Raw genomic sequence first — 72,089 nt, forward strand, 5'->3', positions numbered from 1 at the left:
AAATTGTGCCATTTTCACTCACCAATGTGGTATACATAATATTTGGTAAACCATCCAAGACTATTTTTATCATGGTATATATACTACACTGTCCAAAAAGTATTCCTTTATTTCACTGGGGTTTCTTGTCTTTTTTTTTTAAGTAGTGAAACTGTACATTGTTCCAGCTTTGCCTTATCTCCTGTATATATTCTTAGAATCTATGAAGATAATAAATAATACGCATGTTGGGCATAGGGAATGCTTGTAAAAGAATTGTAAATTAGCAATAAAACTCTACATGAACTACCAACTGTATTCCAAATAAATATCTTGCCTAATTATGTATACCTTTTCTACTTCCCTCCCTCGCTCCCTCTGTTTCCCAGCCTTTCATTTTCCCCCCAGGTTGTATGAGTTGAAAAGATATCTGATATAGATTACACTGCTGCTGGATATGTAGAATAACAGTAGTAACCAAAATTAAATTAGATTCCAGTTCTTGCAAATTAATCAGTAACCTTGAGATGTTGGAGTGTATCCTGCATGTCAATAATACAGAAGACAGATACTATTTGTACTTGGTGGATTGTGTCCACAGTTTGCAATAGATGGATAGATATCTCACCCCATATTTTATTTATTCAGCTGAAATCCTTAAACAACTGTGATTTAAGTTATTCCATTTTTCATGTTCTTCTTCAATGACCAGATCCTGCCTGCTAGGAGGTTTTGTGCAACATGATCTTGGACACATTTACTCAGAAATAAACCCTACTGAGTTGAATGGTATTTCCAACTAAGCAAGCATAGGACTACCTTGTCTTTCTGTGCAATCCTGTGCACGTTTATTCAGGGGTAAGTCCCAGTGTTTTCATGTATCCCTAGGCTTGTGCATCCTTAATACAATAATAGAGTTTCTAGAAGGCACAAATCTAATTTTAGAAGAGGCAGGGCACAGTGCAATGAACTATACAATGAGTTCCATGTCCCCAACTGAGCTTTTGAATGTTTATGTTTTCTTTAAAACCAGACCCACAGCAGCCCCCTATCTGTTTTGCAAACACTTCTTAAAAACTCATGTAGCTTCAAAGCAGTTTGTGATAGAGCATGGGAAGAGGTTAGTGTTCAAGGGGGGCGGAGGCAAATATTGTGCTGTGTGCACATACAAATCCTTGGGAGAACCAAAAAGAGGTACGTGCATTGATTCTATAGTCTTTCAGGTTTGAATTGATCTATGCCAATAAACTAATCATACAGTATAACGTTTTGACCAAATAGGAGGGTAAGGTTAGGATATTTCTGATATTCTAGCCAGCCCAATATTTTCTAAAACACATGAGCACTGCTACAGAACACTAATACCAGGGATGTAGTGCTACTTTCTGAAGTATTCATAATGACAGCCCCCATAGCCATGCTCATGAAGGATATGCACGCACATGTGCTGATCTACATCAATTCATTAAACATATATGTAAATAATTTTATTTGTTTTCCTTTGAACCAGGACAAGTTCTTTTGCAAATCCAACTGTCCTTAAATATCCTTTCACAACCAAACCATCAACAGTGCTTTGCATTACCTCAGGGATAACTCACAACATTACATTGTTGTTCATGAAATCCTCCTGCATCCAGCTGATATAAGAATCACAGATTAGCTCAGAGGGAATGGGGAAACCAGATGGGTGCAACAGAAGATCTCTTTATCCTGGTTCTAGTGAAGCCAGAGACCCTGGCTTCACTATATCACTGCTGCTCAAAATGGTAGGCAATGACCACACTGCCAGTATCACACCATTACTTACACTGGTCTGGCTGGCAGTGTACACTTTGTGAAAATGAAGTAACAATGGCTAGTATTATTGCACTAGCAACAGCTACCATTATTTGCTACACTAAAGCAATGTTGTGTGCTTGCCTGTTACACATTTACTAATTTCACTGTAAAGGCTGAACTCAGATTTAGAAGCATGCAATGGGGCTGGTGGGGAAAAAAATCCCCACTTTCCCTTCCCCATGTCTAGCCCCCTCATATTATAGACAGAGGTAGGGGGGCCTGCTGAAGATAGTGATCAGTGAGGGCATTCCTCCTACCCAAAGTACACAACTTTTAGAAACAGAGCCCTTTAGTAAACAAACAAACAAACAAACAGCAGCAGAAGCAGGAGCAAGCTATTTTGGAAGATATTTTGTTTTACAGGAATTCAGGCCAACAATAAAAGTGAGAGAACTATCATCATGGCAGTGCTTCTTGATCTAAAATGGTATCTTCCAAATGTGTTGGACTGCAGCTCCAGATACATCCCGTACTTCTAGACTGTATCATTTTAGGAAAGTCTAGTATATGGTATAAAGAAGAGAAACAGTGTATGAATGGAAAGAATTTTTTTTTTTGGGGGGGGGGGGAATTCAATGGTCAAAAAACATGTTTTTTTTTAATGTCAAGAAAGCGTAACAAGAAAACTCCAGGACTGACAAGAATCTTTGCACTTCCTGATGTATTCTGAGCAGAACATCAGATAAAACTGTTTAGCATAGAAAATAGCATTTTCTGAGCATTAGACTGTATTACCTACACAGAAATTAATATTTTTGTGTAGAATTTCTTGTGCAGAAAATGCAGTTTGTGCAAATCAGCCAAGTGTGAATTGTGTGCAGAACAAATGTGAATAGACTTCAAAACACTATATACTTTTAAAGACTTTCTTGAAGTGGGAAAAAATTGCTAAAAGTACTTATTTGCTTCCTTCAAGGAAAATAATAGTAAAGAACTACATAACTAAAAGACAGATACGATTTTTACAACTTAATACTGTTTTTAAAACACAGTTCATTAAATTTGAGGGAAGTTGATATACATCCTAAGTGCAACTTGTAACATCTTAGCCCTATTCAGGTGTTATCAAAACTGCTCTTTCCTGAAATTTTGATATTAATGATATTCCATATGACCCCTAGATGAACTCTGATTGGATGTCTGCCATTCTTAATTAAGTGGGAAGACATGTACCCAAGTGAGATCATCCTCTGTAAATATTGTCCCCCAGATAGTCTAGGAAGTCACTGATGAGAATTCCATTCTGTCCAAACAATCAGGAGGTGCAATATTTGCCCACCTTGATCAGCCTACTCCCTCCTCAATCTGTTGTCAGATTGGATTAGGTCCTCCTAGACAATCAGACCCTGCCATCCAGGTGTTATCCAAGCAATTACACACCTTTGCTACGGCTTAATGTTTGCCCTTTTAAAACCTTTGGATTTCATCCCTCCATGTGCTATTTCAGTGGTCATACTTACTCCATGTAAGTTTGACCTTTGATATAGTTCTGACATCTCCACTCAAACCCACGCTGCTAAACGGACTTGTCCCACTACCACTTGTCCCACTACCACTGGAATCCCAGAGGTGAGCCTTGTTTTTGGTAAGGCTCACCGTAGTGCTGCCTATACTCTATCCCATGCTAACCCCCTGATTTCCCATGCCTTGTATGAATGTGTGTGTGAGAGGGTTGCTGCGTGATTTTCCCCCTTTAATAAAAATTAGACTTTAATTCGAAAAGCCTGTCTCTGATCCATTTCTTAGATACTCCTGGTCTTCTCAGTATACAAATTGGGAGGCGACCTTGCACAGTTGTTGTACCCAGCCCATCTCACTATTTTGAGCTAATAATAAATTCCCCCTAACCAGAATCTTGGCTACACAGGCATGATTGGATGCATTACACAAAAAAGGGATTTCCTAATCCTGCCATGTGCTACCTTTGCTTTCTTCACATAGTGATGGATTTGAAAAGGAAAAGGTTCCTGTTGTCATGGAGGTTGTCAGCATAAGCAAGAACCTTGATTTATCATACAAACAGTGGCCTTTCCTCTCCCAATTTCTTGCTTTCCATGTGAAGAATGTGACCATGGAAGATATAGCGCTAGGTGCTTCCCTGCCTTTCCCTGTTGAATCTAATTCTGTAAGCAATGGTGAAACAGGGTTTGTATTGTATTGTTTTGGACTACTATTACTATTACACTGTGCCTGCACCATACACGGGAGCACTACATGTGGCTTCCAGCTTATGCAGAAGCCGTGCAATGATAAAAGCAATGGCACACACACATGCTCCCTTGTTTCCAGTGGGGCACGAACATATGCAGATTTCCCATCATGCTAGGCATCTGGAATGGATCCTCTGTGTAAGGAGAGGCCCCACTGTACAACATTTATTTATTTATTTTTATCCTGCCTTCCTCCCATAATTTAGATTCAAGGCAGCTTACAAATTAAAAGAGCAAAACAATTAAAAACATACAAAAAGTGAACATTAAAATAGAATTAAGCTAATAATGATATTAAAATCGTATTCAAATTTCTAGTAAAAAGAATAAAATGCAATTAAAATGATTTAAACGCTATTAAAAACAGTACAGTTTAAAACAATGCAGCACCTAGGTAGAGTTCAGCCTTGATTTGTTCTAGGACCTACTTATTTGGGTAACCATAGAACTCTACAGTATCCATAGAACTCTTCACTAGTAGTACGTTTCAAATAGGTTAATTTTCTTCCTGTCTTTTTTTTTTTGTTGTTGTTCACTCTCCAGCTTTCACAGCATACATATGAATGGAAAATACAATGGCACAGACAATCTTAACTTTAGTATTCATTTATATATCTTTACACTTCAGGATCTTGTCTAGTTTTGTCATAGCAGTCCTTCCAAGTCCTAGTCATCTTCTGATGCACTCTCCATTCTGATTGATGGTGATGATGATGATTTTATTCCTTTATATCCCACCTTTTTCCTACTACAGGGACTTAAGGCAGCAAATGGAAAATTTAGAACAATACAATTTAAAAACAATATAAAAACATTAAAATGTATAAATAACATTTAAAAAACAATTAATGATTGAACTAAGGTATGGAAAATCTTGAACTATTTCAACAGCTTAATGGTCTACTTTAAAGTCATGCAAATCATCTGTGGTCATTATTTTTGTTTATTTAATGTTCAACTGTAAATCTGCATTTGTACTTTCTTCCTTTCCTTTCCTCAGTAAGCATGCCAAGTCTTTGCTATTTTCTGCTAGTAGTATGGTATCATCAGCATGTCTTAAATTGATGTTGTTCCTTCCTCCAATGTTCATACCTTCTTCCTACAGGTGTAATTCTGTTTTATATATGATATGTTCAGCATATGTTAAATAGATAGGGTGATAAAATCCAGGCTTGCTTGACCCTTGTGCCAATTGGAAACTATTTTGTTTTACCATATTATGTCCTGGATTACACATCAGGGCAAACAATGTTGTGGCATACCCATTTGTTTAAGATCAATTCATAGTTTTTCTTGATCTACACAGTCAAAGGCTTTGCTATAATCTATAAAACACAGGCCATGTATTATTGCCCGAGCAAATTAAAAAGAATAATAATTTGCTAAATTTCCAAATATTTCAGAAGGCAACTTTTGCAAAAAGGAATTATTTGTCTGAACCATGAACCGTCTGAAGCAATAGAGGAAATGATCAGAAGTGAATCCATTTGGCCATGCTTAGATGTCATTAAATTTTAATTCCATTCATAGTTGGGGTAGTAGCCAGGAAACCAGCGGTAATTCCAACAGATTATGGCATGGATTGTTAAACAAGATAATGTGGGACCAATATATGGCTTTATTAAACTGACTTTGTTTGGTTTCCTCAACTGCTACTGTAAATAAAAGTTTGGAAATAAAGGCTGGTAGTTGTTTGGGAGAGATCTGTTCTGAGTTTGGAGATACATTCTCAGGGATTGGACAGCATTTTTGCTACCAAAGCTCAGAAACTCCCCTGTGTGTTGACCTGTGCCAATAGTTTAGGGAATCCATCATTCCCTTTTGACTTAAACTTCAACCTTCTGTGGCTTTTGTATAGCTCTAAATATTAACCAGGATATGGGGAGTGGTGAAAGCAGAGAAACACTGTTGATTTTCATGCAATTTGCTTTGCTCAAAGATTCTTTCCCACCAAACATGCAAATTTTGACATGCAAATTGAAACTCACAAAACTCATGGCTCTAGACTCACTTTGAGATGCAAGCTGCAATGCATTTACACAGAAATATATTCTGGTAACCTAAATCCCTGTCCAACATCATCTTTGTTTCTGAAGTCTGATTACTTAACATATTCTATCACCTTGGGAAGAAAGCTGAGGTAAGCGGCTTAATTTATAGATGGATGAAGCAAACTTATTTAAAAATTCTCACTACATTATCATGAATCATGTAGGCCTATTAAACTAATTGCTAAGTAAATTTAAGCAGTATTACAGTAGAATTCAGGGAATTTATCATCTATCTAAAGAGCTCTTTGGTGGTCTCATGCTGCCCCCCACAGATATGTCTCAGAACATTCATTATGCCATAATTACAAAGTCTCTTTGAAGAGGCTAAAAATCCCAAGACTCTTCTCATCAATTATTTTCACCTGTTAATTCATTTTGTGTGAGGTAATAACCTCCGCATAATAACAAATGTGCAAGTACTCCGATTTTGCAATTAAAAGCAGCAGGGCTCCTATTTTGATCATACAGACTGTGACATCCATCATAGAAAACAATTTGGGCCTAGCAGGATGACAGATGCCACACTGATGGCTCTACTAACTAACTGCCTGTCCTGGTGTAAGAAAAAAATGGCCCAGCTTCAGCCGGCAGCTGCAAGCTATCTGATAGCTTCTGACCAGCCAGCAGGGGAAAAGCCTGCAGTGAGTAAATTACTGAAAAGTAATTTTACTTCACAAAATGAGGATTTGGGAGCTGTAGATGTATGCATTCCAGTGGCTGGCCCAATTTGGAAACAAATCACCCTTCTCATTTGAAAATGACTGGAATCACCACCGCTGTTCAAAGAGGATTGCTTCTCTTTGCCTTACTCATGCAAAGGAAAACAAAATTAAAGCCCGGAACAAGACAATAACAATAGCAACAGAAATACTGCACTAAAGCCATTATTTCTCTTCTCCTTCACATCTTATTACCTGCAGAAAGCAGGGTGGTTATCTCTGCCTTCGTTGGGTAAATCGGCACAAGTGGGATTTCTTCCAACCTATGGGCAGGTGCCTGAATAATAGAAGAGTGCTCATTTTAGCCTTTTGCTTTGTATCAGGGCTGAGTGAGCTCTGTTTTGGGAATGATCCCACCAAGCCTTAAAGCGATCTCTGTGCCGCATCTTCATCTCCACAGACAACGCTCAAGCAAAGTACAACTGCTGGCAGCTCATTAGCACCAGAACAGATTTCCTGAGAAAATGATTTGATTTCTGAAAGATAATGTTAGAATAGGTTCTGTTGTTCTGAATGGGCCAGTGGGGAGGGTTTGGAAGAAATCTGACAGTAATGAATGGATATTCCTTTTCTCCAAATAAATCAACAGCAAAAACCCAACCAAATAATTGACTTTTGCTGTTGTCCACACAGACTGGCTTTTAGCTTGAAGAAAAAGTGGTTAGCATTCAGATATCAGTGAATTTTTTAACTAGATATGGATCAGAACTTTTTTCCTTTTTTTCTTTTTTGGTCTGTGCATTTTGACATAAACTTTGCAAGATTCACAGATTTCTTCATAGTAGAAAAAATCATATTGAGTTTCAAACAGTTTGAATAGGCAAGAAGTACAGGCAGCATAGGTAGTTGAGAAATTGTTTTCATTTATTTGTTGCACAGATCACCAACATTAACACACTTTGAATGAGGAAGAAAGTGACATGGATACATCCAATCGTCTCTCTTTTCAAGCATTTGATATTCAAATACTTGAATTCTGAAAATATAGTGTTAGAGTACACTGGAAATCCTAGACATTTTGATTTTATATCTTCATTTCTTTTTTTACCAGCTTTTTAACATCTTCCCAGACTATTAGAGCAGTGTTTTATAATGGTTAGAGTGATTCTCTAGCATTAGGGTGGCTCAGGTTCAAATATTCACTCAGCCATCAACCTCATTGTTATGAGGATAAAATTGAAGAGGTCCCATGCTTATAATATCAAAGACTTATTCAGTTGCAGATATTTCAGTACTGAACTTGCACACATTCATATGGTGCTACAATTGATTATGTATGTGCATTCACAGTATATTTTTGTATCCCACAATGAAACATTTCAAAAAGACCTACTGATTTTTAAACATAAAGCCGATTTATATTTAATGCTCTGGATGTAAAATTGAGATGCTAAGATTGCAAATCATGAGCCATCCACAGGGTAGATAAACTGTAAGATGCTACAAAAATATTTTGTTAGACTGAAATGAAAGATAACAGGATGAAAATTATAATATATTATAAATATGTACCCTTTGGGCTTTATCTCAGTAGTATAATGCCAAGCAACAAATAAAGATCAGCAGAGGGCAGAAGGTTAATAAAGCAGAGATTTTTTTCTGGTTGTCCGCTAAGAGGGTGAGATAGTCCAATGTATGTCATCTTTAGCTAACAATGCTTATCACTTTATATTTGTCACCTTGACATGCAAACATCTGTACTCCTTTTCCTTGGAAAGAAAGCATATATATTAAAAAGGACTACTGATTCAGTGTACTGAAGTTGTAAAGATAAATAGGAAATGAATGGGGCAGATTGTGTGTATGTGTCCTGAGAAGAGTGCCAGGTGTGATGACGAAACTAGTAAAATGGATAACTCTTCAAATTTTTCAAGAATGTTTTCATTCCTTGCTTTGATTCCTTATTAATGAAGTCAAATATATTGATCTTTCTCTTAATCTTTTCTAGGGATAGGAAGAGTCTTTGAGTTCACATAAGTCATTGCAAAAGCCAGTTGTGTGTTCTTCTGTCCAGCAGTAACATATCAAATGTCAGGAATCAGTCAGTGTTCACAAAAGTCGGAACTGTGGTTGAAAAGGAGCTGTTTATAGGGTTAGTTGGTGCTTAAAAATAAAGAAAAGTGGGTGAATGAAAACAACTACATTAAAATGATGCTTTAAAGCTCATTTTTAATACAAGATTGGTAGCACTTGCTCTTTATACCCATGGCCATGCAATAACTAATGTTCAGCAGCCATCAACAAATTACAAATCATGACACTTAAGCTGCTGCAATATTATGCCCAAAGTCCTAGCAAGAAAATATATGCTTTTTTATTACCAAATTGTTCTTGTTTACAATTCTAATATCCTCTTCATTATCTACTTTTTCCAGACATTTTAGGCAGTTCTGATGACCTGGGGCAGCACTAGTCCTGTCATAAAGAGAAATTAATGTTGTTAAAGATGGCCTAGCTGCCCTCTGGGACAGCTGAAGATGTGAAAAATAGAAGGTTCTATTTTAAAGATGAAAATGATTAAAGGCGCAAGCACCTTGCTCTTAGTGCAGCCACTAAAACTTTTAATAAAATACTTCAGCACAGGAGGGGGAGGGAAAAACTCCCCGCTTTACTTGTTCCCACTGTAAGTCCAAAGGGGTAAAAAAGGCAACTTTGTTCTATAAGAAGAGGCTTGCTTTAAGGACTAATAAGCGTAAAAAGGACTTCATCATTATAAAGAACCCTATTCGTCTCAGCAACAGCTCACTTAATAAAGACGGGATGATAGAAAAACCACTGATGCTGTCTCCAAATAGCCAGTAAGCTAATTAGGTGCATTGTAACAGGTAGCTTTTACCAAAGAGAGAGAAAAAGAAAGAGTGAGAAAGAAAAGGAAAAGAGAGGCTTAAACCAGCTTGCAGCAAATGCTTAAGAACATTGTAGCAGATGTACAGTAGTTATTGTATTCTCTTCAAGGCTGTTCCAGCTGCCACAGTTTTTTACAGGCTTACGTACCTCAAACCCCTTACAGAATCTAAGATTAAGGCTTTCAAGGAAGGAAGAAAAACACAAGGCAGACAAGACATATTGTGAACTTTAGGGGTCCCAGACCAAAGACAGTGTTCGGGGAGGGGGGTTGTGGTGCAGCTATCTGAAAGCAACTGGTAGCAAACACAAAAAGAGAAGAGCCTAACCTTTGTCCTGACATGGAGATGGAACAATGAGCATCACCACTTGGCCTTCATAATCTTGCCCACCTCAGTCATTTTTAATGGTTCTGTGAAGGTTAGAGAAGTTGCCCTGAAGGCAGAAAGTCTAAACCACACACCTTTTGTGCTTTAATTATGTACCATTCATTATATCCAGAAGGAGTGTGAGAAGGATCCATTTGCTAACTATGGAAGAATTTGGAGGGACAGGACAACTGAACACAAGGTCAGGTAAGCCAGGGAACCCTTCAGAGAGCCAAGTATGTGGCAAAAGAGAACTTGCCAATACGGGAAAATGCCAAGGGTTTTTCAGAGTCGATGTGGCTCAGATCTCTGTCTACTGCAACACAAATGGCATGGAGTTTCACACCAGAAAAATCACAAAGGTTGTTGGTTAGCCCAACTGACCTTTTCCCCATTTGCTTTCATTATCACATCTACCTTTCTTATCTGTGGTTGACCCAGTCCCAAACTACACTATGGCAATATATTTTAGGAGATACCTAAATATGCAGGGATTGGTGTTGGTTTAATAGTAAGAAATGTAACCCAACTGGAAGCATATATTCTTGATTATTTTTAATTTTTTAAAAAGTCCCAGTCATTATTCCATGCAGATCGAGGGACTGTTATCATTGGCATGGCAGTCCAGCATTAACAACCTTTTTTGATGCACTAGCATCAACTCTATTGAGAAGCTAACATTCCTTAATACAGGTATTGTATATGCAGATTCAGTTTTACTGTTGTCTTTATTTATCTAGTTTGTTCCTCATTATTTATCTACTGTTTGATGATAGCTACATGCATCAGTAATCTAACATGCTTGCAGATGATCCAACTTTCCAACAGATATCTGACACCAGCCATCTTGCATCTATATGCCTACCATTCCAAGTCTTTTTTTTTTTTTTTAATGAGAAAGACAGTTTGTCAGTCTAACAAATCTTGGCCCTACCAGTTTCATGAGCATGTTGGGTGGTAATATGGGAGAAGTCCTCCACAACAACTGCTCCTAGGGTCTGGATTTCTCATCCTACAAAGGCTAGAATGGCTTTCTCCTTGCTGTCTTTCTCTCAGAAAATGAACACTTTTCTGATAGGCATTTAGGAACTGACTGCAAGAGCTTTTAATGGTGTGCTATTTTCTTAACTTTTGGCTTTTGTCCTTTAGCAGATTTATTTTAAGTAGTTTTAAATCTATAGATATTGCATGTTAATAATAATTTACCTTTATGCTTTTATTGATGTCTGTGTGTTTATCAGTAGTGTTTTTAATTTTTGTAAACTCCCTTGAGTCCTATAATAATAATAATAATAATAATAATAATAATAATTATAATTATTATTATTATTATTATTTATAAAGAGCTGTAAGTTTACACAGTGCTGTACATAAAATAGAATTGGGAAAAAGTTGAGACATAACTGAATGAACAAACAATAATTAAAACCAGTTTATTCTGCAGCACTAGGTTTGAGGGGTCTCAAGAAAGCAACCTCTTTCCACCTTCAAAATCCTACCCTTGAAATCTCCTCTACTGAAAGGGTTGTGACAGTGGGGAGTTTCAAGGGGGAAAATGACAGAAAGAGAGCCTTGTTTTAGTTGCAACTTCTGTCAGTATCAGGACCTTTAAAGAAAAAAAGGTTTGTGACAGAACAGCCAAAGTGATTTCCCACATGCTAACAAAGTCTGAAGGAGAAGTTTGGGAGATGCTTTAGAACAATGGTGGGTGACAGAAGTGATCTAGGTGGGAGGCAGCATTTTCCAAAATTGGAATCCACAGGAAAAAAAGGGAGACATATCTCTATGTGCTCAATGTTTTTATTTTAGAAAATGCCCAATGAAGTTTAGCTTATATATATTTTAATGTCCTTCTTCAGGGGCTACATAAAAATAAATACAAATGCAAGTTTAAAATGAAAAGGACAAGACATAATTATATAGCAATGCATATATAATACATAATATCATTTCATCATTCTAACACCTGTACAAAGGTTAGGGTTTTTTTTAAAAATAGAAACAGCCATCCACTGAGCACTTGGAGATATGTTTCCCTTTTACCTGTGGATTCTATTGGGTGATCCCCAGTTTTTGTCTCTTCTTCTTTTAAACATTGGGAAAGACAATAATGTGGCAGTCATTAGAAAAAGAGGAAAACTGTACAAAAGATCTATAAATGAGGGGCCCTTTCACACTGCACAATGATTGCACTTTCATTCCATTTTAACTGCCATGGCAACAACCTATAGAATCCTGGGATCTACCATTTAGGAAAGGGTATTTACAGTTCTCAGCCAGAAAGCTATAGTGCTCACTGAATTCCAAATCCTGGGATTCCATAGCCTGTTGCCAGAGCACTTAGTGAGATACAATGCTACACAGCTCTGAATTAGCAAAACCAGAGAAGTAAATAATAAAATAATAATAAATTCATTTAAAGTTCACTGGTTCATAGTGTCACCACAACTTACAATCAGCTCAACAGAAAATACATAATTCTCTCTCTCTCTCTCTCTCTCGCTCTCTCTCTCTCAATCTTTCTCTCTGGGAATTGTAGTTTGTTGTGGCACTGGAGGTCTCTGACAGAGAAGGCTAAGGCGGGATACAAACCAACGCTTTGCGGCGCTTCCCCGCCGCCGCCGTTTGCTCCGCGCGGGAGCTGCAGCAGCCAAACCGCGCGGCTCCCGCGCGGAGCAAAAAAGAAGCTCCATTTCGGAGCTTCTTCTTGCGGCGCCTCTATGATGTTGCGAGGCGCCGCTGGCGCATTCATGACGTCATAGGCGCCGCAACACGTCTGGACGCTATGCGTCCAGTACGTAAAGATGGCGGCGCCCATGTGGAAGGGGCGCCGCCATCTTGTACGTATAGGATATGTACTAGGGTTAGGGGGGTGCGGAAGCACCGCCCCTTCCTAACCCTAGTACGTATCCTATACGTACTATATGGTGGTTTGTATCCCGCCTTAGTGTCTTACAAAACTGCAGTTCTTAATCCTTAACTTTGGATGACTGTGTTCATTCCAAAAAATACTACTGCAATTTTATTTAAATCTATTATTATCATTATTATTATTATTATTATTATGTCCTTAAACTGTACCGTAATTGATAAATGTAACAAAAGCTTACTAACAGATATCAGTCTTGGGGAAAAAAGTGGGTCTTTGTTTTTAACATGAAGGGACCCAGGTTCTTTGACAGAGGAACTAGAGGGATGTATGGTAGAAAAGGTTGAAAACCACTTCATTAGGGAGCTAGAGGTTTTCTCCAAAATGTTCAGGCCATGGTGCATAAAAGATACTGTTGTAGGTTGGGTGGATATAGATGACCTTCAGCTGTAAGCCATTGTTTCTCACATTGTTAGGACAGACCTCTGGAAATGACAAGATACAAGCAACATAATTATCTGCAACTGGTTACCTTTTGGGATAACAAGTGTAACGAAGCTGCATTTCAAAAGTCAAGTAATAAGTAAGAGGAACGTTGATTTATTGGTATAGTGAGAAATGGTTTCTAATTATTTTCAAAGGTTAATTTTAGACAATGTTTTTACAGGCATTTTGACAGGCATTTTCCACATTTTATGTTGTTTTGTGATGAAACTTAAGCGCACACACACCTCCCCCTAAAAAAGTAACAGAATTTCATGGAAAATCTACCTTTTCATCATTGTAAGTTACATCAGTTATCTCTTCATCATTATAACAAGTAAAAACAATGCCCTACTTTTCAGGTTGCCAGGTTTTCTGCAGAGCAATATGGGGCAGTTTGCCCCTGGTTGCCAGGCCAGCTCAAGATTAGAAATAATGTATGAAACAGATCTATATAAATCTTCCTTACATATAGTGAGAGTAGAGCCTCTTTTGAGATCTTATGGCCTATGTGAGATTTCAAGCCTTATGGGAACTCCAGAGCCCATAATTACAGGTGAAAGAGCAGTGCTGCTCCAACCATGATCCCACAGCGGGATTCCTAGTATTTGGCAAGTCCTGATTGCTCAGAAGTTGATCTGAAGGAGCCTTGGTGGCACAGTGGTTAAGTGCCTGTACTGCAGCCACTCACTCACTCACAAACTGCAAGGTTGCGAGTTCAATACCAGCTAAGGGCTCAAGCTTGACTTCCAACATTGCCAAAATGAGTACCCAGATTGTTGGGGACAATTAGCTTATGCATTGTAAACTGCTTAGGGAGTGCTTAAGTGCACTGATAAGCAGTATAGAAATATACTTGCTATTGCTATGACTAAAGATTGCTCTCAAGAGTTCAAAGATGTTGAATTTGAGGATCCTGTAGAGCTTCAATATGGGATCAGACTCCAAGCTCCCAAATATGGGATGTCTGGAAACCCTTCCTAAATACTGAAAAAATAAGGATGAGGATGAAACTAGTAATTTTCCAAGGTGTGCCCTAGGAAAATGTTTCTTCAGAGAGGAGAGGAAAGATCCCATTTCATGGATATAACCTTGATTCCATTGAAATAAAGGAAGTTTGGGTCTAAACTAATGGGTTCCTTTTACACACAGAGAGAGGGGGGAGAGAGAGAGAATCAACTAGGGACATACTGGGGCTTTTCAGACCATTATTTTGCCGGCTGCGCCAGCGATGCAGAAGAGAAAGGGGCTGAGTGGCCCCTTTCTCCCCTTCCCCGCAGCTGTCAGGGTGTCCTTGGGGCATGAAGCCCCAAGGACACCCCTTTCCCGGCCATGGGGAAGCGGCGTTTTGCCGCTTCCCTAAGGCCTGGAGAAGCGGCGAATTGGGGCCTCTGAGACTGCCGCTGTGGATGCCCAAGCCCCAATCCGGAAGGGAAAGGGGCAGGTGCAGGCTGCCTCAAAGGGGCGGTCTGTATCCCGCCATAGATTCCAGTGCAATCAATGAAATATTATTCTGCCTGACAAAATCTGAACCTCTTCTTCCTCCCACCTCAGCTCCAATTGCGTTTTCCTTTGATGGCAGGGAAACAAAACACTTTACCATGTCTAACCATAAGCAAAATAATAAGCTGCCTATGTTACTATGATGAATTCCATATTAATTGAATCAAAATTAATTCACTATCTATTTAAGTCTAAGGCTGCGTCCACACTGCAGAAATAATCCAGGTTGACACTGCTTTAACTGCCAGGGCTCAATGCTATGGGATTCTAAGAATTGTTGTTTTGTGAGACATTTAGCCTTCTCTGCCAGAGAGCTCTGGTGACCCAATAAACTACAGTTCCCAGAATTCCATAGCATTGAGCCATAGTAGTTAAAGTGGTGTCAATCTGGATTACTTCTACAGTGTGGACACAGCCTTAGACGTAAAACAGGTACTCTAGATATCTATCACTACTAGCCCACAGAGATAATTGTGTTGCATGCTAGACCTTGCAGTCCACTCACATCTAGAGGAGTGAACTTTGCCTATCTGTGGCCTAAATATGATTTTAAAAGAACATACAAGGTTTCTGTATGCTTAACTCGGGATTTCAGCAAAAAGCCAATACCATGAGAAAGATGGAGATAGACAGAGGGAGTAATCAATTAAGTAAACTTGAACCTGGGCAATGATAATCAGTTTAAACATTGAGCAAACTGAATCTCCTGTTAGTTCATGAAACTACAGCTCCCTAGCCTCAGAAACCACAATTTGAGATTTTTAAATCTCCTGCTTGTCTTATTAAAAAAATATACCATTCAAAGATAACAGGGCACATTTTATCAGCTAACTAATAGAGCCAATATGTTTGCAGGAGTCAAAATATATATAGACAATTGTACTCATAATCCAAACACTATATGTTTTTGATTGATGCATCACTCCCTTTGTGTTTGCAATATTATATTCCAAAACATTGATTTAAATGAATAAAAATATTGCTATTCATTTTTAAAATATATTTAAAACACTGGATAATGCTCAAAAATATTCATTGCCATAGAGACACATGGAAATGGCATTCCCAATGTCTTCTAATACAATCGATTATGAATAGAAGCATGCTTTTTTAAAAAAAAAAAACACCTCTCTTCTCCTAAATATCTTATGCAATTGAAGCATGTTCAGAAGAATTTGTGAGTATACCGACCAGTGATAGGAAACTGTGGAATGGGTAGGACCCATTCTCCCCTGCAATCCCTTTCCCTATTGTCCTTCACTTTCAGAATAACTAAAAGTGATGTCCTGTCACCTTCCATTCCAGTAAGCAGGCAAAATAAGGCTGATTCTGAAGGGGGGGGGGGGGTAACTGCCCTGGCTCAAAACTAGGGAATTCCAGGAACTGCACTTTTGTGAGTCATTTAGCCTTCTCTATCATAGAGCTCTGGTGCCACAATAAACTATATTTCCCAGGATTTCCTAGCACTGAGACAGGGCAGTTTAAGCAGTCTCACTGGATTATTTCTGCCGTGTGTTTTGGACCTCTCTGTGTCTTCTATCCTTGCCAGTGTCACCACATCATGAGAATATGTTTGGGGTAAAGCAGAATCAAAATGAATACACCTAACAATATTAGGTCAGCTCTGTGTCTCATTTTTCCAGTTGTAAATCAAATTTTGGACTGCTGCCACACAATTTTTAAAGTACACGTAAACATTCATATACATTTTCACAAATTCAGTGGGTGCTCCCCTTATATGGGGATCCAATCCAGATCCCTTTGCATAATGCTGGAGCCCCATTAGAAGTAATGGGTCTCGGGCCCGTGGCACACAGCAGCACACACGCGCCATGGGCACACGCCCCATTAGTTCTTCTGGGGCACATGAGGGGCTTTTCCGGCACGGCTTTCAGCATATGCTGAAAGCTGCATATGGCATGCCCGTGTAAAATGCGGGTGCACTGTATTTTCCAATGTACACATTAATGTAAGCATTAGTGCAAGCATTTTTCCTAGGGTGTGCTTATTTTACAAGCAATTCCCCTTACACAATGTTTTTTTTTTACTGTATTTTTTTAGTAGCCTACCCATTTTTACAGATTTTTCTATAGAAATACTTTTAAATAATCCAGGAAAGCATGAAATCCAGTATGTAAGTAGTTTTGTTTGTTTGTTTTCTTGTTGTTTTGCAATAGATGTGGTCATATAACAAATGAGACTGAATAAACCTATGTGATAGCAGGAAATAGCGTTTCTGCCTTGAAATGTTGTTTTACATAAAGAAAAAGCTCTTTTTTGTGCAAAACAACTATCTGATATCATCTGGCCTGGGAGGGAGTGATAAGCCAGGCCCAACTCCATCAGTCCTAGCCTGAGAAAGTAGAGCCCTTCCTCCATGCCATCTGTCATCATCCGACCTCAGAGGAAGTGAAAAGGCAGGCCCAGCTCCATCAGGGTTAGCCAGAGCAAGAAGAAGGGCCCTCCCTCCAGTCCATCAGGCATGGTCCAGGCCTCAGAGGGAGAGAAGAAACACTGGACTTGATCCCCCTCACCACCACCATTCCCTTCTCCTTTTGTGTCATGTCTTTTTAGATTGTAAGCCTGAATAACTATCTGCAAGTGTTCTGAGAGCCTTTAGGGCTGAAAAGCGGGGTATAAATACCGTAAATAAATAAATGTCTAATAATTTCTGTTAAGCTATCAATTCCCAATCCTGGTTGAAATAGAGGCTGGAAAGTGATCAGATAGGGTACATCCTGCACAGAGCAGAGAGTTAGGCTAGAAAATTTCCAGGTTCCCTTTCAATGCTTTGATTTCATGAGCCATCACCTGAAATATATCACCCACCCTCACTTAAAATAAAAGAAAGAGAAAGAGATGAAGGCCAAGGAGTAGTGTCATGCAACACCTTCACTGATTTCTGTGATAATTATGCAGAATGCCCAAGGTTTCTCAGAGATTTAGAATGAGATGCACTTAGCTACATAAATTTTTCTCTGATACTACTAGTTCAAGAGATAAAATAAGTGCATAGTGCAGGCAGCAAGTGAAAAGCAGTGTGTGTCATTAAAAAAAAAAAAAAAGAATGCCACCTGTAAGAATAGGCCCTGACAGGCCTTTATGTATACAAATGGTGTGATTGCTGCACTTGCTGGCAGTTGCATCTCTGGAAAGCCAGTTGCAAATTCATCTGTCCATCAGTTTGTCTGTCTATTTGCCTTCATGTTTTTAATAATAGTGCCCTTTTGCACATTAATCATAAAAACCATGTACTCTATACCATTTTATTCCCTCTTGCTTTTGTAGCTACAATTTGCTTTCTGTTTTTTACAACTGAGATGTAATAAATTACATTAAAACTTTTTTATGCTGATCACTTTAACATGTTGTCTTTTCAGTTGCTTCACAGCACAGTGCTACACTTTCAATCAAAGAGTTCGGATTTCCAAAATTAGCTGTGGTCTCTGTGGAATGGCTCACAGCTCCTTTCTTCCATATTTGGTTTTAATGGCCATCTACAACAGTCAGGCTATAGACTTTGCTTCAGACTGTTATTAAAGGGATCATTAGAAGTGCTATGGGTACGAGTTTAATTTCATTCAGCAGTTTGTTTGTTTTTAAAAAACAGAATTCAAACCTGTTTGCTTGCTTTTGCAAGCCATCTGACTCTAATGTCAGCAGGGACATAGCCAAGGGGGGGTCCTTGGGGTCCGGACCCCCCCCTTCCATTAGATAAAATGAATGGTGTGTGCCGCTGTGCTGCCACACCCAAGCCCCATTATAATGGTGGCACTTAGTCTGGACTCCCCCCCTTCCCAAAATCCTGGCTATGTCCCTGATGTCAGATGACAAAAAGAAAAACAAACAAACACCTTTCTTCAAGATTATAAGAGGCTGCACAGTCATTTAAAGTTCCACTGTATCTGAGGACTTAGGTCTGAGTCAAGATGAGAAGAAAAGCAGAGGATTAGAAGCTTAAAGAGCAGATAAAAATAAGTTTGAAACAAGCTTACTGACAGAAAGGGAAACAAGTTTGTCATGACCTTGCCATAGGGAACAGAAGCAGTTTACCAAAGATTTCTAGCAAAGCAAAGACAAAGGACATTTTGAGACTGTGATTCATTTGCCATTTTTTCCTGCCACAGTTTCAGATGTGTCAGCCATCGCTAAGGTATTTTGAAAGGATGAACTTTGATTTTTCACTTAAAAGTGTCATCTGTCCTTAAAACAAATACTGCTCTGATTTAATTTTTTTTGTTGGTGTTATTTTTGTAGAACAGCATACTTAGCTTTATAGCAGCTGCAATTGCATAGTCCTGTTATGTATAACCACAATAAAAGGCAGGAAGTATCAATATTCTGCATTGCTGCAATACCAGATTTAAGAAAATAGCCAAGGCAAAAGAGAGAAGGAAGAAAACATCTCATTTATATTGTTATGTTATTGGCTCAGGTTTCTGTTGACTTAGATTAATCAGCTACAGTTGTTATGAAAAAGGCAAAATGGGAGTAATCTTTCTAGCTAGAATTCCTTTGCCTTATTCAGTTTGTGATAGCCATGGTAGCTGCTGCCTCACTAGAAACAAAATATATGATCTTAGGGGTTCTTTTTCCTCCCATTTCTCCTTGTATTGAGATAAAAAACATGCACATGTACACATAAACATTTTAATGTTGCTTAAATCTTTTTTTTAAAAAAAGTATTAAAGTTACCATTAGCTTTGCTACTTTTGATCCATCTTCTTATCCTTCTACCTTTAAACCATACAGTCCAATTGCCCTCTAATAAAGTGTGACATTTTAATTACTTGGCTAAAACTAGACCTTATGCATGATGCAAGGAAGCTACTGAAAATTATATCTCTCTGTGTTACACATTCAAATGCCACACATCATGACAGAATCATTCTGTGCATCTCTGGTTTCGCACCAATGGCAATCATGATATAGGCCTCAGTCCTATTGTTAGTCCCAATTAGATCAGATCTGTTGAATCAAAGGGAATTACTGATGTATTGATTCATCATTCAGTTCTTGATGGTCTACTCTAGGTGTGACTAAGCAATAGGATTCAGGTCATAGAGTGAAAATAGGGGGAAAGCAAAATATAAAATCATGAAATGCAATTCAGCATGTCACCAGTAAAGGGGCACAAACTGACTTGAAATGCCATGTTCATGGCAGCCCCATGAAATAATAATCAGCATATCAGTTTTAAGGGTGCTAGGTCTGTATGCCCTCTGTCCCTCAGTCTTCTGAACAGGGAGAAGTCCAGAACATCTACTATGAGTATTACCCAGGTGTCTGTTTTCAATGAATAAAATTACTGAACACTTGCTGGCGTTTTGCACTACTACAGTCCATTTAAAAACATACAATATGACCACAGGTAAGGAACCACAGCTAATTATGCCAACAGATATTCCAAATTTGTCTGCTTTTCCTTTAGATGTCTTAGAAGAAGCAGATGGACCCATCAGTTTTATTAGTGTCCAGACTCAGAGTCAAAACAATCTTTTATCTTTTTCTCTCTTTGTTAATGCCGAACACAGGCCAAATTGTTCCTTGGTGATGGAGTACTAACTAAGGGGCAGTACAGACCGCCCCAAAAGGGCGACCTGCAGCCACTCCTTTTCACACTGGATTAGGGCCAGCAGCCCTGTGGCCCCAATCCAGAGTTTTTTGGGGCCATGAAGAAGCACCAAAATGCCACTTCTCCATGGCCCGGAAAAGGGGTGTCCTTGGGGATTCATGCCCCCAGACACCCTGGTGCTAAAGAGGAGAAAGGGGCAGCCCCTTTCTCCTCAGGATCATTCCTGCGGCCATGTGGTTGCCATGGGAACAATCTGCTCCCCAAAAGGAGCTCCATTTCGGAGCTCCTTGCACCGACACTGCCAGGCTGCCGTAAGCTACCTGGGACAGCACGGAGATGTCATGATAAAGATGGTGCCATCCATATGTATTAGGGTTGCAGAGTGTGCAGTTGCCACGCACTCTGCAACCCTAATTTTGGTGCCAACACAGCGCTTTCAGGCCACGTTTACTGGGTCTAAGCTCCATTCCACTTCTCTCAGAAGAGCTTATTCTTTGACAGACTTTTCCAGAAGGGAGGGAGGAAGGAAGGAAGGAAGGAAGGAAGGAAGGAAGGAAGGAAGGAAGGAAGGTAGGTGGGTTCCTTGGCTGGTCACTCTGACAGAGGCACCAGGATTATCTCCTGTAAATCTCACTGATTCCATTAAGCCTCACTTTAAAATAAACCAATCTCATTGAATCAAACCGCAGCCATACAACCAAGAATCTCAGGCTATAAGTCAGAGATGTACAAAGAGTGGGCCCCCAGATGTCACTGGACTAACTCAAGTTCCCATCAGCCCTAGTAACCATAGTTGATGTTGAGTAAATATGGGGGTCTTTGTTGCTTGGTCCAACAACAGCTGGACGGTCACATTTTGCTCACTCCAGTTATAAGGAAACTTCAAAAGTTTCTTTATAGCAATCCAAATCTCATCTTATTATACAATTAACCCCATATTGAGAAAAGTCTTTGCTAAGACCACCTCTGCCCCCTCAAGCCCAGAGTAATGTAACATTTCCCCACCACCTCACAATTCCTTCCTTCTTGGGGACTCAACACCCCTGTGGGTTTTTAAAGATCAGTAGCGTGGATGCATGTTAAATCACAGGCCGAGTGGATAGTTAAACAATAATAAAAGTTTATTTTAACACAGAATAGGCAAAAGTAAGTTGACATGAAGTTGTTACTATGTCTTCTTTTGTTGCATATATACAAGTTTGGTTTTAACTTTCTAATAATAACTCAGCTGCACAGGCTATACTATCACTCCAGAATTTATGTAACCCAAACCCCTCTTCCTGAGTCTGGCTACACTGAGTCTCTCCTCTCTAGACTGTCCAGAACTAATATTGTCCCTCTCTGGACCTAACAGACCCCTCCTTGGTCTATTATCAAATTACTGTTCCCTCAGTCTCTAATCCTAACTGTCTCCCCCACTGAACTCCAGCTTCATCCCTCAGGATTCCAAACCCTAACTGACTCAACCCAACTGCCAAGCAGAATGTTCAAACTCCTCAGCCAGCACCTGATTGGCTAGTGGATCTCTGGCTTCTGACTGGCTGGTTTGTAAGTCAGTTCGTCACAAGTACAAAGACGCAGGGCCAGAGACTGGAGGACTCCTGGGAACAATGAGGTGATTGAGGGCTAAGGTCAACTCTGCCCTCCACAAGCCCAGAGGACAAAGAGGCAGCACAAGATACTAGAGGGCTCCTGGGAACAACAAGGGGACAGAGGGGATGAAGCACCAGATCCAGGCCACAAGGGCCAAAGGAACTTGACAAGAGACCAGGAGAAAGTGGAAGAACTAAAGGAGGGAGGACATGAGAGGGGAAGAGTAACAGATGGGGGAGGAAAGGAGTAGAGAAACAATCAGACAACAAAGGGGAGGGATTGCACAGAGAGGCAAACAGCTACTGAGTGGTGGCAGCAGTGGTGGGTGGCACTAATGTTGAGAGAACAACAGTTGACATAATGGATAACATTTGTTTAGCACTGTGTGCAGGGATGTAATGGTGACCCTCATTGCATAGCTCCTCACCTAGAAAATCCCATGATGAAACATTCCAAGTGAGACACAGGAAGAAAAAGGAAGAAACACAAAGCTAGAAAAACAGTGGAAATCACACTTGTTAAAGGAGCCAAAGGCAAACCCCAAAGACGATGAGGCAAGCAGGAGTTCCGCTAAAAAATCCAAAACCTATCCAGAGCAGCCCAATACATATAATAGGAACATAGAATGTGAGAAGCATGAGCCAAAGGAAGCTGGACATAGTAAAAATGGAAATGGGTTGCTATGTTAATACATAACAGTACAGGGAGTAAGCAAGCTAAAATGGACAGGAATGGGCCACTTTGTGTTCTACTCAGGGAATGAGAATACACGAAGGAATGGGGTAGCACTCATACTAAAGAGAGATGTGGCAAAAGCAGTAAAGGGATATAATGCCAAATCAGACCGAATCATCTCAATAAGGCTCTATGGAAAACTTATGAATATTACCATAATTCAAATATATGCACCAACCACAGATGCAAAAGAGGAAGAAATAGTGAGGTTTTACGAAGGAGTCCAGGAAGAAATTGACAACACACCAACACAGGACATTAAGCTAATCATAGGTGACTGGAACACCAATGTTGGAAGCAAAAACAATATGCAGATTCAGATTAGGCAAAAGAAATGAAGCAGGTGGGCATCTGATAGATTTCTGTGAAGCCAACAATCTATTCATTGCAAACATCTTTTTCATACAACCAAAGCGAAGGCTATACCAGATCAACAACACAAAAACCAAGTAGATTAAATAATCGGAAGCAAAAGATGGAGAAGCACCATTTTGGTAGCCAAGACTAGACCGGGAGCTGACTATGGCACACACCACAAATTTCTTGTTTCAAAAATAAGAGTAAAACTTAAGAAAAGAACAAAACCAGTCCTCATACCAACATTTGATCTAAACAATATTTCAACAGAATTTATAAGGAACAGATTTGAACTAATAAGCATAATAGACCAGGAACCAGAAGAACTATGGTCAGAAGCCAGGAACATAATAAAAGAAGGACATTTACAGTCACACGAATTGCAAAATAATAATAATAATAATAATAATAATAATAATAATAATAATATCAGCATGTGCTTTATATACTAAACAGGGCCTTTGACTGCATAGATCATGAAAGACTATGAAACACCCTTAAAGATATGGGAGTGCCAACAATTCTGATAGTCCTAATGAGGAATCTTTATTCAGGACATTAGGCCTCTGTCAGGACAGAACATGGAGAAACAGAATGGTTTGGCAAAGGGGGCTGCATCCTCTCACCCTATCTATTCAACTTGTATGCAAAACGTATTATACGAAAAGCAGGATTGGACACAGAAGAAGGAGGAGTGAAAATAGGAGGAAGGAATATCAACAATCTAAGATATGCAGATGACACCATACTACTAGCGGAAAACATCACAGACTTGGAATAACTACTATGGAAGATCAAGGAGGAAAGTGCAAAGGCAAGCTTTTTGTTGAACATAAAGAAAACAAAAATAATGACCACAGAAAATTTACACAGATTCAACCTAGACAATGAAAAAATAGAAATAGTAAAATAATTCTCATACCTGAGATCAAATATCAATTAAAGTGGGGACTGCAGTCAAGAAATCATAAGAAGACAAAGAATGGGGAGGGCACCTATGAGAAAACTAGAAAATATCCTAAAATGTAAAGACATACAACTGAGCACAAAAGCTAGAATCATCCAAGCTATTACAATGTATGGAGGTTAGAGCTGGACAGTTAAAAAAGTGGATAGGAAGAGAATTAATTCCTTTGTGATGTGGTGCTGGAGAAGAGTGCTGAGGTTACCATGGACATCCAAGAAGTCAAACAAATGGGTCCTAGTGCAGATCAAACCAGAAATCTCTCTGGAAGCCAAGATGACTAGACTGAGGCTGTCATACTTTGGCCACATAACGAGGAGGCACAACTCACTGGAAAAAAAAATAATGCTAGGAAAAGTAGAGGGAAGCAGAAAGAGACGAAGGCCACATGCTAGAAGGATGGACTTTATCAAGAATGTCATGGGTATGAATTTGCAGGACTTGAGCAGAGCAGTGGAGTATAGGGAGTTTTGAAAGTGTCTCATCTACAAGGTCGCCATGGGTCAAGATTGACTCCAGGGTGGATAACAACAACAACAAGGCATTTAAATCACATATTTAAAAGAAATGAGATTATAGTGGTGATTAAAAAAAAAGATCATGTAGCACCTTCTCTTATTTAACTAAGGTGCGTTACAGACCACCGAAAAGCGGCGGCCTGCAACCGCCCCTTTCCCCGCCGGATTGGGGCCTCAGCAGCCACAGCGGCAGCCGCTGAGGCCCCAATCCGCCACTTTCCAGGCCACGAGGAAGTGGCAAAAGGCCACTTCTCCAAGGCTTGGAAAGGGGTGTCCTTGGGGCTTCAAGCCCCAAGGACACCCCGTGGTGGCAGGGAGGAGGAGAAAGGGGCCACTTGGCTCCTTTCTCCTCTACGTCACTGGGTGCAGCCATCTAAAGGCTGCGCCAGCGACGCAAAACCAGGAAGGAGCTCCGTTTTGGAGCTCCTTCCTGCGCTGACGAAAGGGCACACTAAGCGCCCTCACACGGCGCGACGGCGTCATGTCCGCACTGCCTCGTTTGGAGGCAGCGCGTTTGTGACACCATCATGGCAGCCCCCATGTAGATGGGGCACCGCCATCTTGTACGTCCTCAGGACATATTAGGCTTGGGGGCGTCAAGAAATGACGCCCCTTTTTAAACCTAGGACGTCCTGAGGACGTCCCTTATGGTGGTCTGTAACGCACCCTAGAATATGATAGTGGCACAATATAGTCAACACCTCCAGGCACATTGTACAATGCTACGATTTAACTTATAATATCAATAGTAGGATCTGATTAAAATGATCATAATGAAAGATCTATCCATGACAATATATCTTCACAACAATTCCACAGCCATGAACTTTTAAAAAATACATACCAAGCTAACACTTTGACTCATGGTGGATGGGCATTTCATGCATGTTTATATCAGTTAAATTAACATTATGCACCAGGCCTTTGTAAATTATCTGTTCATACAGGGGTGAAGGTGAATTAATACATTATTTAATGATAACACATGACTGCTGGATCACATCTTTTATATTTTATGTTTAGCCCTCCCAGCACCAAAAGCTGATATTTCCGTTCCAGGTTTTTGCTTTCTGACTGACACCATTTTAGCTTTCTTTGGTCTCAGAACCAGGAAGAAAGCACAAGAAATGGGACTTGGTGGTAATTTATTATAATTAGATTTATAAATTCATAAATAGATGCATATGTAACTGAAGTCAGAAAGCTTACAAGAGCTAAGTATGCAAATGCCTATGTCATACAAGATCTATGACTATTTGACTGTAAACCGCAAATAATATCAAGAACAATCCAAATCCAATGACCATGTGTCAGTGAAATACTATGATACTAAATGTGAATATTGATTTGTTTTTGTTTTTTAAAGATATGTGCAGAACACAGCATGCTCATGTATATTATGTCAGTATCAACTTAGCTAATAAGAACATCACAAGTAATCAGATGCTGGCTGAAGCTTCAGCTCTCTCCATGCATCCATAGGGTCAGACTCTTTTTCCAAACTATTCCATTTAATTATTGAAATAACTTGGCAAAAATGTTGTTATATAAAAAGAATATTTTGGGAACTGTACTGTACACTTATTTCTCAAAATTCTGAGTTTTTTAAATAGCAAACATATAAATAGGAAGCAGTATCTACATATTAAATATAGTATATATTAAATATATTGGGTTCATAAATTCTTGATGTTAAAATAAAATCTTATCCATACAGGCACATTTGTATTGACAACAACAAAAAGATTTTAAAAAGCAAAAGTTTAAAAGAAAAATTAAGTTACATATTATGGAAGAAAATAAGCACAACTGAATTTTCTGATCTCCAGCAAATAACTGATGCAATATATCACTTCGCAAGTAATGGATGATTACACTTCTTTGGCATCTGCAGTCTTCTTCAGTTTAGCCGTGCTCACAGGCTTACAAGAATATGTTATATACAGGAAATAAGAAGGGGTTTTAACAGTATGCATAATTAACCTGTGGAACTCATCGTGTCAAGGTATTATTAAGACCAAGAGCTTAGCAGGTTTTGTAAAATGGATAAGACGTTTATATGGGAACATTTGAAGTTACATTAAATAGGATAAAAACATTAACAAGGATAAAAACGTAAGCCAATAGCTAACTGACTGCAGTGACAATGAAACATCTCCCATATGCCATGTCTGTCTATTTCAGAATTTTTGAAACAGCTCCTCACAACAGTTGAGTGTTCTCCAGAAAAATATACTGGTTGCGTCATCTTACAGGATGCCTTCTCTGTCCAAGCAGACATTGGTCACTTGGATGCCAAATGATTTTTTTTCACAAGATGACCTACAGCCTTTGTAAGCCAAATGTCTGGTATCATTTTGAACTCATAAGATTCAGCTTCAAACTTGTGTTAGCAAAATTATGACTGTTATAGACAACCATGGATGTTAAAATGTGTTTGATGACTGCCAGACTGCAATCAGAAATATGGTTTCCAAAGAACAAAGCTTTCTCTTGAATCCCCCATGAGTTTGGCATGAAAGAAGGACCTTCCCCAAAGGTCTCAAACCCTGTTATGTTTTGTATGGGGAAATGTGGTCCTTCAGATAGTCTGGACCCAAGCCATGTAAAGGCATTATAAGTCATAACGGGCATTTTGAATTGTGCCTGGAAATAGGCTGGTAGCCACTGGATCTATCATACCAAGGAAATTGTATGTTTTCTGCAAACAGCTCTGGTTAACCATCTGGCTGCAGCTTTTTAAGCCATGTGAATATTTTGAACTCTTTTCAAACATAGCCCTATGAGCAGTATTATATAGTAAACCAAATGAGATCTGAGACATGTATTACCTCAGACAGATGACGCATCTTGAGGAACAAGTGCAGCCAGCACACTAGCTTTAACTGTCTGAATTAATTTGGTGTGAAACAAATCTGAAAAACTAAAGGAGCTACCACTCAAATTGTCCCATTAGTAAAAACATCAATTACAGCCTTGACATAGAATCATAGAATCGTAGAGTTGGAAGAGACCACAAGGGCCATCCAGTCCAACCCCCTGCCATGCAGGAAATCACAATCAAAGCATCCCCGACAGATGGCCATCCAGCCTCTGTTTGAAGACCTCTAAGGAAGGAGACTCCACTACACGTAACTTTGGGTAAATTTCCTACTTTCATCACAGATTTGATGGAGAAAAATTAGAGTTGTTTTGTTTTTAATTGTGTATGTAAGGAAGTGAAACTGACAGATTCATCTATCCTTTACTTCAAAATAGCATGTGTGTTATAACTGAACTATGTCTCTTCCCCTTTTGTGCACAAAATAAGGATGTAACTCTTTGCACATCTTCAGACATGAGAATGAATAATTTCTGAAATTTTCTCTGCAATGCAGGAAAAACAAGTATTTCTGTACAGTCTTTTGGAGTTTATCACATCGCTTAAAAACCCGATTTACCCCTTCCATGTTGATGTCTCTTGCATGATAAGGTCAGGTATTATCACATGAAAAATGCCACCAATGCTGCTGCCCTGCTGAAGCCTGGCTAACCTCTGACTAGAAGCTGTGCTCAGCTGGACAATTTGCAAAGCCAGGAGCTTCCTGGTTTTGAAAAGAGGCTGGCTGAGCAGGGCTTCTAGCCAGAAGTTAGTTCAGATTGAGCCTGGAAGCAGCAACGGCAGCATTTTGTGTATGATAATATCCAACATTATCCCAAAAGTGACTTCAGTGTGGCTGGGGTAAGTCAGGTTTTTTTAAGCCATGCGATAAACTCCTTTGCCTCGTATTCACACACCTTTAAGTGATTCTGGAAATTATTGGCATAAACCCCCCAATTTTGCACAAAAAATGTGTTTTTAGAAACAGTGGATGTTTTTAAATGCAAAAATATATTTTCCAAACTAAAAAATAATATTTATGCATATGGGTACTTTCCAGAAATGTAGTTTTTCAAAAAACATTGGTGTGTTTTGCTCAAAAGCCACCAAGTTTGCATTTGGTGAATCACCACCAAAAGGAGCTACTCCAAAGGGGGAATAGCCACATTGGGGCAGTCAGTCACTTCAGGGGAACAAAAGTGCAAAGGCTAGCCATGCTGCTTACAAGGCAAGGTTGCATTCTGTTAATTTACAGTGCACTTTACCATTACATTATCATCTGTACATATACAGGCAGTTTACAATAGGAAGAAAAGAGAAAAAGAGATACCAGTTGTGAGAGTCAGCCGTTACAGTTCTATAGACCAGAGGAAAGTGGAGACGGTTACACTTTAATTGATGGGACAGGAATAGGGTGCTAGTTGTATTTAAAATGTCCCCCCATTCAAATGACCTGGATGGTCTTGGCAACACAACTCCAGGGTTGAAAATGCTGCAGGTGAATGCCAATTGGTACATGGGATTTGATCATAGATGACCATTCAAACCTGACATAAATCATAACTCAGAAAATCATAGAGTTTAAGAGACCACAAGGACCATCCAGACCAACTCCCTGCCAGGCAGGAATGCACAATCAAAGCACTCCGGACAGATGGCCTTGCAGCCTCTGGAAGAGACTCCACCACTTTCCAAGGCAACATGTTCCACTGCTGACCAGCTCTTATAATCTAGCAGGTCTTCCTAATGTGTAGGTGAAATCTCTTTTCTGTACTTTGAATCCATTGTTCTGTGGATCCATTGTCCTTGTTCCTAGTCTCTGAAACAGCAGAAAACAAGCTTGCTCCATCTCAATAAGGCATCCCTTAAAATATTTAAACATGGATATCATGCCACTTCTTAACCTTCTGGGCATGATCCAGTTTGTTCACATTATTCTTGTGATGGACAAAGCATTCCAGATAAGGTCTGACCAAAACAAAATAGAGTGGTACTATTAATTCCCTTCATCTAGACACTATACTCCTGTGATGCATTCCAATATTGCACTGGCTTTCTTAGCTGCCTCATCACATTGCTGACATCACATTGCCTGTGGCTCACTAAGACTCTAGAACCCTTTTGCATGTACTGCCAAGTGTCACCCATTCTATAATTATGCATTTAATTTTTACTACCTAACTTTAATATTTCTCCCCATTAAAATTTATTTTATTAGTTTTGGCCTAGCTGTCTAATCTGTTATGGTAATTTTGAATTCTGATCCTGCCCTCTAGGCTATTCTCCACTTCTCCTAATTTAGTGTCATCTGCATTTATTACAGAGATCTGTTTGCATGACTCTGGAGGAGTTAATCTATCTCAGTTTTGTACACCAGTATTCTCTGTTCAGCAGGGGGCAAGACATGGTGTTGGAGTTGCAGCAGTCTATAAAAAATCCTCAAACACATCCCAGACCAGGTACCCTGTCACTCAGTTTTCTGGGATTGAGCGTATTTGCCTGAAGCTTGGTGGCTGGGACAGATTAGGCATTCTGTTGGTGAGATCTGCTGAAATTTGCTGGGAGGCTCTTTTCTCTGTCCCACCATCTGGTACATTTGGTTGGAACACAAGAGAGGGCTTTCTCAGTGGCTGCTCCCAGAATAATTGCTGTCCATGGGTGTAGGTGAATGTTTGTGTTACTGATGTATGTTTTAATCAAGATTTAATTTTTTATTGTTTAATCTTGTTTGAACTTTTTTATCTTGTGGATTTTTTTTTACAATATTTTCTTTAAATTGTTGTAATCCATTTTGAGTCCTGATCAGGGGAAATTGCAGGATATAAATAAATAAATAAATAAATAAATAAATAAATAAATAAATAAATAAATTTTAAAAATATGTTTCCTGGGATTTTTGCCACCACCACCACTACTTTCACACAAAAATCATGTGTTTTTCTTTGCAGAATAATTTCTTGAAACATTTCATTTTGTGCAAATTTGGCATTATTGTGTGCTTTCAAGTAATTTCAAATATTCTTAGCAGAATTTCTTTAGTGAGGCTTTGCCCTTGCCTTCCTCTGAAGCTGAGAGACCATGGCTTGACCCAGGTTACCCAGAGAGTTTCTATGGTACTAGTCCAAAGCACTAAACAAAATTGCGTCTTTTGTAATACAGAGTAAAAATTGCACAAAATTCTTGTTTATGTGCTCTTGGTCCCAACCAGGTTTCCCAAGTGTTGGGAAACCAAGGCCCGGTACATACCTGTGAAAAAAGGTGGGCTGGCAGTGGCCTGATTCCATCCAAAGGGACACCTCAGCACCCAAACTGCGTGGCGTCCCTCTGGAATAAAAAGAACCCGGTTCTTCTGGGTTCTTTTTGTGTTGTGTTGTGTATGTCACGAGTGCGCCATTGGTTTGCCCACTAGTAAAGATAAGGAAAAGAAACACATCTATGCCACAGACTGAAAAGAATAATCGCCATTACTCATTTTGAAAACTTGGGCCTGGTAACACCAGCCTAAAGTGGCGTGCCTCTGGTGGAGTACCGGTGGAGGCATGCCACTTTAGGCTGGTGTGTACCAGGCCCAAGTTTTCAAAATGAGTAATTGGCGCACTCGTGAGATACGCAATGAACAGCGACGTGCAGATGCTGCGCGTCATCATCATCATCTTGGTGGTGCCCATGTGAAGGGGACACCGCCATGATGATGACACCTGTACGTATTAGGGTTAGGGAACTTGCGGTTGCCACATGCTCCCTAACCCTAGTACCAGTGGAGACACGCCACTTTAGGCTGGTATGTACCAGGCCCACATTTTCAAAATGAGTAATGGTGAATATTCTTTTCAGTCTATGGCATAGATGTGTTTCTTTTCCTTATCTTTACTAGTGGGCAAACCATGGCATGAATCATTTTGGTCATGGTTGGGAATTTTTCAGCATTCCATATGTTCTTTAAGTGAAATAGCAACCCTAACCAAAATAGCCAGTGCTGAGGATTTCTGAGCGTTGCTGCAGTTCAACCACCTCTGGAAGACTGTATGAGTTCCACCACTATTATTGATAGTGGTAACTATGGGGCTCCCCAGACCACCCCAAAGTTTCTCTTCGGAGGGACGCCACAGCAGCCAAACCGCGCAGCATCCCTCCAGACCAAAAAGGTGTGTGGGACGATGTCATCAGTTGATGCACTGTGATGCATCCATGATGCAAGCGTGGCACCCAGAAATGCGGATGTGGTGCCACAATTGTGTCATGCACACACATGCCGTATGGATGGCGCCTCATAAACATGGTGCTGTCCATACGTGTTAGGGTTTTTGGAGCATGCAGATGCTGCGTGCTCTGGAACCCTAAAATTGGCCTCAGGGTGCCACAAACTGGCGGTCTGTACTGGGCCTACTGTAGACCCATCCAGTCAATGGTTGAAAGGCAAGTCAAGTGATATGTAAATCCCACTGATTCAAGGGGTTTGCTTTGATTGTTTCTAATTAGGATGTTTTAATTTTATGCTGGGTGATTTTAATGTGTTCTATATTCATGTGTTTAAATAGTTTTATTTATTTTATCTATGTTGTATCTTGAGCCTTGGGATCAGGCATGTAATAAATAAAAATAAAAAATAATAATTCAGGCCTGCCATAATCAGTGCAAAACACTATCTCTCATTCTACCATATTGCACATGCATTCTGATACACCTCTCATGTTTGAACATTGTTAAGGAGAACACAGCTTCTGCCTCTATGATATGCTACCTCACAAAAGAGAAATGTGTCTTTATATCATGTCATTCATTTCCTAAAATATTCCCTAAAGAATCCTGACTAGCCCTTTGCTTCATGTTCAAATACAATATGGCTGATCCTCTCCAGTTTCATTATGCGAATTATTCAAAAGTTGGCTTTCTTTTGCCCTAACTAGATGCCATCTAGACACATGCATCTTTCTATATATTTGTATATGTTTAAAATGCAGAACACAGTATTTATGACTATTGCCTCCATCTGAAAGCCAGGTTTGGCAGCAGGTTCAGTGTGTGTTTCAGAACTACTGAGACAGAAGGACCTTGGGGAAATAATGTCTTGCATTGTCAACCTGTCTGCTTAGATCACCCTAGAATTTCACAGATTCCCTCCTCCCCCCCCCCCCCCAGCCACTTCCCATAGTGTAATTTCTGAGTGCAATTGCTACTTTAAAATTTATATGCTAGAAAAGACTCTGGTCAAATCCAAAGCCATTATCAGTGTGAGACAGGTATTGTGCAATTACTAAGAAGTGGAGCTGCACTCTTGAGAATTGAGAGCTTGGAAAAGTTACTTTTTTGATAGCAGCTCTCAAAATCTCCCAACCAAAATGGCCTTCTCACAATATTAGTATGAAATTCCATTAGGTAAACATTGCACAATCATCAACTTGTCCAGAGCTTGGAAAGACTACCTTTGTGACTATAACCCTCAGAATCTCCTGGACAGTCTGGATGGGGAATCCTAGGACCTAAAGTCCTGAAAGTACCTTTTCCACTCTGGGTGTCTTCCAAACCGCCTGATTCAGACACTCAGATGTTATAATGTTCATCTGCAATGAAAAGCAAACCAACAAGCAGCTGCTCTTGCATAACCATCCATGTGATGGGACAGTGGCAATGTTGGGCATCCTGGAGGAGCAGAAGGTTCGTGCACACTAATTAATGGATTTCTGGAGACAAGACCAAGAATATAGCTGAAGAATAGTCTTCTGGTGCACCCTTCATGAAAGGACCTTGATATGCAGGTAAGGTTGTGTGCATGGTGTTGTAAACATAAGAATATGAAAGGTGCATTGCTGGAGAAATTGGGAAATTTATTTTAAATCTAGTCATGGCTATTTTTAACTCTCACTAGCTGCTATTGGTGATCACATGGCCTTCCCTTTTAGTGGTCTCAATGGAAATGCTGCTGGGCAGATATCAACTCTCACCCAGTTTACATCTTGAAGAAGAATAAAAGATACTCATTCAAATGTGTACACTTACGCTATCATAATTGTTCTTCTACATTTGTTCTAACAGTATAGGACTAGTGACTAAATTGTTGCTGTGTATCACTGATTTACACTGAAACCTCTGACATTACACAGAGAGATTAGGGATGGGAAAGAAAGTCACATTAAATGAGTTTTTTTTTTAAAAAAAATGCCAATCTAAATTTAAAATTACAATTTTAGCTACTGACTGTCTGTGGAAAAAGTCTTTGAATGGATCAGTGCCCCACCTGAAACCTCCCTGTTCTTTTTAAATAATAGCATTTGAAAGCAATAATTGTTTGACTGTTTAGCTATAAAAATTTCTCTTGGTTTTACCTGCAACAGTTGTAATCTGTTTTGAGCTACCTTGGAAAGGCAGATTAATTCAGGCAGATGCAAAGTCTTTGGTATCCCATCCTCAGAAAGCAATAATGAGCAACAGATTCTTTCACTGTCCCCAATTTTAATTATATGTATTTATTTATATTACATATAATTAAATACATGTATTAAAATAGGGCAGAGGGAAAGATTCTACTGGTCATGGTTTATTTATTTATATTCAGCATGGTGTATGGTTTGAGCACTGGAATATGACTATGGAGGCCAGGATTCAAATCTCCATACAGCCATGGAAACCCACTGGATGACCTTGAGTAAGTCACCTTCTCTCAGCCTCAGAGGAAGGCAAGAGCAAACCCTCTCTGAACAAATAACGCCAAGAAAACTCTGTGATAAGGTTGCCTCAGGCTTGCCATAAGTCACAAATGACTAAAGGCACACAATAATGAACAACAAATTTGTTTGCATTAATTACATTAACAGTTCATCTTTATACCAGTGATCTTAAAGTGGTGTAAATGCTTTTAATTTACTCAATTTAATCTTCAAAACTCTGTTGTAAGGCAGTATGAGATTATAGTGACTTTTCCAATGTCAGCCAGTACTTTTCATGGCTCTATTGGAAGTCCCAAGTGCAAGTAATACATTTCTGTCCAATTCGCTTGAATCCTGCTGTTAAACACAACTAAAATAGACCAATTCAATCAGAGGATTTACCTACATATTGACTCTCCATTCAGTAGTGAATTAAATTGGTTTACTGTGATCAGGACCAACCAACAAAATCCAGGCCATTATCTCTCAATATCTCAGCAGTCCTGTAGTCTGTTATAATGTGGATGGAGGTGAATCGAGATTATACACATTCTGTTTCTGACCTCATTCCATTCATTCTGAACAGTCATATTCACATATAGTTCATAGATGCATATCAGCTAGAGCTTGCATGCATAAGTGAGGAGCCTGCTTTATATGAGAAAACCTTTCTATGGACAACAAGGGAATGCCTCACTACTAAAAGAGTAGAGCTATGGTTGCCATTAAAATGTCGACTCCACATTTACTAGCTTCTGTAGTTTCTTAATGTTACATTGGTAGAGTGCTTGCTTTATTATCATTGTATAAATTTACAATATACAATTGTTTTATAGATACCTGATATCTGATATATGGTGGAGAGATGCATTACATTAAGTATTTATGTGTCTCAGTATAATGCACTGTAAAAGGAAGGTGAGTATGGTATGAGGGGCAAAAAATAAGTGAAAATAATAATGCATACCTCAGTTTAGTCTAAATTCACATCTTACACACTAACACCAGCTATTTAGTATTACATAATACTTCCAAACGAATACTAACTAGTTAGTTATTTGAAATTGGCTAATATATATTCTCCTTCATTTTCTATCCCATCTACTGATCATGGTCATTCATCTCCTTAGACACTGTGTGCAAATGTCATCCCCCTTACTTGTCTCCTTTCCTCTCCAACAATCTGTTTTTCTATGGTTCTGTCTTTTCAGCTCACTGGTGCTAACAACATATATCACTCTTACCTCCAGTCCCAGTGTGAGGTCTAGCAAACCACCAACTTTGTTATTCCCTTCAGATATTTAGCATTTGGTTAATGACCATTCTTCCACAGCAATTAAGGACTCCCTGTGAATCACAAGAGCAGCCTCCCCAAGGACCCCAGAAACTTCTACGATAACAGAAGGAAAGAACAAATGGCTCAACAGTTCCCAGGCTTTCCATGTTTCTAAATATATGAACACTCTGCTTCTGGTCCCATGTGGACTAGCACATGTCCCTGTAAATTCTGACTTTCTAAAGTTCCTCCAATAAATGCCATAAGTGACAAAAGACATGGGGATGATGTAGTCCATTCTCTTCCATATTTTCAGTAAATAAACTAAAGAAAAGCTAAGGAGAAAGATTATGTTTGCTGGATTTTTGCCAATTTGTGTCCGTAGTGGACTACTTTTTATTGTTTTAAATTTCATATGAGTTTAGCAAAACAGCACATAGGTAGTGGTTCGGAAGTATGATAGAAGAATGCACTCTCTGATGAAGTCACATGGAGTAGAACTTGTTACAACTTTGAGGAATATAAAAAGACAACATGATTTCTGAGTGAATACATTGTAGGGTTTGGGACTAGGAGGGAGATAGCAGTGAGACAACTGGGCTTCTATTCCATGGCTCTTTCCTTTAGAGCTTCACACAGAGAAAGTTAAGGTTGTGAGAAGAAGAAAGAAAAAACGGTAAGTATAAAATCAGAAAGGAGGTGTTTTGCTATTTTTCAAAACAAAATGTCATTGTAAAATGTCATCAAAACAGATGTCATTTTACAATGCACAGCAATGCACAGCAATGCACAGCCCTGCCATTTTATCCTTCTGATGTTCTAGTGGGTGGACCTTGGCTATCTCACCATGAATGAAGAAGATGAAGGTCTAAGTATAATAGTCAAATGAGCTGGTCTATTGCCTTATTTCAGTAGGGTAGAAAAAACAGTTATCCATGCACATTCATTTTCTCAAAATAAATTGTTGAATTGCCTGCAATGTGACATTCACAGGGTCCGATGTCCCCCTCCCCAAATTCATATGAAGCAGCTATTACTCATAGAAAAGTCTGTGGGATATGAGCATTACCCAATGAACCCATGTGTGTGTGTGTGAGTGTGTGTGTGTGTTAGTTACAGATGTTATGAACTTCCACAGAAACCATAATACAGGCAACAGCTGACCAATTGGAAGCGGTTTTCAACAGGTACTTGGCTTTCTGTGCTATTAATTTGCTACAGGTTCACTTTCAGTGTGACAAATCTAGCCTAGTTTTCCTGTCGCACTCGCTAAATCTAGGTCAGAAATAAAAGGTCTAAGTGACTCTGAAAGGGGGGGAAAGCAGGTGGTGATTTTTCAAGCAGTTAATCGAAATCCGGTTAATTGTCTCTATTGTGCTCTCAGGGAAGGAGCTGGGTAAAATGAGAAGCAAACTACTTAATAGTACCAGTGTGTATAAAGCCATTTCCTCTGCTGTTTGCCCTGACATTAAGAGAGGGGGTGGGGGACCCTTTTGCTGTTTGGAAGGCTACACTGGTTTCAGCCATTAGGTAGTTCTCTGGATTGTATAAATGTACAGGACAGAATTCAATCCACTGTTTAGACAATTGACTCTAATGGAGTTATTTTGCATTATACCTACCTATTTAACTGAACTCAGAAGCTAGTGGAATAATTTTGTGCTATCTTTTTGCAATTTAAACTGTGCTTTATTCATCACAAAGAGCAAGAGCCTCCTTCTATACTCTGAAATTCTCTTCTGTGACTGTGACTGGAGGGAATAGAAAGAAAGATAACTCCTGAGATTTGCTGCTGTGTGAATTCAGAGCCTTTCCATGTTAAAGCTTCTGTTCCCATGACCCAAGAGAATGTATTAAGGCCAAGTTAATCCAGGACAGGATTCCCAGTGTTGTAGTTACATATCATTCCATTGATCAGCAGCACCAGCTGGATGCACACTAGTAGTGAGGTCAAAATGGCCTTCCAAACTTTGCAGCCTGGCATCAATGAGAAGCTGCCAAAAAGGGCAGAAAAGGAACAGGTGTATATAGAGGAGGGCACGCTCAAGAATTTTTAATCCCCTCAGCCCCTTCACATCCAAGGTTTTTGATCATGATCACTGCATACAACTCTACCAATTTAACTATCTGTGGTTCTCAGCTGCTGGCAGTAAGCAAAACTGAGAAGGGGAAAATTGTGCAACATTGATGTCACTCTCAATAGATCTTGTTGCACTTTTGAGACTAACTGAACAAAAGAAGTTAGTCTCAAAAGTTCTAAAGGGTCCATTTGGATACTGACATTCCACATTTTGGCTATGTCTCTAAACTTTGAATAGATATTGGGAGGACATGGAAACACAACTATAGTCATCTGGACTCTCTCCAGAAATGACTAACTAATCTGGGCAAACATTCTGATCTTATTTAAAATGCACTACTTTCTGTATAGAAACAGGGGAAGAGTTGAATGTTTTTACCCCTGAGAAATAAGGTTTTTACAAGAAGTCTTGAAATGCAAAATACCTTATAGTGACTGACTATTTTTTCAGTATGGTATCTTAATGTGCTGAGACACATTTATTCTCCCAGGACGATACATTTGTGAATATTCTTTCTAAAATATTAGTGGCTAGTCCTGAAGGGAAAGGGATTATGTATCAGAACACTACAGAAGGGACTTTTAAAAGTAAGGTTTCAATGTTGGGAAGCTCTGAACCTAAGTGTAATTAGCATATGGTCCATGATACCTTGCTGCTTTTTCTGTTAAATGAAGCCCCTGATATGAGTTATATCAAACAGATTTTCCCACATCTTCAGCAAAGCCTGTGAAAATGGTTAAAAAGACTGACCTATTGATAGACTTCATAAGGAAGATGTATGTTTTATTGGTAAGTACATGTCAGCATGGGGCATTTGCAGAGCTCAGATGTAGTCTAACAGCTTAGAACATTGTGCTTCCATACAGCTTCAACTGATATCTCTGTGATAGGAAGAAGTGGTTGACATCTTATTTGATATTGCTAGTGCATAAATACGCTAAAGGCATCAGATCCCATCTGATCTTGAAGCTAAGCAAGGATCAGCTCTAGTTAGTGGGTAGATGGCAGACCAGCAATGAATATCAGGTTCTATAGGCTATATTTCAGAGGAAGGAGCTGTCAAAACCAATAGCAATAGTGGCTTCATTTATATACTGTTTCATACCACACTAAGCAGTCTACAACTGTAAGCTAATTGCCCCCAGCAAACTGGGTATTCATTTTAGCAACCTCAGAAGGATGCAAGACTGAGTCGCCCCTGAGCCCCTGGCTGGGATTGAACTCACAATCTTGTGGTTTGTGAGTGGGTGGCTGCAGTACTGTCATTTAACCACTGTGCCACACGGGCTCCTGAGGATCCCTTGCCTAAGAAAACCCTATGAAATTCATGAGGTCACCATAAGTTGACAGGAAGTTTGAAGGCACATACACTCATAAAGCATGCCTAAAGCTGTGATAGTACACATATGTTGGATGTCCAGAGAGTGAAAAGTGCTTCTTTCTCCCTGCTATGGCTAGATAACAGCAGCAGGACACTTTCAGGGTGCATAACCATAGTCAATCTGTAGCTGGAGGGGTCTGTTCTGATGCACTGTCTGGCTGCAGTCAGAGTAAATGCACTGCTCAAAGAGGTACCTAAATATCTCCTTACATAATATTCTCAAAAGTATTTATACAGGGGTAGCCCCTAGATATCCCTGGATAAGTCACCAAGATAATTCCACCCACCATGTTTAGTACCAGAATAACACATGCTGCGGTTCCTACTCTGTGAAGTTAAGAACAGCATAGCATTACCAAAAACTTTCACACTCTGTAAATTGAAAGTTTTAGAAGAGATTTTAAAAGTATTTTGGATTTTATTTCTTTATTTGTATTTAGAAGTTTCTTACTCCTGCATAAATCCTGCATAAATCCAGTATGACACATGTTGACCATAGGATATCCAGTGAGGCTTCAAAGTGTGAGTGTGTCTGTATGTTTGAAAGCCATGTAGTTCACACTGTTTGCAGATATTACCATTTCTTCATTAACAGGCAATAATTTGATGATGAGACCTGTGTTGCATTGCACCTAAAAAGTTTGAAGCCCAGTTCAAATCTACGCTCACTGCATGTTTTGAGTTAATTCATTGTTCTGTAGTCCCTGTTACTTTGCACTCATTGTCAAGACACTGAAAGTCCAATCCTACCACTTTTCAGAAGTACGTCCCACTGAGTTCTGTAGGGTTGCTCTCAGCTAACTGACCATGTGCAATTTAAATGAGAAAAAAACTTGACAATAGGATGCTGAGGGTTTTCTTCAAACTGTCCTGATTAAAGCTACCAATTAGAATGCAATTCATTTTCCCTCCATTCATCCCTCGTGCATAAGTGAGGGGTGCAAGTCCAAAGACCACGAGGATAGAGGGAGGACATGCATGCCTATGTATTATGTGTACAGATTTTTAAGCTTCAATTTGATATAGAAAAAGAAACTTACATGAATGAATTCATGTAAATGGACTGTCCAGAATGATCCATCCATGCCTAGCTGACACACAGCTTTATTAATATTATATGTGTTTTAATCAGCCATCTTTAAAAAAAGAATAGATAACAAATTCAAATACTTGCAACATATCATTCTTTTCCTTTGTTTGTTTGGCATTGCTGTGCATGTGATTAGAAAGATAACAAATAATTGAATCCAATAAATACATAAATGGAAATGTTACATATTTTATTTATTTTAGCATTATTTATGACATTATTACACGAAAAACAATATCTTAGAAAGTGTGTTGAAAACAAAATGTGGAAAAAGAGCAATTCAAAGAGAATTCTGTGTGAAAACTGTTTTCCTTATCAGTGCATTCACTCAGTATGTAGCAAAGAATTCTTATATCTTGAATGGTTACAAAGAGATGAGGTGCAGCCTGTCTACCAAGGGAATGGGTTTTTTAAAAAATAAAATAAAAATAAACTAATGTAGAAAGAGAGGAGAAAGAGAGAGAGATAAGTAAGGAATACAAAATAGTCAATATACTAAGAACAATGAAAAAAGAATATTAAGAGCATTGCAATTCCCAGCAAACAAGAAAATAGACCTATTATATAGCATTAACTCTTAGACCAAGTCCAACCAAGCTATATTATCATTTCTTTATTGACAAATAATTCAAACAAACAACATTTGTCTCATAAAGCGTAAACCACCCCAAGCACTTAAAAATCAATGTCTGCTTTTTGTTTTTAAGCTCAGCTTTGTTTTGCATTTATTTTTGGTCGGTCCTCTCTCAGATGAATATGGCCGTTCATTGTCCGAATTAACAAACTTGCCCTAGGACATCTTTTAAAAGTCCATTTTATCTAGAATCTAGAGATCTTTTATGAATCACACAGATGTCCATACAGGCGCGTGGGAAGAGGGAATGTATGAGTAGCATTTCAATAAAATCCTCATAGACTCTGTTATTTTACATATGTCAAAGTAGACGCTTATTCAGCTGTCAATCCGCTTGCTATATTTAACAATTAGTTTAATACACAGGCTCCTTGAGGACAAAAGGCAGAGGGGCTGACAATTTTCTGTATGGTTGGTAGATCATTTATAGCCTTAGGCTAATGAGTGGTCGTTTATTTCTTTGACCTCTTCTTGAAATGCCAGTAATAGTGTTTGAAGTGAGGTTCTGGGGTTGCCATCATCTATCCCTGATTTCACATTTCTAATTAGGCCAAATGTATTCCAATCAAAACGAAGGAAATGTGAAAATGTCCTAGTCAGAGAAGAGTAGTTATAGTCCTGTTCACCAAAGACATGATCCAAAACAATAATAGTAATGATGGTGACAATGAAAATGAAATTCTACTTTCAAAGAAAATCCCAGCAGACCACAGCTCCTGATCTACCTGTCTGTCTATCTATCTATCTATCTATCTATCTATCTATCTATCTATCTATCTATCTAATCTATCTATCTATCTATCATCTATCTCTATATCTATCTATCTGGATATTTGATTATTTCACAGAGAGGGATAACCGGAAAGTGAGCAGTAAGTAGAGCTCCATTATGACATGAAGGTATTTGAAAATCCTGTGCAAAATTGCACTGATGCAGTACTGTTAATATGCTTAGTGGAGTCAGGAATTAACTAAAATGCTACCTGACTTCCCTTCAGAAATGACCCTTCTGGAATAGGTTTATTTATTTATTCACTTATGAACAATTTCTACTCATACTAGACCCTCAAGGCAGCACACAATGATTAAAAATACAGTACAGTGCACAGCTAACATTCAGATCCAAATAAATATGCTTTATTAGCAGCCAAGGGAGAAAACACAAATCAAGGATGAAGGCTGGCAGAATACAAAGAAAATATTTCTACAACTCACAAAAAAAAATTATTAGAAAAGAAATTAATCAGGACTTTCTCAAGGAAGAAATTTCCACAATCTACATTCCACAAAACAAAGGGCCCTTGCTTTAGAGAATATTTAGTGGATCACACATGCAATCTTGTACATGTGTAAGACAGAGTCATTCTAAACAAGCTTGAATTATACATAAACCAGAGATACACTAGCTGTACTGGGCAAATATCAGTTTGAAATATATAATGGTGGCTTTGTACAGCCATCACCAGCTTGGTGCTTAAAGACGGCTGCCTGACTGAGCGGGTAGGCCATGTTGCCGCCGGAGCGGCGACGCAAGGCTCTTGGTGCGCCCCAGAATGCTTTGCTGGGGCGCGCTTGCTTGCGATTGGTGGCTGGGGAGGGAAAGGGAGGGACTTCCACCTCCAGAGGGCCGCTCTAGGAGGAAGGTGGCCCCTCTTGTTGGTTGCCCTGGTCCTCCAGGGCAGCTGATTGGCTAGGCTGCTCTGGGGGCGGGGCGACTCCCTTCCCAGCACCCACCTGGGCATGGCCTTTATAAGGCCTCGTGGTCTGGTGCGCGGCACCATTTGCTGCTTGGCTCTCCCACCCGCCCTCCCTAGGGTGTTTGGTGCTTATCACAACTTTGGGGCGGCAGCAGAGGGTCTGGATCTGGTGAGCATGGTCTATAATAAGTGCACTGTATCGGGAATCCCTATGGGACACGGGAGTGATGAGAGCATGTGTTGTGGCCATTGCGGGGGCCATAATGTGACACTGCTTCCCGGTGACTAGGGGCTTTAATTTAAATGCAATCAATAGGTTGCACGGATACGAGAGGGTGTTCCATTAGCCCCTAGCTCATCCCGATGTCTTGCTGATATATGGCTTGCTAGTATCTTACAACAGCGGGTTGTACGATGATCCAGACCTCATGCTTTTGGCCAACCCTACCTTTGGTTGCTGGTTTTGCGTTAATAAAGTTGTGGCCTTTCCTCCACATGCGGCTCATGTTTTTTTGTGGCGCCACCCTCCCAGGCAACCAGATGTGCTAGATCACAGTACCCTTATTATTATTATTATTATTATTATTATTATTATTATTATTAATAACCTTTATTTATGAAGCGCTGTAAATTTACACAGCGCTGTACATGCAATCTTTTTAGTTAGACGGTTCCCTGCCCTCGGGCTTACAATCTAAAAAGACATGACACAGAAGGAGAAGGGAGTGGTGGAGGGAAAGGGTAAGAGGTCCAGCAGTTCCTATCTACCTCCAAGGCCTGGACCAAGTCAGATGGACTGGAGGGAGGGCTTGGCTTCATAATGGATGGTTAATCTGCTTCCAGGGAAAATACATACTCTGAAGTAGGATAATACATATACAGTACATAGCAATTCAGGAAATGGTTTGATAAACAAGCACCAAGAGAACATCAAATAGTAAGCGACAATTATGCAATGACTGGGAAGGCTTCTCTGAACAGGATGGTTTTCAACTCCGTTTTGAAGCTGGTTAAAGAAGTGATGGCTCTTGCTTGTGGGGGAAGAAGGTTCCAGGAGTGAGGGGCAGCAAGTGAAAAGGGGCGAATCCGGGATGGGGCAGAGGAAATCCTGGGCTGGGACAGCAGACCTTGACTACCAGAATGGAGGACCCTAGTGGGAAGGTGAGGAGAAAGAAGGTCTGATAAGTAAGGAGGGGCCAGCCCATGGAGGGCTTTAAATGTCGAGAGCAGGAGCTTATACTGAATGCGGAAGGGGAGGCGGAGCCAGTGAAGGGATGCCAACACAGGAGAGATATGGTCAGAGTGGTGGGTGGAAGTGATAATGCGTGCAGCTGAATGCTGAACAGAGATTAAAGGACGGAGGTGGGAAAGAGGAAGCCCAGCCAGGAGGACATTACAGTAATCAAGTCATGAGATCACTAGGGCATGGACCAGGATCTTGGCAGTAGAGGCGGAGAGATATTGTCGGATTTTGGCAATATTGTACAAAAAGAATCTACAAGCCTTGGCTGTGGTCTGGATCTGAGGGACACACGACAGAAAAGAATCAAAGATAAAACCAAGACTGCGGGCTTGCTGGGCTGGTTGAATAGAAATGTTGTCCGCAGAGACATAAAAGGAGTGTTGAAGAGTGGGCTTACCTAGCCAAAATGAACAATGTAGTTCAACCCATGTACAGGGTTCCACATCTTATAAACCTCACATAGTTATAGTGTATTGGTATACAATATCTGTGTACCTTCCTATTTTTCAGAGCAGTAAAGTTGGGAAAACCCACAATGTCTTGCCATTATAGTCAAATATATGTCTGTTTGGTTAATAACTCTAATAAATATATATGACTAATGGCATTGTTCACGAAAACACTTGTCTAAAGTATTATTTGACACTTTAGACATTATATCTTTGTCTTCTTGAAATACATAAAGTTATTAGATAACTTGACACATAGGTAGCATCTCCAGGGATAGCCAAGCAACAAAATACAAAATAAATAAATAAATAAATAAATAAATAAATAATTTAAAAAATTAAAAAAAAATCCAAAATCCACAAAAGAATGATACCTTTAGTGGTCAATCAAAATGCACAAAATACATCATGCAATCTTTTGAAGCTTCACTGGCTTCTTCATCAGGCAAAGATATTAAAATTCATAGAGGAAAAGAAAAATGATGGTGTTAGGATCGCAGGGCAATATTTTGTTTCACATGATACTTCTGTTGTCAGTAAAGATGGCCTGCACAACATATGGCCCAAAGGCAGCCAGCGTCCCCCTAAAGGATTGTTGGCAGCCCATTGGAAAGAGCCAGGAGGAGGAGGAGGAGGAGGGGGAGGAGGAGGAGCCTCCATGTTCCAGTTCCTCTGACTGACCGCCAACCATCTTATAGCTGGGAGATGGAAATAATTTTTAAAGCAGCATTTAAATCTGGACTATTTTCTAAAAAGTAAGGTCCAAAACACACTGCAGAAATAAATGCTAGGGAACATGGGAGCTGTAGATTGTTGTGGCACCAGAACTCTCTGACAGGGAAGGCTAAATGTCTCACGAAATTACAGTTCCCAGGATTCCGTAGCATTGAACCAGGGCAGTTAAAGTGGCCTCAAACTGGATTATTTCTGCACTGTGTTTTGGACCTATGTGGCCCATATGCTATTATCATTATTCAGTTTTGTAGCTGTTATTATAAATTGGAAAGACATAGGCATGGTACAGAGTGCCAGGAAAAGACGGCTGGGAGCCGCCTGTCATTGCTGCGCAGTGGTACCACAGCAACCAAGTTGCACGGTATCGCTGCGCAGCAAAAAAGGAATGCACAGAAGTGGCTCCTTTTTTCAGCACAGCTGTGCCACCGCAAAGTGCCAGAGATGGCACAATGATGTCACAGCTGTGTCACGCTGTTTGGACGTGGAGCAGCTGCAGTGTCATTGCTGCGTATGCTGTCTGTATGGTGCTGTGCAGCACTAACGCCCTCATCATGTGCTAAGGTTGTGGGGTGTGTGGGGCATCACAAAGGGACAGTATGTACTGGGCCTAAGAATGCAAACTACTCAAGTAAACTTATCTTCTGGAGTGAGATGTGCTTTCCCAGTTGACTCTTACCTCTAAGGAGGGAATTGCCAGGGGGGTGAGAGTGCAATGGCATGGGGGGCATCAGGAGGTTTTTTGTGCATTTTTATTTATAAATTTTGTGAATTTATATTATTATTTTTAGCTTTTATTTTGTAATGTCACCTACATTTTTCTTGAATGTCCTACATTTTGTGGTTTCTTTCCCTCCATTCTGGTTATGACATCTGGTCTACCTGCTCAACGTTCCTCCACTGGTTGGCCTTCTCCCAAGAAAAAACAGGGTGGTGGCAGTGGAGAATGGAATTAATAGTGTTAATATTAATAATTAATTAATTATTAGTCATTAACAACAACTACTTAATAATTAGTGATAATTAGTGATTGATAATAAATAATTAATAATTAGTAATTAATAAGGATTCATTAGAATAATTAATTAAACCTATGGCAATTTTAATTTTGAACCCTGCCCACTTCCAAGTTGTGCAGGCCTGGTCTAGAGAAATCTCAGTGTTGGCAAAGGCCACTTCTCTTCTTGACCATGTGGGAACTGAGGACAAAGATCCAAGCTGTCCCTGTCCCGTGCTAAGATAATTGTCCCTTTCTCAGTATGAAAAGGGATCTTGTAACATCTTTGAGACTAACTTATGTGAAGAAGGTATAGCATAAGCTTTGGTGGACTTGGGTTACTTCCGCAGATGCCTCAACCTTACTCTTCACTGAAACTGAAAAATTGTTCTTTTTGTTTTTGTTGTTGATCATGATAATTCCAAACCTCAAGCTTCAGTACAGGGTAACAGTGGTACCTAGCACCCATGCACAAACAACTGATATGAAATTGTTAAAGGTTCATACAGAATAAAAGACAACGAACAACACATAGTCTCTGAAACACATGTTTTTGTCACAGGTATTCCCAGTTCTAGTCTTTAAATAATACTTTCAATTTCTTGCCTTTCTCATGGAAATTGATATATCAAACAGCATAAATAGGCACCAACAGTTAAAAGTTCCTTTAAAATGCTATCAGAATTAATAACTGGTGAAAATATACACAATGGCAATTAATGCTAAGAGCCAATGTTTGAATGTAAAGGTAACCTTGGGCAAGTCACACATTCTCAACCCCAGAAAACCCTATGATAAGTTCACCATAGGGTTGCCATAAATCCAAAATGATTTGAAGTCAACAACAACAACAAACACTTACAATTTATTCTGACAGATTTGTTTTCATCTTTAGTGTATATTCTTAGCATGTTCTGGGCAACAGGTTATATAATATATAATTAACAGTAGCCAGTCAGTGAAGTCCTACCCCATAAAAATACAGTAGTATACACAAAGAACTGTCAAAAACAAGGCTGCACACAAAAGTTTGCCTTGCTTTTATCACATATAATTCTGATATTAACACTCTATATTGTAATATTCTAATATTAATTCCTTGCTATTCCTTCAATGCTTATACCAATGCTCAGCTCACCTGCCTTCAACCAAGATTAAACCTGCAAAATAAAGGTTCTCTTCAACAGCAAACCTAATAATCAGAAACATTTCAGGATTCATGTGACTTTTTAAAGTCATCAAATAAGAAAGGATATCCATGTGATATTGAGAGACAGTGTGGTAGTGTGGTTTGAGCATAGAATTTGGGTATATCACACTGTCTCAGTCTGAGAGAAAGGCAATGACACACACCCCCTCCTGAATATATCTTGCTGGAAAAAAGTCCTGTGAGAGGTTTACTTTAGGGTCGCCATAACTCAGAAAATTGAAGACACACATCAACAACAGCCATGAGATATTCTTATAATCAGTATACTATAGATTTAGGGCTAAAAAGAGAGGTGAATAAATACAGAAACTAGTAATTAAAATAACTTTGGTCCAAAACACACTGCAGAAATGCAATTTGAGATGACTTTAACTGCCCTGGCTCAGTGCTAGGGAATCCTGGGAATTGTAGTTTCTTGTGGCAGCAGAACACTCTCTGACATAGAAGGCTAAAAGTCTCCCAAAACTACAGTTCCAAGAATCCCCTAGCATTAAGCTGGGGTAGTTAAAGTAGTCTGAAACTGGATTATTTCTGCAGTGTGTTTTGAAACTAGGTTTTATATTTTACTCTATTACTTTGTTTACCCTTTTCTTCCAGAGTTGGGACTCAGGGTGGTTGTCATCATGTATAGGTGCATCTACACTGTAGAAATAATGCAGCTTGAAATCATTTCAAGTGTTGTAGCTCTGTCCTATGAAATCCTGTTTTACAAGGCTTTTAGCCTTCTCTGCCAAAGAGTGCTGGTGCCTCACAAAATTACAAATTTCAGGATTCTCTAGGATGGGGCTGTGACAGTTAAAGTTGTGTCAAATGGCATTATTTGTACAGTGCATATGCACCCTACAATTCAATCTTCTCATATATGACATTTAGGCTGACATAACCGGAAGCTTTTCTTCAGAGGTTAGAAGGCCATCTATCAAGAATTTTTAGCTGTAGATTGCTGCATAGTCAGGGTATTGGACTAGATTACCCCGAGGATCCATTCTAATTGTGCAGTTTTATGATTCCATACTTCCAGGACCCTCAGGGCCATCAAACCTCTGAATACCAGGTCCTGGGGAATATAAGTGGGAATGATCCAACTTCTGATTATTGATTCTTATAGGCAACTAATTGGTCCATGCAAGAATAGAATGCTTAACTGGACAGCTCTTATGTCTGATCCTGCATGATTTTTCTTATGTTCCTGTATTTAAAAATTTGTGGGTGGAAATCTTACTTAAACATTGACAATTTAATTCTTATAAACAGCTTTCAGTCCAGTGGGAGATTACATCTTGGATCCCAGTTCAGAGAATATGGATTGTGAAGAATTTCTGGTTAAGAAATATACCAGGCACAAACACTCTTCCACTTAGCGCCCTTAGGCCAGTTGGAAAATAGAATGTTTTAATCAAGTTTTAAAAACCATTTCCAGTGGTGACCTCAAAGAAAAGCCCTGGAAATAATTTGCTATAGAAATTTCTACAGAACAACCAAGCAAGACAGCAGGTCTGAAACCAGATGTGTTTGACAAAACTTTTGTACAAGAGATAATATAAAGAAAAAATTAAACAGTGAAACTGGGTATTTTTAAAATGTACAAATAATATGTCTCCAGAGAATTAGAATAATCTAGATAGCACACAGCTGTAGATGTAATAACGCTGAACTCTCAGATGTGCAGTGTGTGAATTTTTACAGATGTTTTATTAACATAAGAAACTAAAAAAAGCGCTGCTAGAATAGACCAAAGGTCTCTCTGATTCACTATTCCATTGTGGTCAACCTGAGAGCTCTGAGATCCCACAAGAGATTCCTGATGCAATTGTCTGTCCCTACTTTTGTCCCCACCCAGCACTTGATGCTCAGAAGTACAGCATCTCTAATTGTGTAGATTCTATTTCATCACAAGAGCTGTTCTAGTTCCATCACATTTCTAGTACAGTAATCTCTCTAGTCCGTCTATACTTTCCTAATTGAAATACCATTTGATGATGGTCACTTTATTGGAAAGATTCACAGAGGCTTACAGTAGCATATTGCATTCTTCTGATTATCACATGGAAGGATTTGTTTAGTGTGAAGTCCTTTTGTGAAAAAGCAGAACTTGGAAGAGTTGCTTTGGGGGTAGCAATTTCCAGAATCTTCCAATTGGCACAGCAATTGTCCCCAAAATGTAATTTTCCCAAGCTCTGTCAAAAAAAACAAAAAAAACAAAACCTAAACAAGCCTGCATTATATTAGCTAGGCATCTGCTCTAATCTTAAGAAGTACTTACTAGTTAGGCTATGACTACCCCTTAACAGGAAGAAATGTGTGGGCATTGCTGTCTGGCTTAATTGTGCTTTAGTTTTATTGTATTGTCTATCACTGATTATTTATATATAAGCCATTTTACAATGACTTATAAATGTTTAAAAAAAATAAAATGAAATAAGCAAATATAGTATGGGTGACGCGTGATTTATTGATACTACCATGGAAAGGGGCGGATACATTTATATAACTTTAAGGCACTGCTCAAAGAGATACATCTAAGTTATAAATGGAAATCACTTTTTGAGACTCTTTAACTGGAATGGCTTCCTAAAATAGGAGACCCTGGGAACTGCGATACTAGGAAAGCTTCCAGCCTTGCCAGCTTAGAACAAAAATTTGTTCACAGAAGAAGCCAGATATGAAGTGATCTACTGTCTCAAGACTGGCTTTAGATATTTTGCAACACTGTGTACAAAAGCAAACTAGTCTGGCAGCTGAGTTGTACTTCCATTGCTCTCAAGACCATCAGCCTACTTTAGAGGTTGTAGAAGAAACCACGTGCCATATACAACTCTATGGGCATGGAATATTCATGACCTGCCCAGAAACATTTGCTATCTGAGGTGGTTGCCTCATTATGCCTTGTGATGGAACTTGTCATATACTTCCTAGTGGTTTGTCATATGATCTTACCATTCCTGATTAAACATTTTATCTGGTCCAATCAAAAATCCACAAAGAGTGTTACCTTTATTGATCAACCAAAATGCACACTATCCATGTTGCAAGCTTTCAGAGCTTCACTGGTGTCTTTATTAGGCAAGGTTTTACAAAGCAAACAAGAGAAAAAATTGAAGATGTTAGTCATAGGCCTGCATTTTGCTGTTTCTCTTCTTAGTTAAGATGGTAAGGAGGAGCATATCTTGCAGGCTGGCACCTCCTCTTTCTGGCCATGTGGCAACTGGGAGATTTTCAGAGTCCAGGAAATTTAACATCCGTTTGCATTACAACAAAGGCACTTCTTTTGCAATCCAGTATGTCTCCATCCTTGTGAGGTTGCAGGCCCCCTTTTTAGGCAGAGGATTTCTGCCTAATTTAGGCACTGGATTTCTCAAGAAGCCTCCATGCTTTTGCATCAGGAAAACTTCAGGTGGTGTTAAGCTAAAACATGCCAATCCAGTCCAAAGAAGAAAAATGTTTTACCTCTGTTGGAGGTTGAAACCCCAGATAGGAATGTCCCAGTCCACTAGCTGACTCTTTAGGATTCCTCTGTTACGGCTATAATGTGGTATCTTAAAATCCAGAAAACATCCAGAAGTAATGGCCAACACAGATATCCCTGGATGTTTTCTTGATTTTAGCTGGTGTTTCAGCAAGGAGAGAGGAAAGTATAACATTAACTGACTCTAATCTTGCTTTGCCAACCATTGCTCTAATTGATTCACCAATTCAGTCAGCTGTTGATCAGGGACCTACAGTTTTCACAATTGGACCAAACAAACATTATCCTGGCTGTTGTTTTGGCTGGTCATTTGGGGGAAGGAGAATTATTATGTCCTACATGTCTGTATTTTAAAAAAATGTGTAAAAAGAGACTGAAACAGACTGTTCCTTATACAAGACTGTCTCAGAATGGTGCATGAAGTCCTAATGGAATGGTGTTTGTACTCACTGATAAATCATATCCAGTGACAAATTTCAGGTATATAAACTTATTCATCCATAGTTAGTGACAGTCCATAAAGCTTCAGGTGGTAACTCTTTATCTTGCTTAATTGTAGGATGCATTTACTATGATAGGCTACAAGTTAAAATTCCAGCACTGCTTTCTTTCCCTCTCAACCAGCTAAGCCTAATAAGATAGTCACTGGGTTTTCCTCAGTTTTTGAATTTGCTTTTTCAGCTACAGCTAAGTTTACAGGAACTGCCTGTGGAGTTGATAAGAAATCTGCTGATGAGCTCTCTTTTTTCCCCCTGAGTACAATTTCCCCATGAATGGCTGTTGATTGCAAGGCATTTCCTTTCCTTTTTATTTTTGAGACAAAGGTCTTTACCAAGTGTCTCCTTAGATCTATGTCCCAGGCACTGTGCATTTAGGAAGAAGGTATGTTACCCTAATATGCACACTGCTTTGATATTGAAATGACATTTTTGTTGCCCTCTCCAGCAACCCTTCTCTACATGAATTCCCTTTTACATCCAGCAAGTTTGTTCTGGAACTAGGTAAATTATACACAGATCTCATCCACATAGCTGAATATATGTTAAGCACGTTGTTTTCTTGCCAAAGCAAGATAGTACACCTCTCATTTGGTTAGATGGTCTTCATTTATAATGGCAGATGGATGTGCTATCATGCAGCAGAAATGAACACTGAGCATGCATATAATAGTAATTATGATGGCTCATGCAAGGCTTATGGGCCTAAACAAGTGAATGGGCTTGAAATGAAATCTCCAACCCATCCCTAGCCTGTAGTCACTTTAACCCACTGAAAACCTTCCCAGAAACTCCCTCCCACCATTCATATGGACATCCACTACCCAGACTTTAGGCAACATCTTCCCTCATGCCTTTGTCCCCAAACAGCCATTGTTAAAGCTGAACTTGTCAAATCACCACCATACCCACAAGTTTTGCATTTCCATGGCTATTCATACAGTCTAATGATAAAAGTCCTTCCTAGCATCAGTTCCATCAATGCATCCAGATCAAGTGTATGAAAGCTTATGCGACAACTTCTTCCACACAACACCATGAGATTTTTATTATTTTTAAATATATATATGTTTATTAAATTTTATTCAATTATATAATGAGTGTACTACATCAAAGGCATAGAAATTAAAGTAAAATTAAATGAAATAAAAATAAAAATATTAAAGAATTCCATCTTGCGTTGTTACTTATGTACAGTTGCATAGTAATTCAAATTTGGCAATCCATAGTTACTTTTATCCTTCATTAGTAATTATGTTTGAGAAATTAAAGTCCTATTTCTTTAATTATTTCATACTTTAAATATATTATTCATCCTACTTTGTACCACATTTTTTTGAAACTTTTCCCATTTGTTTTCATATTCTTGGTTTGTTTTCCCTGCAATATACATTGCCATTCTATCCATTGTTAACAGATCATATACTCTTAGCTTCCATTCTTCTATTGAGGGTATTACCTTTGATTTCCAATTTTTCGCATAGGCCACATGTGCCACTGAAATCAAAACACCATGAGATGTTGTTCAAGAGGCATCCACCTTCCTAGCTGACTTCTCTTAGGGCAACTAGCTGCAGTGGAGGAAAGAGAAATGAAACTTGCCACAAACTCCAGTATTATTACATAATCTATTGTATTGCTACAGCAGCAGCATCGTGTGAAATTGTATTAGTGCCTTATTTTCAGTGGTAGGTAAACAGATGGTTTTAAGTCTTAAGGTTTGCTATTGGAGGAAATTTAAGAATTAAGTCATAGTAACATCTTCCATCATAAATTTTATTACATTTTTTTTGTTAATTGCATGCATTTCTATTTTATGCATGGTAAAATGGTTCATTAAAGTTATTGATGAATTGCCAGCAATATGGAAGATAGTAACATTATAGATTCCACATAAACCAGTACAGTTGGAGATGTCTGTGTTTGGGAATTTATTCAGCACCTGAATAAATAAAATTGTATATAAATGTAATTCACACTACCTTGTCTCTTATATAAACACCCGTGGAAGTCTGGATTTGTCTTTTATATTGATGCATCAATATTGATATTGATGTAGATAAGCCATTCATATGTGTTTCAGGTGCTATAAATTATTTATTAGTTAATTGACTGCCTTCTGAGATTCAAGATGGGTGCTTTTCAGCTAGGGCAGAACAAATCTGGAGAATGTTTTTACCCATGTATCTTCATAGACTTTTCTGGCTACCCTCCCCCTCCCATTAAATAAGTAAAGAAGTAGAAGTGGGGGCATAATTTTTCCAAAAATCCAAGCAGCAGTTCCTAGTTTTAGTTCAAAAAGTAGGAATTCCTAGAAGTAAAAAAGAAAAAGGAAAGGAAAGGAAAGGCTTGCCATAACTCAGCATGTTATTGTGGTAGAAGCTTCAAAATTTGACAGTGTTTTTGGATGTTGCCCAAATTGCAGCAGACACTAGCTTCAAGGGGGGGGGGGATCTAAACAAGGGACGTCCTAGAAATAAAAGAGGGGGAATGGCTAGAAGGTTAAGAAGTGATATGATAGCCCTGTTTAAATATTTGAAGGGATGTCATATTGAGGAGGGAGCAAGCTTGTTTTCTGCTGCTCCAGAGACTAGGACCCAGAACAATGGATGCAAGCTCCAGGAAAAGAGATTCTACCTCAACATTAGGAAGAACTTCCTGACAGTAAGGGCTGTTCAATAGTGGAACACACTCCCTCAGAGTGTAGTGGAATATCCCTCCTTGGAGATCTTTAAACAGAGGCTGGATGGCCATCTGTCAGGGATGCTTTGATTGGATTTCCTGCATGGCAGGGGGTTGGACTGGATGGCCCTTGCGGTCTCTTCCAACTCTATGATTCTATGATTCTACTTTAAAAAGAAATGGGAGAGGTTTCTCTAAGGCATTATATACACTGTGAAAATAATCTGGGATGAATCCAGGTTCACATGCATCTCAAATGCACTCAATTATAGGTTTTTTTTTTTTTTTTTTTTTTGGTGGCAAAAAAACTCACTTAATCCAGGATAATCAGGACCAGGTTATTTTCCTAAGTTTTTAAAAAAAGATTTGCATCAGAACTGTGATTAACAATCCAAACAGACCTGGGATTTAATCCTGCATACCCAGCTGTGTCTTTCCCCTCCAATGAGGGGAGAGGACTTTCACTTTCTCAGTATCCCCCCTACGCCCACCATCTCTTGGCAGCCAGCAGCTCCAGGGAAAAGTGGGAGACATTGCTGCCAGTGCTGGTGCCTCGAGAGACCCATCTAGGAATAGTTTCTCTGAGGGGTCACCAGTACCATTGGGGTGGGAGGCAGAGGGCTGGTGAGTGTAGAACATGGAGAGATACAAAGATGCAGTTCCGATGAAAACATGGTGTGAATAACAAACTTGGAATGTGTGAGTTAGCTTTTCTCATCATCCCACTAAAAAAAAAAATGTCTGAATGACCCCTAAGCCACTACTGCTATGATTCTTGGGGCACAGGGGAAATGGTGAGAAAACAGGAGAAACACTGTTGCTAAGTGTCAGGATCAGAGGACCCAATTCCCAATAACCAAGACAGCATCATAGTATAGTAGAAACTAGAGATTATCCTGGATATCAAGACAGAAAGTGTCCTGCCCTGGGTTGAGTATCAGAACTGAAAGAGTTCCCCCTTGGACCATCACAAATACAGTCCCATCCTCCAGCCCCTCTTTCCAACTCTGATCACAACCCTTTGATCCAGATCAAAGGATTCTTCATGTTTCCCTCCTTCTTCTCCCATGTTATCATTTTATCTCCCTTCAGGAATAAGATCATCCTTGTTTCACAGCTCAGATCCATGGCAGGATGATTGAGGTCATAAAACTACAACTCCTTTCTGCCACTGCCATCTGCCCCTCCTGTTTCCTAGGCTTGGATTTAAAATGACTGGTATCCCCTTCTCGACAGCCAACATACTATACAGCATTAAACCACCGTATCACCAGTCTTTCATATCTTTATCTCTTAATATCATTATATCATCATGCCAACTTGACAAAACTATGCCTATGGATTCTGACACTAAGATGCCACAGTTTAAAAACGAGACATGAAAATGAGCATCAACTGTCTAAGGTACTGTTAGTAAGATCCATAAAGTATAAATAAATATGGAGCAGGAAAATACAAGACCTCCATGGATCTTTTAGGAGGTATTATATATGGACTGGGTCAGCACTCTGTACACTCCATGTAGTCCAAAACAAGACTGCCAAAATATTTTTTCCCCATACAGCTCCATGATTTGACTGCATTTGAAATTCCATGTTCAGTTCTGGTCCTACCTCTCTTAGTACAGTTGTTCTCAACCTTTGATCCTCCAAACATTTTGGAGCTCAACCCTCAGAATCACTGACTATTGATTGGGTTGTCTAGGGCTGCTGACAGCTGAAATCCAAAACATCACGAAGGCAAAATAATTTAAAACAAAAAAAAAAAAACAAAAAACCTTAAATGTGGATAATAGAAACTGTCAAGTATTTTATTTATTTGCTTGGTTTGAAACATTTTTTTTAAAAAAAATATTTTTACCCTGCCTTTCCATTTTGGGGATAGACCCCACAGGTTGGATTCCAAGCAGAAATGACAATATAAAATATCATAATAGCATTAGCAAGTCACAATACACTCAATAAAAACAGCAGATCAATAAAAACCAGCTGAAAACAACAATAAAATTACTGTAAAGCTGTATTGTAGATAAAATCCAGTAGCAGCAGTAAAAATTGCAAACAATCGTTAAAAGCATCAGCACATGAAATAGTCCACATAAATTAGATTTAACTTGGTGTCTAAAACTCAGTGAAGCTAGTGCTAGGTGAATGACCATAGGGAAAATATTGCACAGCTTGGATTTTTCCACAAAAACATCCCAATCTTTCCAACACTTAGTGGTAGAAAAAGTCCTTAAAACTGGTCTTAAAAGCCTGGAAGAGTCATATATGACCTTCTTATTTATTTTTTACCCATGGCAGAAACTCTGTGTTTGTTTGTGCTCTATTTAATGTTTTCATTTCACTTACAGATTCTTTGGAAGGCCTTCATCTTTGGATAGAATAGCCTATGGATGAAAGCTTATCCAAGGTTTTATTACTGCGAAGAGCTAATACACGCAATAAAAATAATCTCAAGATGACCCACCCCCTGGCCATGTGGTGAAGTAATCCAATGATTATTTTGCTATAGCTTCAATTTTCAGTGATTCAGTTCAGATGTTTCTTGGCCCACAGGGAATCTGAGGAACTGTTGGCAGGACTGCAAGAGAGCCAAGATTTCACAGAGCTATATGTTGTACTGACTGGTACTTCCATTAAGCAGGTAGATAATTGGTCTTCATGATTTACATGATTGCTGCAGCTGCCACAGGCAATCACACAGAGTCCATGAAGTATCTGAAGCAGCCAGACTTGAATTCTGTGATGCAGATAATAACACATGAAACCATTCATATAGAGAAGAGATGGGAAAATCTTTCAGTATTGGTTTCTCTCACATTTGAATTTTTAAAAGGCCTTAAATTCTGTCTTTTTCAGAGATGTGATTTCTGATTTTTGGGTCTGTTCCTCAAAAAATAACATGGAATTACTTGGTGCACAGAACACTGTTACCACCAACGTGGAACCTGCCTTTTTACATGCTTTCCAACTGCTAGGTTGGCAGAAGCTGGGACTAGTGATGGGAGCTCACTCTATCACACCACACTTGGGTTTCGAACTGCCAATCTGCCAACCTTGCGATCATCAGAGTCAGTGTCTTAACTGCTAAGCCACTGCATCCCTATTCAGCATTCTGAAGTCTTAATCTGTTTTGGTGGAGGGGATTCTATTATTTTCTGGTGGTGATTAAAACCAGTGTATTCTAAACAGGATTGAGATTAATATAGACTGGGCAATCTCTCATGTACTTGTGCTGGAGAATCTGTGTAACCTCCAGTTTTTGGGCCAACTACTCTACTGACATATCCTGCCTGTTTAAATTGCCTACATGTTGGTTGCTCCTCCATAAGTGTCTTTGATACCTTATCAAAACTTGGCCATGCCAAATTACAACCTCAAATGAGATACTTAACTTTGGATCTCAGATTTGTCCCACTCCTTAACACTTTGCTCTCTTGGCTGTATCCAAAACTGGTCACTCACATGTAGATTGGGTAGATCTTTAACTGACTTGTTATAATAATAGTAATATGATTTCTGTTCTGTCTGTTCAGCTTGTCTGTTGTAATCCTATAGGATAGTAACTTGCCTCTCATTGGTTGTGGAGATTCCTAGAGGTAGACTGTCAGATTAAAAAAATGTTTTCTATTATTTCCGTTTTTTCCACTTTCATGACTGTCCTGTCCCCCTAACCCCAGTGAATGTGGAGGTCCCACTGTACCTGGGTAAGTGATCTAAAGCAGACAGGACTGGGACATTTTCAATTAGATGATTACAAAGTGTTTTACCTGGGAAATGAAAATCTAAAGAAGAAATAGAATGACATTAATGAAAAATGTAACTGAATAATATCAATAAGACTTCAGGGAAAACACATTCTTTAGGCAATCAGTGAGACAGCTTGATGTGTGGACATCACTGGATGGCTAATGTTATTGCTGGATGCCTTCCACAAATGCCTAGTCATTTATGACTTCGGGCAACCCTAAGGTGAAGCTATAACAGGGATTTTTTGGGTGGGTGGCAAGATTTATTCAGAAGTGGTTTGGCACAAGAATGCACCATCTCCAGCCAAAGAGACAAAAAGCCTCACTAGATGGCAGATGAAACTTTTCAAACAGTTCAGGATAGGCAAGAAGCAAAAGTAAGGGGTGACATAAATAGAGTCAGAATCCTGAATGAAACTGTTCAGTGACTTGTGCATGGGACAAAGAGAACTATTATACAGTACGTCTGCATCATACGTGGCTTTCAGCTTACACTGAAAGCCGCACGACAAAGAGGAAATGGTGCACGTACCACGCCACATGCATGAGCTGCATTAGTTTCAATGGGGCTCAAGCATGTACAGAACTTACCTTACGTGACGGGGTCTGGAACAGATCCCCTGCATAAGGCAAGGGTCCACTGTATATCAATGCAAAGAAACAGAAGAATATAACAAAAAGCGGTTGCCCGACTCGGCGGGCTGACCGCTTTGCCGCTAGACGCAGCGAACGACTACAAGCCCCAGAGTGCTCTGGGGCTTGCCCCAGCTCCCTATTGGTGCGCGGGGCGAAAGGGAGGCCCTTCCGCCCCGCGACGCTCTGGGAGCTGGGCTCGGTGATCGGGAGTTCCGGTCCTCCAGGGCAGATGATTGGTTCAGCTGCCCTGGAGGAGGAGTCTCCTGGTCAGGTGGTACTGAGGGCGGGGCTTAGGCCTATATAGGCCATGCTGCCAGCCCCGGCCCTCAGTCGGCGCTTGGCTCCGGATGGTTAGGAGCCAAGCAGGAAGGGAGGAGGAGCTGAGCCTTCTCCCACAGCAGGCCTCAATTGGGACTATATTTAACTGTTTTTGGCCTGATTGCTCTCTTCTGAGAGAGCCACAGCAAGCCTCAATTGGGCTTATATACATCTGTTTTGGCCAGATTGCTCTCCCTGAGGAAGCCACAGTAGGCCTCACTTGGGCCTATATTCAACTGTTTTGGCCTGATTGCTCTCTTCAGAGAGAGCCACAGCAGGCTTCACTTGGGGCTATATACAACTGTTTTGGCCTGATTGCTCTCTTCAGAGAGAGCCACAGCAGGCCTCGCTTGGGCCTAAATACAAGTGTTTTTTGGACCTGATTGCTCTCCTCTGAGGGAGCCTCAGCAGGCCTTGTTTGGGCCTAAGGACAAGTGTTTTTGGACTTGATTGCTCTCCTCTGAGAGAGCTTGAAGAGTTTCTAACATGCCTCCTAAGACTCCCAAGAGGTCTAAGATTCGGAGCATTTTACTTCAACAGAAAGCCCCAGTGAGGTGCCATTTCGGCCAGATAGGTCATCGGGCTCCAGCAGAGATTCGTATGTGGGACATCTCTCTGTGGGTATGCCTTCTACTGATACATCTTCGTCACAGCCTAGTGCGGCTGCAGGACTGTTCCCAGAGGCTTTGGCCACCCTGTCAAAGTCTATTGCGGAGCTTATTCAGCAGGCCACTACATCGGGGCTATCTGCTAGTGTGTCAACACCACCTGTTCCTGCATCTCAGCCTTCCAGACGTCAGGTGTCCAGCTCGTCTGTTCCTGCATCTCAACCTTCTAGACGGCACGCATCCAGCTCTTCCAGCTCATCCAGTTCTAGGTCGTCTTCCACGTCATCGGAAGAGGACGACATGCTGGGACCTTCTTCATCGGATGATCGGTGAAAGGAAAAGAAAAGAAAGCACAAGGCCAAAAGGAGACGTCACAGAGCTCGTTTGGATGGGGCCGTCCAGCCTGCCGCTGAAGGTGGCGATCATCCTGCGGTGCCGTTGGGGAGGGATGGTTTTTGGGTCGAGCATGCTTTGGTTCCTGGTTTGCCTTGCTGGGCCGTTAAGAGGAGGGCTTGGCGCCCCGGACTTCAGGGTGTGTGGGTTGATCCATTGGCTGCTGAGTTCCCCATCTATTCTCCGGGTGAGCGTCCCCCTGGTGCGCACTTGTCGAAGAGAGTGCGCAAGAGCATTTTGAGGGGATGCTATGTGGATGTTTTTTCCCTTCTTCAGCCTAAAGGAAAAGAAGCGGTAGCTGTTACATCCACGAAGAAGCCAAAGCATGAGCCAAAGGTGGATCCTGCTAAGCACACCTTTGCCAACTGGATGGATGGTTTTACGGTCTTTAAGGCCGTTGTTTCCTTGGGACTTTAATGCAGGACGTTGTACTCGTACACAGTGTAGATATGATCATTGTTATAATAATTGTAAAGGGGCTCATCCCAGGTCTTCCTGCACACGTTCTGCTCAGGTTTCCCAGCCCTTTCGGGGAGGGCACCCTGCTATGGCAACTGCCAGCAAAAAAGAGGGTCCTGGGGGACACAAAACCGGGAGTGCAGGGGGCCATAAGTAGCTCAGTTGCCTTTTCTCCTGCCCAGGTTTTCTTGTTGGCTTTTTCTTCTGTTAAAACAAAGGCCCTTATCCCTTTGCTTGCAGCATACCCTAACAGGGAGGCTGCTTCTTAGTTAGCTGAGGGTTTTATTTTGGTTTCAGGATAGCAGTTTCTGCACCCCTCGCTCACCATTTTCCCAAGAACCTGCAGTCTGCTAGGTCCATGCCTGAGGTCCTTAGAGCCAAGATCAACAAAGAAATGCAGGCTGGGCGTGTTGCAGGTCCTTTTTTCGGTGTCACCTTTGACCAAGTTACATATTTCTCCGCTGAGAGTAGTTCCCAAGAAAGCACCTGGTGAATTTAGGATTATCCATCACCTTTCTCACCCCCCTGGTTCATAGGTTAATGATGCCATCCCAGATGAGCTGTGTTCAAGTCCGGTATGCCTCCTTTGACCATGCTGCTGTCCGACTTGTTCAGGCCTGTGGAAGGGTGCACTCTTGGCTAGTGCGACATCCAGTCTGCCTTCAGGTTACTCCCTGTCCATCCTGATGATTTTCATCTTTTGGGTATCCAGTTCGATGGTAACTGGTATTTCGACAAGGCCATTCAGCCTTTGAGACTTTTAGTACCTTTTGGAATGTGAGTTGTTTAATACCTTTACATTATTGGCTTCTGGATCTCGGGTTCAGTTGGCTACTTTCTGGCCGAGGGTCCTGTTTCCCCCATGCCCTTCTTGGGCTTTCTTTGGATTTTGTTACTGGCCTCTCCTCACAGCTTCATGATAGTTTGCTAAGCTGTGTTATTTGCTGGGATATGCTGTGGGTGTCCCCAGCTCACGCTAAAACATATTCAGTTTTGTTGGGTCACCTTTACTTTACTTACAAGGTGGTGGCTCCTAGTATAGCCTCTTGAGCCAGGCTAGCCTGAGCTCTGGCGGGCCCTAAGTTTTTTACATCAGTATGTAATATGTCCAGAGCTATATGTATGATGGCCTGCTGATTTGGTTCAATTCCTAAAAGGTTTTGATGGGAATGCCATTTGGCAAAGGTCCTGATGCTTGGGTGATAAGTTGCAGGTCCACTCTGATCCAGCTGGGAGCATTGGGTTGTGTGTATTTTCAAGACCATTGGTGTGCTCTGATATGGCCTTAAGATTGCATGCTACAAATATCCTGAGGGATATGACAATTTGGGAGCCGCTTCCCCTTTGGCGTAACAAGGAATTCCAGAGCTATATGTATGATGGCCTGCTGATTTGGTTCAATTCCTAAAAGGTTTTGATGGGAATGCCATTTGGCAAAGGTCCTGATGCTTGGGTGATAAGTTGCAGGTCCACTCTGATGCAGCTGGGAGCATTGGGTTGTGTATATTTTCAAGGCCATTGGTGTGCTCTGATATGGCCTTAAGATTGCATGCTACAAATATCCTGAGGGATATGACAATTTGGGAGCCGCTTCCCCTTTGGCGTAACAAGGAATTTGGTGTTCCGAAATTCGCTAACTAAAAAGTTTGTTTTTGTGTGATAATCAGACGGTGGTGGCTGTTCTGAACAAACAAGCCTTAAAATCTGATAGAGTTATGGGTTTGATTTAAATTTTGTGTTGTGTTGCTTAATTACAATATTTCCTTCACAGGTCATTACGTTCCAATCTAATGGAGGGTGTTTTAGCTTCCAATTGCTTCTGCCTAACACAAGATTTATACATAAGCCATTGTATAATGTTTGAATTTGGTACTGTGGCCTTGCAGCCATTTTGTTATCTTATATTATCGAGTTATTGTATACAATTGCATGTGTATGTAATTCAGCAACTAATTTGTACTCAGTTGCGGTGGTCCCATTGTCATTCAGGTTGGGGGAATTGGTAGCTGGGTCCAAGAGCGATTTGCTGGGAGGACACTTGTGCTTCTGTCATTGCCTTTTGAAGCATGGTATGTCCTTTTATTTGCTGGTCCAAGTGCGATCAATTGGGAGTTGGGCAAACAGTGGTGTTGCGTCACCATCGTGGCTCATTTGCATGGGTAATCTAGGCCATTCAATCTTTGGGAATCTTGGCCTATGGTTGTCAATTTTGTTTGTACATTTGGTTGGTTTACCTTTGTACAGGTACCATGTGTTGCTGTGCTAAGAATGACTGCATTACGATTGGGTCTCCCAGCTGACAATTTTGGAGGTCATTCTTACTGCAATGGTGTGGCCACTGCTGTCTCTCAGGCTCGTATGCCTGTACAGGATATCAGGACTATTGGAATTTGGAGACCAAGGCCTTCGCTGGTTTTGTTCGTCCGCACTTGGCCCTGCGGTGAACTTTTATATCGCTCTTGGCAGGGTTGGCGGTAGGCATTCTTCGAACAGCCTTTGTGGCGGCAGCATAGGCCAGGATCTGCACGGTGTGGTACCAGGGCTACGGAGCTCTGGTTTGGGAGTCAGTTGGGACCCGGGGGCGAATAGGGCAGGCGTATGGCCATTGCGGGGGCCATAACGCGAGAGCGCCTCCCGGTGACTAGGGGCTTAGCAAATATGTGAACGCATGGCAGAGATGCGGTCATACGGTGTTCATTAGCCCCTAGGTCATCCCAATGCCTGGTGCGTGCCAGGTTGTGGTTAATCAGACAAACGTGGGGTTGTTTGATTTCGCAGATCCTGACCTCATGCTTTGTACCAACCCTACCAATGGTTTGCTTAATAAAGTTGTGGCCTTTCCTCCAACACGGTCTCCTGTGGTTATTCGGCAGCAGCATCTGAGGCAAAAAGCGGTTGCCCGACTCGGCGGGCTGACCGCTTTGCCGCTAGACGCAGCGAACGACTACAAGCCCCAGAGTGCTCTGGGGCTTGCCCCAGCTCCCTATTGGTGCGCGGGGCGAAAGGGAGGCCCTTCCGCCCCGCGACGCTCTGGGAGCTGGGCTCGGTGATCGGGAGTTCCGGTCCTCCAGGGCAGATGATTGGTTCAGCTGCCCTGGAGGAGGAGTCTCCTGGTCAGGTGGTACTGAGGGCGGGGCTTAGGCCTATATAGGCCATGCTGCCAGCCCCGGCCCTCAGTTGGCGCTTGGCTCCGGATGGTTAGGAGCCAAGCAGGAAGGGAGGAGGAGCTGAGCCTTCTCCCACCCACCCACCGCTTGGGTTTGGGTTTTTTGTCACAACTTTGGGGCGGCAGCATAGGCCAGGATCTGCACGGTGTGGTACCAGGGCTACGGAGCTCTGGTTTGGGAGTCAGTCGGGACCCGGGGGCGAATAGGGCAGGCGTATGGCCATTGCGGGGGCCATAACGCGAGAGCGCCTCCCGGTGACTAGGGGCTTAGCAAATATGTGAACGCATGGCAGAGATGCGGTCATACGGTGTTCATTAGCCCCTAGGTCATCCCAATGCCTGGTGGGTGCCAGGTTGTGGTTAATCAGACAAACGTGGGGTTGTTTGATTTCGCAGATCCTGACCTCATGCTTTGTGCCAACCCTACCAATGGTTTGCTTAATAAAGTTGTGGCCTTTCCTCCAACACGGTCTCCTGTGGTTATTCGGCAGCAGCATCTGAGGCAAAAAGATAGAACTAAAAACCTCTTTTACAAGATCCGAGAAAGCAAAGAATCAAAGGACACTGGCAGCCCTGTTGTTACAGAAGCAGAGCCGGGTCCTTCCCAGACAAGAAGAGAATGAACATGTTTCAAATATGATGCTGGAGGAGAAGTCTATGGATGACATAGACTACCAAAATGACTAATAACTGGGTTCTGAATTCTCCCAAGAAGCCAAAATAACCAAACTAATGCTGCTATACTTTGACCATACAATGAGAAGACATGACTTGTACAAAAATACAATAAAGCTTAGTAAAGTGGTACATAGCTGGACAGGACAAGAGGAAAACTGTATGACAGATTGAAAGACTCAGTTAAAGAAGCCATAGTCCTGAGTACACAGGACCAGAGCAGGCACATTGATGGCATTGAGATTCACAGTGATGCCATAAGTGAAAGCTGGCTTGATGGCAATTAATTACAGCAATCAGAGACTTAGTATCTGGTACACCATAGTGGGAGAAATGGCTCTTTAGCGTCTTCACAACTCTCTCAAATCTGGTATCTAGGCCCATGTCAAAAGTTGGAATTGCAATCTGCTGTTAAGATAGTCTTTCTCACAACTTGTCAATAAATCCATTTCTATTTTTTCCCAGGGTCAGCCTGGTAAAAAAAATATTTTTTTTCTCAGTTTGCTATTTTCATGTGAGTTACAGATCTCATATTGTTCCATGCAGAGATGTTTGACTATTTGATGATTTCTTACTTGCATGCAAAGACACATAATTTCCACAATTTTCTCTCTGCCACTGCCCTGGCTTTTCAGCACTGCTGGTTAAGCTGGCAGCATGATGCTGGCTTGGAGGTGGCATCAGGGCATGCATCATCTAAATGCCATGCCCCCACATTGCCTCCAAGCTGGCGTATTTTGCCGGTCTGTTTTGCCAGTCACATGCCAAAATATTTTAGGAAATTATTCTGTGCAGAAATGCACCTGTCTTTTTGTGCAGAAAATAAAATCAATATGGTCCCTGTGTTTGAAAAGTATTTGTTACAAGACAAAACATGCATCTGGGGTGGGGGTGCATCTGGGGTGGGGGTGGGGGTGGGGGTAGAAATGTGTAAAATCATCCAGGATTTTTATACACACAAAAATGTGAATTTCTGCATAGAAAAGTTTCCCAAAATAGGATCAGTGACTAACTGGGAGGGAGGGGATTGCACAAAAGTATCGCCACTGTATTATTCTTCCAAGCAAGATTTCTCGAGCTGCTGTTGTTGTTGTTGTTGTTGTTGTTAGAGGTTTAGGGGGGGGGAGGATTGGCCAGAAAAGAAATAACAGTAAATATTCATTTTATCCCTAATGTCATATTTAGTTTCAACTGGGCATTCATGCCAGGCCAATTTACCTATTCTCTTCTTTCTGGAGACAGCTCCCAGTTCTCATATGTGAATTGTACAACCTTTTTATTCTGTCTCAGCAGAGCAGGAATTACAGCTTTGTTGCCCCTGAAGATAATCCCATCTTGTACACTGAGCTTCTCTCTCACTGAAAAAGAGGGTAATGCATGGTTCACATTGATTTGCTAGCCCATTGAAGATCTTTGGCAAGAGGTTTGCCATTCCCAAAAAGTCTTTGGACTTCCTCAATATCCACAGGGCTCAGCATTGTCTGAATTGTGTCTACTTTTCCTGCAACTCTTTTCAGGCTCTCTGCTCTCAACAAATGACCAACACAATATGGCACTTCCTTTGGTTACTGCCTGACTTTAGCTGAGGAACTAGATTGTAATACACAATGGCTCATGCTAAAATACATCTGTTAGTGGATTATTTAACTAGAGCCAAACTTGGAAAAAATGCTATTGGGGGTAATAGCCAGCAAGTCAAGGTTAAAATCCCACAACCAACATGTCCAGTAAAGCGTCCTCCTAAAACAAGTAGATGTGTCTGTTTTAATATGTAAATGTATTATTCTTTCACCTCTAAGTGAAGTGCATGCCCTTCGGTAAAGCAAAGAACTGGTTTACTGTCATAAAGACTTCATTTTGATTGTTGATACTGGAAAATAGGACCCCATACCAGCAGGGAAAGAATCTATGGCTTATGAGGGTGGAGCTGTGTTATCCTGTTAATGCAATATGCCACTGTAGCATATGAGAATTTATGATAAATTACAAAACAGCCACAGCCTTTGAACTCTAGATTCAGGCTCTGTCTTTTTATGGTTGTGGGAAATCTTGGGATTGTGACTGGAATAACCACAGGGAAAAAAATCCCACATGTGTCTCCTTCATTTACAGCTGAAATGCAAACCTGAGCTTTCACTGCTGGCTGTGTAAAAATAGCACATAGATATCCCTTATGTTTAGAACATAATGTTCTTTTTTTTTAAAATGTCATTTTGAAGACACAAAGAGAAAGTAAAAAATAAAGTCTGTCTTTTTTTAAAAAGCCAAAATATATCCTTTCAAAATTGAAAGGCGGCATGTACCAGTGAGTGTGAATGAGTGCATGTGTATATGTTTTTCAAACTCAAGAATTGCTGCCAGTTAGAAAGTGGGGAGGGGGGGCTGAGTAGAGAAAGGATCAAGAGACTAACCTTTTGTGCTTCCCTGAAAGCATTGAGGGACAAAAAGAAAAGAGGGGGGAAATCAAATATTTGATAATTAGTAGGAAATATATTTGGCTCCTGGCATTTTCTTTTCAATTTTTAATGCATGAAAATAGTTTTAGAAATAAAGCACTACAGGCTTTTGTTCAAATTGATATTATGTAGATTGCTCTGCTACTAAACATCCAGCAGCTGTATGGAGAAGAAGAAGGAAAAAAGGAGACAAATGTAGTCATCTTGGCACACGCTGTATATGCATAACCCTATTTTACAGCAAGTATTTGCATGCAGACAGCCAAATACCACACACTACTCTCATGACTGGCCTTAGAAAAATGTAAGAATTGGTTTACTATTTTCCGCTCTGTGTTCTCTGTGTTGTTTTCCTCCCCCCTCTCTCTCTCTTTCCCTCTCCCTCCCTCCCGCTCTCTTTTTTTATAGGCCAGCTCATTTTCTTCAGCACTGTGAAATACCTTAAAAGGTAAGGCAAGCATTCTGACTCAGGCAATAATTTATTACACCAGTTAATCTTGTAAAATTGCCCTCTGGATGTAATAATTTGTTATTCTTTTATTAGACCTTCTTCTGCATACCGTGTTTATCATAAAGATGTCACCGTTGTGATGCCTGGCAACCAGTACAATTTTCTGGAGGTGTTTGCATACATTTTCCTGAGGGAGAGATCCACTCCGTCCCTGCTTGGGAGAGCTGTCAGTGTATTCTGATGTATGAGGGATAAAAGGAGCCCCCACTGCAAACTCCAATAAGCTGGAGTCACAGGCCTGAAAGCAGTGGCTTGGCCATCACTATCCTGTGTTAGGAAATGTGTCAATTATCAGATGGACTGCCTAAGGGGATCGCCTGGGTCTAGGTCATAAAACCATCAGGATTGGTGGGGGGGGGATGGAATTGATGAGGAAGCAAGTTGAATTAATTGATAACAAGTAGGATTCTGTGTGAAATATTCCATATAGGCAGCAGCTCAACATCCTCTCTCTCTCTGGCTTTATTTTGACATGCATTAAAAAAATAATCCTGTGCAAAACAGCAGACTACTTCTTATCACCCCTCCCCACACCCCCATTCTCACCCACGACACAAGCTATTCTTTGACACACTTTTGTCATTTCCTTAAAATTGATTGTCGGGCAAGCTGGGGAAAGAGTCCGAACTGAAAATAAAATCATGCTAATATTTTACAGCTATTTGCCTGTTATTGCAGTTTTTAATATACTGTGCAACTGTTTGTGTGTGCAAATGCAGCAGGGACCACTTAAGCGTATCGCCTCAGGCCTGATTCATAAAAGCTTTATATGCCATTTATGTAGGTTTCTGTGGCGTTTACTCAGAAATTGGAAAGAATACATATTTTCATTGTTAAGTGTGTCCCTGTGTTTTCTTTTTGTCCTATACACAGAGATTCCACAGTCAGCCTATCCGAAATGGAAAAGCTGTCAAGACAGCTTTGATTGGGACAGTGTAGATAATAATAGAAATAATGCCTTGTTAGAAAGACAATTTTGCATTTCTAATACTGACTTTGGGTGAAAATGTAGAGCTACAGTAGCATATGCATGTCTCAGGCTAACTCACACGGGAATAAATTCCAGGAAACTCAATAGGTATTCCTTCTGAGTAGACCTGTATATGATTGTACTATGAAAGATGTAAAGATGGTGCTTATAGATGTTATTCAGAATTCCATCTGGTAAATTTTCATTTATAAACGGTTTGCAATGTTTATTTAATAAAACCTTTGCCTCAATGTCCCTCCAATTATTTATAAAAAATCTCTTTTTAATGGGAGTCCTGTGGATTTTGCAGTACTGAGATTGCTGGAATATTCTTGGGAATAGGCCTTTCTATTATTAAATTATTACATTTTACTTTGCTGTTTCTCCAATCAGTTCAGGAAGGCATATGTAGTATTTCCCTTTTATTTTCCCAACTGTTCTGGCAGTTAGGTTGGACTAACACAAAACGCAAACCAAATGAGTCAAAGAACATATAAAGAAACTGGAAAGAAGAAGAAGAAAATGCACCAGTTTTTATAGCTAATGAAGAAATTGTTGTGCTATTTTTATTCTGGATCATCAGGTGGGGCATATCTGGGGTTGATGCGACAGTGCAGAAATAAAACATTTTGACAGCACTTTAACTGGCATGACTATGGACTTTATCATACAGGGGGAAATTGGGGTTTAAACAAGCATTTTCTGGAGACAGTTGCACCATTACAGCAAAGATTTTCACACGCTTTACACTTTGAGAAGATTTATCCCAGGAAGAACCAGGAATGCTCCAGGAACAAATCATTCATGGCATTTCTCCATGAGTGATTTGTTGCTGGAGCATTCCTGGTTCTTCCCAGGATAAGTCCTCTCTAATAGTGACATCATGTGAAAATCTTTGCCACAATTGAGCAACTATCCCTGGAAAATGCCTATTTAAACCCCCAGTTTTCTCTGTGTGATAAACTTTTCAGTTCTATGGAATTCTGGGATTTGTAGTTTGGTGGGGGTACCAGAACTCTCTGATAGGAAGGCAAAATATCTAACAAAGCTACAAATCCCAGAATTCCATAGTGAGTCATGCCAGTTAAAGGGATGTCAAACTGCTTTATTTCTGCAGTGTGGATATGCCTTATGGTGGACAGAGACTTAACAGAGTAAAGAGTTGCATTCATAAATATCTTACGCATGTCTGCTTTCTTATTCCAAGCACTGAATCTCCACTTTGTTATTTGAAAACATGAGTGTTCCTTTTTGTTTGTAATGCATCCTGAGGAAGGTTAGCAAGGGAGATAGCAGCAAAAAGAACAGTGTTTGATCCTATAAAATCTTTCCATTTCTCTTCCTAAACAGAGTATATGAGCTTATTTTTTAATATGCTGGGAATGAGGAGAGAGGACAGTCAACAATAAGTTCTCCCACCCTACACAAGTAATTTAAGAAACCCAACACCCTTAGATGATTTTGACTGAGAACCTCTATAGATTGGCATTATACACTGGTGTGGGGGCAGCATAGGGGTGTGGCATACACATGCCAGTCGCCCCCACACCAGCATCACACCACACGCCCAACTGCACATTGAGGGCATCACAGGGCTCTGATGTTGCATGTGCTGTGCCAAAGGAGTGCTGAAAAGCTGCTGCCATGACAGCTAGGGTGCCCTTTCCATGGCACAAAAAGGAGATGCTTTTTGCGGTGTCTTTTTGCACTGCAGAAAGTCCAGATTGGGGCTGCGATGTGTAGTTGCCATGGCCCTGATCCGGCAAGGAAAGGGGCAGCTGCAGGCTGCTCCAAAGGGGTGGTCTGTTGAGCCCCATAGATGGTGGAATTGATTAGGTCCCCCCCCCCCCCCATTTGCTGCTTCAGTACATTTTCTGAGGCATCTGTTCTCAAGGCAGGGAAGTGTGCCTCTTCTGAAACTATTTCCACCACATTTAAGAATGTATGTCTTCATGCAAAGCTTCTGGAGTAAATGGGTGCTTTCACCCATAACAAGGTCCCTTTAATTAAGGTGTGGATGGTCTTGCCTTCTGTTTTAAGAGAGGATGGTGCTCCCTTTGGCTGAAAATAAAGAACCAACAAAGGCTAGAACAGGAGCCTTGAAATTCACTATCAACAACCAGTCGAGAATAAACTGAAAGATGCTCACAGATAATTCTCTGTACTTTTACTTGAAGATTGTATTCCTATATTCAAGTACTTAGAATGGTATCATGCACTAGTTATATATATTCTAATTGAATGGCATAAATATCCTTAAGGCACCAGATTCTGTCTGATCTTTGAAGGTAAGCAGGGTTAACTTCAGTTAGAACCAGACTGCCAAGTAATACCAGGTGCTGTAGGCTATTTTCCAGAGGAAGAAACTGGCAAAACTGCCTCTGCCTATTCCTTGCTTATGAAAGCCCTATGTAATTCATGGGGTCACTGTAAGTGAACAGGCAACTTGAAGGCATGCACACACACACACACACACACACACACATTCTGCTAAAAATACACATGTGTGCACATGCACACTGTCACACTACCACACCTAATTCTAATGTAGATGATACAGACATATAGTAATGAAATATATATTCCATTAGCACTGGCACAGGACAACCATTGCCCACTCCATCTATTATTTTTGAAACATTTTGGCTCCTTGTCCCAAAGATACTAAAGCTCAGCTGTGCTTAAAATAATGAGAAAGAGATTACTCATCATTTCAAGTTGCAAAAGAGTTCGTTGCCAGATTTTGCAGTTGGTGCCAAAAATCTGCAGTTTTGCTGCTGTCATTTCTGCTGGTGTCCTATAAGTCTACAGGTGCCTTGAAGAAACATACACACACACCCATGCAATAAAATATACAAGGAAGGAAATGCAGTTTTGAGACTGCTCAGTTTTTGACTGTACCACTAGAAATCTTTCCCTTCTCCTTGGAAGCAGGAAAGGTAAAAATTTGCAATAGTTTATCATTCTTGTGGGAAGAAAATATTACTATACTGTTGTGCTTTAGATAATAGATAAAGGGGTCTCTTACTGAGTAAAGGCAAAACAATTCAGCTTGTTTTGTTTTTAGAGGAAAAAATCTTTCCTTTCTATCCATGCTGGAATGTGTTCAAGACTTATAGTCTTGTCACATAAGATGATGAAAGTAAATAGCTACTTCAGTCTAAAACAAGGTAACACTGTCAGGATACAGACCACCCAAAGCGGGCAGTCTCCCTCCGCCCTAGTTTGCTCTGTGGGGAAGCCGCAGCCTCCAGACTGCAGGGCTTCCTTGCAGAGCAAAAAGAACTCTCAAAAATTGGGTTCTTTATGCGGCGCACTTGTGACATCGCAATGCGCCAATGCGTATATAACCAGCACCCCAAGGCAACCCTAGTACGTATGCAGGCCGGCACTTTCGTGGGTCTGTAGAGTGCCACTGACACGTATGAAATTATTCAGTTTTTTTCTAAGACAGTGTTCACCTTTATTTGGCCTTAAACAATCTGTTATGGACTGCATAAACCACAGCTGCAATATAATAATTTGTAAATATGGTCGATATTTACAAATATCAGATATTTGTAATACAGATATTTATAAAATATTGCTGTCATTTTCTTTGACTTAAACTTACAGCAATTCTTTGAATTTTCTATCAGGAACTAAATTTATAATGGAAAATGATGTTTGATGGTGTTTAAATGCAAAGTGTGACACTTTAGAAAGCATGGGATTCTTTTAAGTTTTTTTTTAACTTCTTGACATGTGTCACAATTTGGAATTCTGCTCTCATGGGATAAATGCCAGATTACATGGTGTAGTATTTTTATCCTCTGTACTTTCACTGTAGAAGCATACAACATCAAAGAAGAGGCAGATCACTCACATCAGCAGAAAATGGAATAGGACTATAATATGCTTGCTTTGATCTTTCCTTCTAATAATTATCTTGGCTACATGCATACATTGAAAGTAAGATTTGAATTAATAAGGCCAAGAGGCCCTAGCAAATGTAAGAAGGATCAGGGAATACTAACACAGACCATCTTTAACAAGATAAACTGCAATTGAGCTTACAAAGTTATGGATTGTTCTTTTAAAGGCAATAATCCTGACATGTTATTCCAGCATAAACTTCTTGTTACTGTGTTTGGTAAATGCAATCTGGGCATGAAAGACATGGCTGCATCAAAATCTACTTCTGGGGATATGTATCTAGCATTTCGAGAAACCTAGTGGTTTTGCTAACATGGGACAACCTGGGAGTTGTAGCCCAAAAACTATTCCAAAATCTGGATTTAGTTGTGTTAATTGAGCAGTAGTTTCACATCTGAGGCAGTATTTTTATTTAGTTGATTTTGAATAGTTGAGGTTTGGGGAAAGCTGCTGCATTCATGCCTGCCATGCATACTCCCCAGGGCCATCTAACCACCATCACGTTGTGTGTATATTCAATCTTAATTTTTTTGAAAAAATCATCAGGATTGGGCCTGGTTAGTACTTGGATGGACAAGCACAATGAATTCAAGGGATGTTTGGGTATGGTAGGAAAGAATCATTCCTGAAACCTTTGCTTCCAGTTAAAGTTAATACTACTGGGCTAGATGAACCAATGGAC

The 72,089-nt window shown here is 40.2% G+C and overlaps 1 pseudogene; it reads left to right on the forward strand.

Annotated features, from left to right (window-relative positions):
* The first annotated feature begins 22,585 nt into the window (after window positions 1-22,585).
* LOC149317435 (protein CFDP2-like) lies at window positions 22,586-59,195 on the forward strand (annotated as a pseudogene).
* The last annotated feature ends 12,894 nt before the right edge of the window (window positions 59,196-72,089 follow it).

This window comes from Sceloporus occidentalis, unplaced genomic scaffold (genome assembly GCF_023333645.1).
Source record: "Sceloporus occidentalis isolate IW3139 unplaced genomic scaffold, rSceOcc1.0.p SCAF_3, whole genome shotgun sequence".
NCBI lineage: Eukaryota > Metazoa > Chordata > Lepidosauria > Squamata > Phrynosomatidae > Sceloporus > Sceloporus occidentalis.